Source organism: Lathyrus oleraceus, chromosome 7, assembly GCF_024323335.1.
Source record: "Lathyrus oleraceus cultivar Zhongwan6 chromosome 7, CAAS_Psat_ZW6_1.0, whole genome shotgun sequence".
Taxonomy (NCBI): domain Eukaryota; kingdom Viridiplantae; phylum Streptophyta; class Magnoliopsida; order Fabales; family Fabaceae; genus Lathyrus; species Lathyrus oleraceus.
The window spans coordinates 233,153,152-233,225,240 of NC_066585.1; the positions used below are offsets into that span (position 1 = coordinate 233,153,152).

At 36.7% G+C, this 72,089-nt stretch overlaps 1 protein-coding gene across 4 annotated transcripts; it reads right to left on the reverse strand.

Annotated features, from left to right (window-relative positions):
* Nucleotides 1–25,662: 25,662 nt before the first annotated feature.
* Nucleotides 25,663–31,931, reverse strand: LOC127106106 (alpha-1,4 glucan phosphorylase L-2 isozyme, chloroplastic/amyloplastic). Of its 4 annotated transcripts, none has more exons than XM_051043387.1 (15): nucleotides 31,416–31,919; nucleotides 30,772–31,007; nucleotides 30,579–30,680; nucleotides 29,956–30,132; nucleotides 29,511–29,786; nucleotides 29,029–29,300; nucleotides 28,608–28,725; nucleotides 28,088–28,489; nucleotides 27,817–27,969; nucleotides 27,495–27,623; nucleotides 27,140–27,376; nucleotides 26,819–26,895; nucleotides 26,546–26,732; nucleotides 26,184–26,384; nucleotides 25,663–26,076 (listed from the first exon to the last, which is right to left on the reverse strand). In XM_051043387.1, exons 1-15 carry the CDS (start codon nucleotides 31,630–31,632, stop codon nucleotides 25,960–25,962), a joined length of 2,901 nt encoding a protein of 966 aa, XP_050899344.1. In that variant the 5' UTR covers nucleotides 31,633–31,919; the 3' UTR covers nucleotides 25,663–25,959. The 4 variants fall into 4 exon arrangements, 3 of the variants coding, with proteins under 3 accessions (XP_050899344.1, XP_050899345.1, XP_050899346.1); XM_051043388.1 differs by having other exon boundaries at nucleotides 30,772–31,001; nucleotides 31,416–31,913; XM_051043389.1 differs by lacking the exon at nucleotides 31,416–31,919 and having other exon boundaries at nucleotides 30,579–30,675; nucleotides 30,772–30,890.
* Nucleotides 31,932–72,089: the final 40,158 nt, after the last annotated feature.

Sequence of the window (72,089 nt, forward strand, 5' to 3'; positions counted from 1 at the left end):
TCTAGGCTCGAGTCGTAGTCTCCCTAGTTGTGTCTCCCTCTATTATCTGGTTAGGCTAGCCTTGTGTCCCTTCGTAGGGGAACTACGTCGCCCTGATCCTCATACCAGATGAGGTACGTAGGCAGGAGATGAGTTGATCTCTCCGGGCGCCCGTTTTGTTTTGTATTGTGTGTGTCAGGAGATGGATGTAAGCCCAGCGATTGGCATTCCATATCCTCTTGTTGTGTGCTTGGAAGCTGATATAAGTCCAACGATTGGCATTCGGGTTCCAGTGTGGGTGTGTTTGGTTCGGAAGCTGATGTAAGTCCAGCGATTGGCATTCGGGTTCCATGTTTGCCCGTGTTTGCGTGGGTTTGTGTGCGTTAGCCGAGCTACGGATGCTCTGATTCTTCTTCGTCCAAGAAGATACGTATGCATAGGATGCGACATCCTAGCGAGCATTTTTTTCCCCAGTCCGAACTACTTAGACTCTGATGTCTATGCTTGATAGACTAAGTAGGCCCAGGATGCGATATCCTGCCGAGTCAGTTGTTTGTTTTCCTGTGTCTCTTTCAGCCAGTTTGTTTGTTTATGAGCAGTGTTTTAGCAACCATTTTCCTTCCTTTTGTGCATGGATCCCGTCGAGTACGACGGATGCGTAGGGGTGCTAATACCTTCCATTCGCATAACCGACTCCCGATCCCATTCTCTTTGGTCGCGAGACCATGCTTTTTCCAGGTTTACTCTGAGCGTTTCCTTTCCCTCTTTTGGGATAAATAACGCACGGTGGCGGCTCTGTTGTCTTCGTTTCCCGCCGGTTTTTCGCGTAATGCGACACTCCTCCTTGGACCATTGTTCTTCAGGCTTCTTAGTGGTGGCTTCTCCTTCTTTAGTAATGACAGGATGTACCCAACCTGTTAACACAGCTTTCCAAGCCTTGCTATCAAGGGATTTTAGAAACGCTACCATTCGAGGTTTCCAATAGTCATAGTTAGAACCATCCAAAATTGGTGGCCTATGAACAGATCCTCCATCTCTCTCCATTGTACCAGAAAGTATTGCCCCTAGATCTCACCCAGAACCAGAGCAGGATGCCTGCTCTGATACCAATTGAAATTCTGGTATCAGATATAAGATGTCGAAGGTAATGTCACGACACTAATATCTGGTAATAAACAATGGATAAACAAAACAGAATGGTAAAGCGAATAACACAAGCAATTGTTAACCCAGTTCGGTGCAACTCACCTATGTCTGGGGGCTACCAAGCCAGGAAGGAAATTCACTAAAATAGAATTAGTGCAAAGACTCTCCGTACACTTCAATAAGTTACAGTCTTTATCACCTAATCTTTACCCATGCAATTTCTACCTAAGCACTCTTAGATATGAGAACCCAATCACTTCCCTACAATCACACACCAGTGATTTTAAACAACAATCCCTTGAGAAAAGAAAATACTTTTCAATTACACACTCTTGATTTTACTTCACAGTTTCAATTAAGAAGACACACTTTTGATCTTGCTTCACAACTTTGATCAAGAAGACACACACTCTTTCTTAACAGCTTTAGAGTGACAAATTACAACCACAAATCAGTCCAATTCAATCATCAATGGATAACTTGAATGACCTACAAGTCTTACGACTAAACAGACACAAACCCTAGCTCTCTCTCTGTATTTCACTCAGTCTTGGTTGTGTGTTCAAACAGGTTTTCTAAGTCCCTTTTTATAGAAGCTCTCAGCTGGGCTTGGACATCTTGAAAACCCTAAATCTATTTTCCAATCAAATCTTTTTATAACAGCTGTATAGATCTCCTTGGAAAATAAGTAAATCTGGTTGTAATCCATGATTGAATGCGCCAGCTAGCCATATCTTCAATCATCCAAAGATTGCCATTAATTGTGCAATCACAAAACACCAGACATTCATACTGAATGTTCTGTGTACAGGATGTCATGACATCGGGTCTGACATCCTGAAAAAATCCTGCATAATCCAATAATTCCTTTTATAACTTCCAGCAGGTACAACCATATCAGATGTCATGACATTGTGTATGTCATCTGAAACAATCCTGCATGAACATGTCTTTCATTTAAGCTCCAGCAGGTACATCCAATATCAGAAGCCTTGTCATTGTATGTGGCATTCTGAAACAATCCTGCATGCACATGTTCTTGAACTCCAGCAGGTACATAGGATATCTCATGTTAAGACATCACACATACATCTTGTGAACACTCTTTGTTTTACCAAAATTGCTGCCAACACTTAGAATCAACATATTAGATTGACCCGCTATGAGAATACTACATAGAATATTATGCAAAGTGTCACAAGTTATTCTCATGGTGATAGTGGATTATACCACCCTTCGACCCGAAACCACTATGGACCCTGGATATAGAGTCGAGTGCTTTATTGTTAATCAAACCTTGTCCGTAACTAGATGACCATAAAGACGGTTGATGGGTAATCCACGAAGCACACTAAGGGACATGAGTGACCTAGATGGAATTTTTCCATCCTGCGTAACAGGATAAATGTCTAAGGGCCAAAGATTGAAATGGACAAGGATGACACAATCTATGTCTTGTGTTCACTATAGATATAAGGGCAAAATGGTAATTGTACAACAAGTATTATCACAAAATGATTTGTCAGATCACATGACATTTTCGTGTCTTGGGTGGCAGTGATGTGTTGCTAGATACCGCTCACTATTTATTATGTTAAATACGTGATTTAATATAATTATCAATATCACGAAAACCTACAGGGTCACACACAAAAGGACGGATTGATGAGATATATAGTAAGTAAGGAATACCGTAAGGTACGATTCACTTAAGTGAATTGTAGAACATCATAAGGTATGGTGCACTTAAGTAGAACATGAAATATGGTAAGGTACCACGCGTTTAATTGATTTTGGTATATCATAAGATATGAGCCATATACACTTAAGTGAGCTTTTTAGCTTGCAGCCCACACAAGTTGTTCTATAAATAGAACCCTTGTGCAGAAGCATTTCATTTGATGAAATTTTGTTTTTTCTCTCTCCCCCTCTCACTCAAAGCCTTCATCTGTAGCAGCTAGCACTGAGACTGAAGGAATTCGTTCAGGTGGAATGAGTAGAGGCGTTGTCACCATTCAACGTTCATGATCACTCCTTAGATCTGCATCAAAGGTTTCAATCGCCACAAGAGGTAACGATTTATATCACTGATCATGCCCATTGGTAAGGATCACTAAAGGATAATTTTTTAATTTTCGCTGCGTTTTGGATCACGATTTTCCTTTAGTGGTATCAAAGCCACTTACGAAACCATGTATCTTATAGCTGTTTATTTTCTATATTTTCTGTATTAATACGACTAAAAGACATAATTAATTAAATAATAAACGAGTAATTAAATTTAGCATCATGTGTGTACAATTTGGATGATTGATGTTTACTATGCTTCGGAATTTGACGTTAGTATGGTGAAGCAGCGATACATTGATCGTCCATAGGTTACAAAATTGAGATCGATCAAGTTATATATATGATATAAGTAATTTTGATGCAAAATACAGTATATATGATATATTGTTTATGTTTCGTTCATTCAAACACTTAATGATTGTTTTCCTTTGAGAGATCAATGGTGATTTGCTTCGGAATTTGACATTAGTATGGTGAAACAATGACGTGTTGATCAATCATACTGAATTAAAAATCAAGGTGTGTTTGACTGTATGAAATTGTTGCATTAGGGTTCATGACGGTACAAGGGTTGTGTTGTCAAAGAGTTATGCGATTAGGGTTGTGACTGCACAAGAGTTGTGCTTTAAAGTATCGAGTGTTGATGCGAAAATCGATGTAGGTTTCAAATGAATTATTTATTAAAATTTTGCATAGTGTGATCTAATTTTGCATAGTGTTGATGTGGAACCCCCGACTAACTCTGCATAGTGTGATCAATCACTGAAATTTAATTTGGTTTATTTAATTAATAGAATTTAAATTAATAATAATAATGTGTTTATTATTATTGTCTTGTGGTGATCGGTCATGGCCTTAGTTTTCCTTTATTTTTTGTTTGGGATTTTAAAATACGATCTGCGTGTCGTGCCTCTCTTTTAATCTCTTAATGTAACTTATTTTCTCATCTCACTCCCTCGTATGTAAAACGAGTTTCTTTTATGTAATGCAATATTATGAAGAAAGAGAAGAATACAATATCAAAGGAGGATAACCTTGAAGATCTTGCTTGGAGAAGCTTAGATCGTTATTAGGTTAGCTTAGGTTCTCTCATTGGCTTGGGAGAACAATTGCGCTAGGGGCCATAACTGTTTCATTTTGTATGTATGTTGATGCATGTGAATGTATGTTGATGCTTGTGAGAGACGATTTATATGATAAATAAGCCGGTGAGATCAAAATAATTGCAAATTCCCTCAAATTAAATATTAAATTTACGCTTTCCAAGCTTTAGCACTCACCAAGACTAGTATCGAATAATGTAGGTTTCGCCTACGCAAGGTGCATGTTATATATTAGTAAGGTGCGATGGGATGATTGTAATATCCAATTGCTAAAACAATGGGTTAAACTTAACTAAACAAATTATAATAAGATTATATACGTTTAGAAGCAAGAGTTGGAAATGATCCATATGATGGATTGGAATAAGGAGTTATTCACCCAACTAAAATATTCGAGAGTTGTATTAGATACAATTGGAAGGAGTTCATACCTAAATAAACTAGTTTTGTATAATTCGCCTACATGGACTTAAAACAAAGTGAAATGTGGATCTCGACCCACTAGAAAATCTTCCAACGGGATTTTCTGAATCAAATGGTGATGGTCATTTGTTTTGAGTAAAATAGTTGGGGCATGTTTAATTAAAGGCCTAATTAAATATGTTATTTTAGTGATACTTATATTTTCATATTTTTTATGTAGATTACCATGACAACAAACACCTCTAACAACATTTTGCAATCAATTCTTGATAAGGAAAAATTGTCTGGGATAAATTTTCTAGATTATCACCGAAATTTGAGGATTGTCCTCAAGCATGATAGAAAGCTGTATGTCTTGGAGAAATTTGTTCCTGAAGAGGAACCTCCTAGTTTTACACCTAAGGCAGAAAGAAATGCTTATAAGAAGCATGTCGATGATGCCAATGAAACTGCTTGCCTCATGCTAGCTACCATGAACTCCGAGTTGCAAAAGCAACATGAGAACATGGCAGCATTCGATATGATCGAACACCTGAAGATGCTTTATCAAGAGCAGTCAAGGCATGAAAGGTTTGAAGTTTCAAAAGCCCATTTTCAAGGCAAGTTAGCTGAGGGAGCCCCTGTAGGTCCCCATGTGCTCAAGATGATTAGGTATATGGAGAACCTTGAGAGGTTGGGTTTTGTAGCACCTCAAATTTGCACCTATCATTGTACATACATTTTCATGTTAGGTCATAGCATATCACGGTCCATTGCATAGCATTGCATTGCCTCTTTTGCCTCAAGTGCAAGCCAAGCAAGAAATTAGGTCAAACTGATCAGGAGATCAGTCAGTCAAGCAAGCAAGTGTGTTTTTCATTGAGCCAAGACCTTAGGGTTGGTCCAACAAGTTCACATGACTAGAGGGTTCATTTGAAGTGTTAAAGTCAAGGGTTGAAGGCTCAGAGGTCATCAGTTCATGCACAGTCAGGCAAAGAACCCTAGACAGTCAATAGTCAGTCAAAGCAGTGGATGGTGGCCATTCTTGTGGAATTTGGGCACCATGATCAATGATCAAGAGTTCATACAACCTGGGACATCATTTGAAGTCAAGTTCTCAAGGAATTAGGGTTTGGAAGTCATCAGTCAATGCATAATCAGTCAGAAACCCTAAAAGTCAACTGTTGGTCAACTGTCCATTTAATCAGTGATTGGATGATTGGAATTGGTTTGTGAGAGTTCATTCATGTCCAAATAGTCATCATATATCATGTCAAACACCATCATGGAAGAATTTGAAGCCAGATCAGAAATTTCCCAAAATGGAAACTGGGCCTGTAACTGAAACTTACCAAAAATGGAAAGTTTTGATCCTCAAACTTACATCATGATACAAGCCTCAAATGAATTTTTGCCCAACATGAAAGTTGAAGATCTTGTTCTCCCATTTCCAAAAAGTCCTAGAACTCTCAATTCCCATGTGTGGTTGGCGAGTTATGATCGAATCGATTTCAGAAAATCTTGAACTTCAAAGGGCCATATCTCTCAAACCGTTTGGCCAATTTTGGTGGGGTTTTTTCCTACAAGTCACATTTGATCCCCTCTTTCCAAAAATATAAATTTCATGAGCCAAAACTTCACCAATCAAAATGGCATATTTTGACATTTCTCATTTAAATGCAAGTTTGACCAAGAGTTGACTTTTTGATATAAACATTTTTTCAACATTTGGCCAATTGGGAAAGCTCAGAAATGTCATTTAGAATGTGTTTGCAAAGTCAAAATATGCAGTACATAAGGCCATTGCTTGGTTGCTTGAATTGTAAGAAAGGTACAATTTCACCATACTTGTCTATGCTTCCACCATGCCTTGCCTTGTACCTCAAAAGAACAGCATTGTGCATCATTTTTTCTGTCATTTTGAACACATATTTGCAGCCAAAAAACCAGTAGTACAAAGGGCCATTCACTACTTGCTTGATTTTTGGAACAAAAGGACAAATGTGACCATGTCCTCCATACCTCCATGCCATAATTTGTACTGTCCAACAGCAGACCTAGCAGCATGGTGCAACATATTTTTTCTGTCATTTTGGATACACAAGGCTGGCACAACAAAAAAAAACCAATACAACAGAACAGAACTCATTCATAGGGACTGATCTTGGCATGTTGCAATTGCTGTCCAAAAATTCCCAAGAACCAAAAGCCTCTCACCTTACTTGCATTTGAGGAGAACTATCCAAACACTCAATGGAGCTTCTAACCACATTCCACAACCATGCTTGGCATACAAGACAGCAGGATTCATGCAATATCTTCTGTCATTTTGAAGGACAGTGGTAGCAGCAGCATACCTCTCTCTCTCTCTAAAAATTCACTTGGCTTTGGCATTTTGAAAAGAAAGGGGACAGAACTAAAAAGAAACAAAAAAGGCCTGGCATCCATTCCAAACAAGCGGCCACGAACCAACATACACAGCAGAACCAACCTTGTTCTCTCATTCTCTCAAGCTCATCTTGGCATTTTTACACACAATCTGTCAAAAACCCAAAAGTTGCAAGACATGGTTTTGTTTAGAACAACAACAAACAGCATACAGAAGCATGATTTCCTGCTACTGTAAACAGAAGTAGCAGCAACAATACCAACCAATTTCAACTGATGCAAAAGACTGGTTGGCCTGGCATTTTATCAGGATTGTAAGTGCTGTACAAAAGCCACCAGCAACACAAAACAGCAGACCTTTACCATTTTTTTTTCTCTGTCAAAAAACAATCCAACACATGGCAGAAAAAGGGACCACTCATCCAAAAAACCTGCATTGACCTTACTTGCATTTTTACAAGAACAGCCACAACACAGCATAAGCAGCTTCTAAAAAACTGCATTGAGGATTTTTCTGTCAAAAACACCAATATAACAAAACCAGCAAAAAAAAAAAAAGCTTTGCTCCCTCATCCTACAACTGCCCTCATTTTCTGCCATTTGCATTCCAATTTCTTCTGTCCAAAACCAACAAACTAAACTGGCTTGGCTAAAGACCATTTTCTTTCCTCACCATTTTTCCTGCCATGAAACCAACAGCAGGCCAGACACTTGCCCTCTGACTTTTTCTCTCAAGCTCTCACCTTGCCATTGGACCATTTTTGAAACCCTGTAACATTCAACAGCACAGGATAAAAAGACCACAGAACCAACATGGCCTTGCCACCAAAACCACACATCAGGACATGATGTCCTGCCACAGAAGTACCAGGCCAACCATAGAATTTTCATTCACTCCAAAAGAACCTTGCACTTGACCTTTGGCTATTGACATTTTAGTATTCCTTGTCCAAACTTCCAATAAACCTAAACCTAGCCATTGCATTTTCCACAACTCTTCATCATGTTAAACTAACTGCATCCATTTGGCCTTGCCTTGTGTTTCAAAACCTGCTACCACCATCCAACTGCAGCAAAAGTCATAAACCTAAACCTGGCTTGACCCTTCCCTCACCAATTCCTGTCATGAAAATGAACTAGCAGCATAAAACACCCTCCCAAAATCACACCTTGCAGCAAGAGCCAAAAGCCTAACTGACTTTACTTGGCATTTTCCACTTTTCTGCCCAAGCTTCCAAATAGCAAAAACCCTGCTTGGCCAATCAACAGCAACTTGGTTCACCACTTGGATGACATAACCTAACCAACAAACCTCAAACTCACCTCACTTGCATTTTGCCAAGAAAAATCTGTCATAGATCAACCATTCACCTTGCTTTGGCCAAACTCCAAAAACCTGTCCAAAACCTCAAAGTTGCCTGAGCCCTGCATTGCTTCTTCAAACCTTGCCTTGCAACAAAACCTAACCAACTTCACACACTCTCTTAAACCACCTTGCTGCTTTTGGCCATTTCCATTTTCTGTCTTCAAACCAAGCCTAGCCCTGCAATATGTTTTCATCATCCATACACAACACTTCCTGTCATGAGATTAGCAGCTTACCACAACCAACTTGACATCCTCAAGAAACCTAGCCTTGCCAATACAACACAGCAACACAAAGCAGCACACCCTTCCATCATGTTGAATGGACATTACACAAGCATTTGACAAAGAGCAACCTTCATCATACTTCAAGGCAAAGCTCTAGGGCAAAAGTTTCACTTCAAAATTATCAAAATACCAGCTGAATCTCTACTGCCCCTTCAAGTTTGGTAAAAACTCGACCTCCTTATTTTGTTAAATTGTGATATGTTTTCAAAAGGTCTTTCTATGCTGGTTATCATGATGTGTTTATTTTTTGAAATGGTTGTGTGTTCATGAAGCTATTTTGAAAACAAGTTTAGTGTGGAAATGTGTTTGTGCTCGATTCATGATACACACGAGGTTTCAATGAAAATGGTTGTTAGATTCATGTTTGTCATTGCTTGCTGTTCATTTCCATATATCCAATTTCAATTTCTGAAAAAAAATCGTGTTTGAAGGAGATGAGATTGCACTGTTCATCAAACCCTAATCCCAAATATTTGCCCAGAACCTTTTTCCCCCATTTCTCACGTTGCATGCGTGCCTGCACTCACCAGCCAATGAAAAAATTCCAATTCTGGGCCCAAAACGACATCACTTCAATTAGTGGTCTCACATATTACCAAATTGCCATTCTTGTTTTATTATTTCATTTAATTTCATTTTCTTTATTTCACTTGCCATGGCCATCTTACAAAAATCACAACTTGCCCAATTTTGATCCAATTTGAATGGGATTTTTTGTGTTGTGTTCATCATGATCTCTACTTTTTTGTCATTATTTTTCCAGAATTTTTGGATGAGTGGTTTTTAAATGTTGCTAGGGTCTGTGACATGTGACCAATTTTTGTACACTTTGCCAAATCAATTGTGAAATGATGAGAATGTATCCAATGGCTCCCAAATTTTTTGTGCATAAACTAGACACACTCATGGTGATTTTGGTGTAAAGTTTGTGAATTTATCATTTGTGGTTTGTGAGTTATGATTTTTTGAATTAGGGTGTGACAATTTGTGTCACACCATTGATGTCCAACTTCATGATTTTCATTACCATGCTTCCTTACATCCAAATGACCCCAAATTTTGCATGAACCTACTATTGTATGTCTAGTTTACATGTGAATTTTCTTGGAATTATTTGTGGCATTTCCTAATTGTTTGAGATTTTCTCCCCTGCCTAGTCAAATGTTGACTTTGTGTGACACATGTTCCCACTTCATTTGTGAAATTCTCATACTTTATTAGATGGACATGAAATTTTACATGAGATAACTAGACATCCTCATCTTTGCCATGGTTTTGGTCCTATTCATTTATCATACACCATTCTTGACTTATGATTTTTCTAAGTTGATGCATGTTTGGTTGACTTCTTTGAGCATGTTCAAATTGGCTTTGACTTTCTGATTTTCATTGACTGCCTTCCATTTGTCCAAATAAGATGAAATTTGACATGCTTACCATGCTATGGGTTGTGATTGATCATGATTTATTTGGTGATTTTTAGAAATGTTTAAGATTGCTTTTGAGTTAAGTCTTGCTGTTGACTTCTATGGGCTTCTGTTTGCTATACCTTGACCTAATTTGATCATGAAATGATGATGATGATTGGTATGAATGTGAAAACAATTGGGTTTGTTTCTTGATTGTTTGAACATGATTTTGGACACTTGTCATTTGCTGTTTGGACTTTTTCATTCCCTTTTGACCCTAGGCTTGTCCTAGTGGTCCTGTTACTCACCTTTGAGCTCATGTTTTCAGGTTGACCAACAAATGACCAATGACCAATTCTTTTTGATTGAGCTTGCTTAAATATCATTGTCTAACTTGTTTGTTTTGCAGGTGGCTTGGCTCACATGCCTTAAGCCTTGTGCCTTGCACATTTCACTTGCTTGTGTTGACTGTTGACTTCTGTTTCTTTTTGCTTTGTTTGAAGTTGTATACTAATGTCTGCTTGACTATTTCAGGTGCTTTTAGTTGCTTAGTTCCTTGTGAACTTTTGCTTTGCTTTGCTTGTATAAGCAATTTGCATTGAGGTATAACTTCCTAACTTCATGTAGTCTGGAAGACCTGGCCTATTACTTGGCCAGGCAACTGTCTGAAGTCCTCCTTAAGAGGCAATGTTTGTGGATGTTTAACTTTGTCCTTGCATAGAGTCAAAGTCCTCCTAAGTGAAGAGGCAATTGGTGGAAGGTAGGGATATGCAGTCTATCCCCCACTATTCAGTGCGTCATCTGCTTTGCTCACACCACTGTGTTGATGCATTACAGATACAAACCCAAGATCTTGTACAACTGTACAGTTGAGTCAGTTTTAAATGTGTAGAAGGGTTCCCACTTTCTGAACCCACACATTCTTGTCTTGAGCTCTCCCAGGCCAGGGATAAGAGCTGTGAGGTCTCATCCTCACTTCATCCTTTCATCTGCTTCACCTTAGTCTCTCAATGGCAAGGTTAAGAGCACCTTTTACCCTATTCCAGTTGGCCTCAGTGCCTAACCCTTGTTTGAGCCTCTTGCTTGTGTATAGTGTGTGCTATCTGTGCTTGTAGGATTGTTTGACTTGCTTCCTGTGCAAGATAGGATTGTTTGACTTGCTTCCTGTGCAAGATAGGATTGTTTGACTTGCTTCCTGTGCAAGATAGGATTGTTTGACTTGCTTCCTGTGCAAGTTAGGATTAGTTTAGACTTGCTTCCTGTGCAAGTTAAGTGTGTGTGGCTTGCTCCCTGTGTGAGCCATACTTAGGATAGGTTGGCCCTTGTGCCATTTAGCTAGAAACCTTAACTTAGGGATGATTTGCATGATAACATCTAGGCTCGAGTCGTAGTCTCCCTAGTTGTGTCTCCCTCTGTTATCTGGTTAGGCTAATCCTTTATCCCTGCGTAGGGGAACTACATCGCCCTGATCTTCATACCAGATGAAGTATGTAGGCAGGAGATTGAGCTGATCTCTCCGGGCGCCCTTTCTTTTCTTTTGTGTGTGTTGTCTGACCTATGTTAGGCTCGAGTCCCTGACTCCTTAGCATGTGCTGTCTGTCTGTTTGTGTATGTGTGCTTAACAGTTGTAGGCTGAGTCCCCACTCCCTATCAACCTGTTGTGTTGTTGTGTGCTTGGAAGCCGATGTAAGTCCATCGAGTGGCATTTGGGTTCCAGTGTGCGTGTGTTTGGTTCGGATGCTGATGTAAGTCCAGTGATTGGCAGTCGGGCTCCACGTTTGCCTGTGTGTGTCTTGTTTGTTTGTGTGCGTGTCAGCCGAGCTACGAATGCTCTGATTCTTCTCTCGTCCGAGAAGATACGTATGCATAGGATGCGACATCCTAGCGAGCATGTGTCGTTTCCCCAGTCCGAACTACTTCGACTCTGATGTCTATGTCTGATAGACTAAGTAGGCCAAGGATGCGATGTCCTGCCGAGTCAGTTTCAGTCAGTTTCTTTTGTCTCTTTCAGCCAGTGTGTGTGAGTGTGAGCAGTGTTTAGCAACCAATTTTCCTTCCTTTTGTGCGTGGATCCCGTAGAGTACTACGGATGCGTAGGGGTGCTAATACCTTCCCTTCGCATAACCGACTCCCGAACCCATTCTCTTTGGTCGCGAGACCATGTCTTTTCCAGGTTTACTTCGAGCGTTTCCTTTCCCTCTTTTGGGATAAATAACGCACGGTGGCGGCTCTGTTGTTCTTGTTTTCCCGCCGGTTTTTCGCGCGATGCGACAGGTTTTCCCCTCGAAAAGGAACTTTCGACTGATTTGATCTTGCAATCGTTTCCAGATAGCTTTAGTCAATTTGTCCATAATTTCAACATGAATGATATGGACAAAACTCTTCCTAAACTGCTAGACATGTTAAGAACTGCTGAGCAGAATCTGAATTCAAAAGGGAAGTCCATTCTGATGATCGGGAATGGAAAGAGACAGAACAAAAGACTCACCAAGAAGGGTGGTAAAGGGAAAGGAATGGAAGTTGCCAAACCCAAACCCACTACTCCTGCTTTGAAGACTAGTGGAGGCATAGGAAAGGAAGGAACCTGCTTCCATTGCGGTAAGACCGAACATTGGAAGAGAAACAGCCCAAAGTACCTGGAAGATAAGGAGAATGAAATAGAGACTTCAACTTCAGGTATTTTTGTTATTGAAATTAATTGATCTACTTATGCATCATGGGTATTAGATACTGGATACGGTTCTCACATTTGTACCAATGTGCAGGGGATAAAAAGGAGTAGAGATTTGGCAAAAGGTAAAGTTGACCTACGATTTGGAAATGGAGCAAAGGTTGCTGCTTTAGCTATAGGAACTTATGTATTGACTTTACCAAATGGTTTAATAATTCAGTTAGAGAACTGTTATTATGTACCTGCAATTAGCACGAATATTATTTTCGTTTCTTGTTTGGACAAGTTTGGTTTTTCATTCATAATAAAGAACAATTGTTGCTCCATTTATTTGAATGATATATTATATGCTACTGCACAAATGAACGATGGACTATATGTCCTTGATCTTGAAATGCCTATTTATAACATTAATACTAAAATGATGAAACCTAATGAGTTAAATCCAAACTTACCTTTGGCATTGCCTATTAGGCCACATAAATGAGAAACGCATTTCCAAACTCCATAAAGATGGACTCTTGGATTCTTTTAATTATGAATCATATGAGACATGCATATCTTGTTTAATTGGAAAGATGACAAAGTCTCCATTCACAGGAAAAGGTGAAAGAGCTAATGATCTTTTGGCCCTCTTACATACTGATTTATGTGGACCACTGAACATACCTGCCAGAGGAGGTTTTTAGTACTTCATCACATTTACTGATGATTTCAATAGATATGGTTATGTGTATTTAATGAAACACAAATTAGAGTCCTTTGAAAAGTTCAAGGAATTCAAGAATGAAGTACAAAACCAACTAGGTAAGAATATTAAAACTCTTCGATCAGATCGAGGTGGTGAATATTTAAGCCTAGAGTTTGATGACCATCTGAAAGAGTGTGGGATTCTATCCCAACTTACTCCTCCTAGAACACCCCTATGGAACGATGTATCTGAGAGAAGAAATTGAACCTTGTTAGACATGGTACGATCCATGATGAGTCACGACGATCTTCCAAACTCCTTTTGGGGACATGCACTATTGGCAACAGCTTACACACTTAACCGTGTTCCATCCAAAAAGGTTGAGAAGACATCATATGAGATATGGAGTGGTAAGAAACCACATATGTCTTATATGAAGATTTGGGGTTGCGAAGTTTATGTGAAATGACATATTTCAACTAAGCTTGAGCCTAAATCTGACAAACGCTTATTTATGGGGTATTCTAAAGAAACAAGAGGGTATTACTTCTACAATCCTTCTGAGGGAAAGTGTTTGTCGCTCGAACTGGAGTCTTCCTAGAAATGGATTTTATTTCCAAAGGAATCAGTAGGAGGAAAGTAGAGCTTGAAGAAATTCAAGAATCACAAAGCATTGATACACCTATGGAGGAATTAGAGCAGGAAACACAAGTGGTTGTGGAAGAGCAACATGCTCAAGTAGAACAAGTGAATTGTAGAACATCATAAGGTACAGTGCATTTAAGTAGAATACGAAATATGGTAAGGTACCACGCACTTAAGTGATTTTGGTATATCATAAGATATGGGCTACATACATTTAAGTGGGGTTTTTAGTTTGCAACCCACACAAGTGGTTCTATAAATAGAACCCTTGTGCAGAAACATTTCATTAGATGAAATTTCGTTTCACTCTCTCTCTATCTCTCTCTCTCTCTCTCTCTCTCTCTCACACACACACACACTCAAAGCCTTCATTCGTAGTAGCTAGCACTGAGACTGAAGAAATCTGTTCGTGTGGACTGAGTAGAGGCATTGTCACCATTCAACGTTCGTGATCACTCCTTAGATCTGCATCAAAGGTTTCAATCACCACAAGAGGTAACGCTTTCTATCACTGATCATGCCCATTCGTAAGGATCACTAAAGGAGAATTTTTTAATTTCCGCTGTATTTTGGATCACGATTCTCCTTCAATAATAACATTCCTTGTCATATAGATGCCTAAAAGTTATAGCTTTTTCTGAGCAACGATTATCTTTGCTTTCTCGACGCCTTCAGTTGCATCGATATAGCCATAGAAACAGATTTGACCATAGCTCTTTATACTTCATTTTTTCTTTTCTTTGGTACCTTAGTTTAAAAACCGAAAGGATCACTCTGGTGCACAGGTTGGGTCTCACCCCGGCAAGCTTTCGCCTTCTCCATCATCCAATTTCTCTCAGCCATCGAGACACGAGTCATCCTAGCTGAAAAATTAGAAGGAATGTTCATAGTCAAACTTAGGAAAAGAAAAGCACTAAAAATTAAAAATAATAAAAGCACATTACCCAGAAACTCCAACAAATTGGGATAGTCGATATCATATCTAAATAAATCTTGTATTACATGATACAAAACTGTTCAAAAAAAAATCAAACTCATATTTCTACGTCTCACTCAATTTGTTTGAGTCATAACCCATAAACGCAAAAGGATCACTAATATAGTAGATAAGAGAGTGGTGAGATCCATCCTCGCCCTAAATAACTTTAGAGCAATGGGAACTCCTCATAACCCTGTCAAATTTATCCCTCCAACCCTTATAGTTGGAGATGTATGGAGAAAGCAAAGCCCAACCATGAATGACGCTCACATAAACCCATTTTCCCTTAGCTACGCCTGTAGTCTTATAAAAAAGAGAAGGATACGTATATGGTAGGTGTGATATCAAAACCCCATCAAACATCCTTGAATCCCGAGCAAAGGCCTAACTATTGGGGTGCAATTGGGATGGAGAAACATTTATTACCTTAAGGAGCTCTGACTCAAACAGGGTAAAAGGAATACCCACCCTAAAGTCATCAATGACCCCTACATAAAAATAAAATTATTCGTTTGGCACTTATGAGGCCACCGCATGCAAACTTTCTCTTCGGGCACACAAGGTTCCAATATTATGTCGGCTTCATTGTTAGTGTTGGACAATTCTAGTCCGACTAGGAAGGCCTCCAATCATTCATTATTGAGACAATGGGAGTTTAAACTTAACACTTCTTCATTGAAAAGACTGGAGGAAAACTCCATGATGATATCGAACGAACTTAAGGAAGAAGACATGAGTCAATGTCACTATTGCTAGAAGAAATAAAGGAGATGCCATACACCTACCTCTCCATAAACCCAATTTACCTTCCATATGTTTTGTTTGGAGGCCTTCACACATCGCCTCTATAACTAATTTCTTTTCTAAACATTTTTAGGCTCTACGATGTTTCCAAACTTATCGCACTCCCGAATAAGCACCATCAAGAATAAAATCAAAGAAAAAATGGGAGAAGAGATCAAGTTGCTACCTGAATATGTGTTGAAGAATAGGAAGGAGGCGTAAGGGGAAAACTTGTTGTTAAGAAAACATGGGATGACTTAGAAGCAAGAAGAACGGATTCTGGAAAAAATAGCTCTAAAAAGAAGAATGGGAAAGGGGTGGCTCAAAGTTTGATTTGATAATGTAAAGAGATGAAATATGTTACAGGGTTTTATAAAGACATATGACATATGAAAAGAGAGGTCACATTAAAGGCTAAATAGATTAGAGGAATATGGGTAATGATGACATCTGACTTTATGTGAGTTCTAAGGAAATTAATCATTAAAGCTAAAACACTTAGTACCCTATGGAAGAGCAAGAGACAAAAGGTCAAAATGGACATGAACAACAGAGGGACCAAGTTCGGGAGAAAAATTTACGCTAAGCATTTGTGACATTCTCTCCCATAAAGAAAGCAAGGAAAGAGTTTCGACTGGTACTCCTAAATAGGCAAGTTCCAGTCAGGGAGATAATAAGGGTTCACCACGAGAGAAGGACACGATCTTTTCCTAAAGCATCTCACACCTAGGGATGACAATGGATAGGGTATGGGTGAAGTACTATAATATCAATCCTCATACCTGCATTTTGAAAAAAAGTACTTGTCCCTATCCTCATACCCGCGTTGGTAGTAACTTGAGTGTCCATCCCCATATCCTCTAGGTACCTACATGCATATACATGTACCCATTACCCGCAAAATAGTTAATTAGTAAAACTATTTAATTAAGTTTAACTCAACACCTTGGTCTCAAACTATAACATAATAATATAAGTTAATAAAGAAACTAAAAGTTTGAAGACGGTGTGCTTAAGTATTAATTTTTAATGAAGACAAAAGTTCAAGTGTTAAAAATAAGGAAAAGGCTTCTCAACATCAAGTATCAAGAGATATCTCAAAAGGATTACATATACACTAAGTTATTGGATAACAACGATGGAACTAGACATTGATCATGATGCTAAAAGGTTGAAGTCTTAGCTCATTCAAATATCAAGATTTCATAAGCTATTGGATGTTGATTTAAAAATAATTGATCTTGTTGCAAAGGTATTCGATTACAATTCATAGTATGTATATCCTTATATGCTCAAAAAATTATTCATCTTTTCATCTCTAATGTTTCTAAGCATTCATGCATAAATATCTTGCATACCAAGTCATTTGCAAAAGTATTTTTCAAGTTACACAACAGTGTAACTGACTACACTTTGTTGGTAACCGATTACAGGTTCATTTTTTCTGATATTTTTCAAATCTATTAAAATTGTAACCTGTTACACAATTTATGCAATCAGTTACATAGTATGGAACTTTGAAAAATATGAATGTTCAGAATTGCATAATATATTCTTTCATCAATCATTGTTATTCTAAATGAATGCAAATCTTCATGAAACATATACCAACATGTACAACTGATCCAACATATTTTATAGGGTGTATATAATGAAATGATAATTCAGTTTTCAAATTACCTCTTTCATTCAAGTTTTAACTACAATTAAAATATGTTTTAAGAGTTTTTCTCTATCCAAAACCTTGGAACTTTTTCTGCATAATTTTCATATCATTGCAAAAGATTTATGAGCATTTTAAGCTTATTATATTTGAATTGTACATTGAAAGAGAAGATCATTTTTATGTATTGGAATTGATTAAAGAACAACATATATTCGTATTTGTTCAAGACTTGTATTTGATCACCAAGTGTGTGGTGACTTGATTTATAATAGAAATTGGTGTTCTTTATAAGTATTGAAAATAGAAAGTTGTGTGTTTTCTGGTTTATGTGAGAATCATCAGTGTTTTGATGGTTTGTGAAAGGGTTCTTTGAATTGAGTTAATTGAAATTCTACCATATGTTTGGTGTGTATGTGTTATAAGATTGTAGGATAATGTTGGTGTGAGGTTGTACAAAGATATAACATAGTAAAATCCTTCACAGGATGTGAAGGGACTAGACGTACCATTGATTGATAAGAGGAACTAGAATAATTGCTTATGTCTCTTAGTTTTCTACACTTTTATTTTTCTATATTATTGTTCTAAGTTCATGCACTTTATTCCAGAAAAATAAAATAATGTCGACAAAATAATGAAAAATATTCATAAAATTTAATCCCCCTTCTACCATCTTAGATTGCACTTTATACTAATGAAAGGATAGGGAAAGAAACTTCTTTAAGGGTCATATTAATTAAGATCATCTCTATTTAATCAAATTAAGATCAATTAGATCTGTTTTTAATTTATATAAATAATATTTTATCTCTTTATGATCAAATTTGAAATATGTACAAATTTTAATAAAAAATAAAATCAAAATTATTCTTAAACTTTGAAAGTCATAGGGAAAGAAACTTTTTTTAACATATTTAAGAAAGAAATTTGTCTGATAGTAAAATAAAAATGATATTAAAAGTTGAAACGAATCAGTAAAAAAATCATAATTATATTTGTCAATCAATTTTTTAATAATTGTCAATCAATTAAATTAAGTTATTTTCAAATACAAAACTATAATCATTTCAATAAAAAGCTAGATAATATTTATATTTTTCTTTTAATAAATTCATATTAATTTAGATATTCTCTTATATATATATATATATATATATATATATATATATATATATATATATATATATATATATATATATATATATATATATATATATATATATATATATATATATATATATATATATATATATATATATATATATATATATATATATATATATATATATATATATATATATATATATATATATATATATATATATATATATATATATAGATTATAACAAAGAATTAAATCAAAATTTATTCTTAAAATTTAAGAATATCTCTTTTCTGTTAAAAAATATATATATAGATTATAACAAAGAATTAAATCAAAATTTATTCTTAAAATTTAAGAATATCTCTTTTCTGTTAAAAAATTGGTAATATATATATATATATATATATATATATATATATATATATATATATAAAAGTAATCTTAGAATGGACAATAGAGAGCCGCAATGAAGGTTTTTATGTATTTATAAGACATCAAAGATTATATGCTCACATATAAAATATTGGATCATCTTGAAGTGGTTGACTATTCGGATTCAAATTTTGCGGAATGGGTGGACTAAAAAATTTCACATTTAGGTATGTTTTTCTTCTAGCTAGAAGAACAATATTATAGAAGAGTGGAAAACCGTCTATCATTGCTATTTATACTATAGAGACATTGTTGTAATTTATTAAATACAAGTGTGTTCCAAAATGACAAATGGTGGAAGTGAGTTAATGCTAATAAATGCATGAGATAACTCTTCATGAATTTTGAATTTTGAATTTTGAATTCGGAGATTGTAACTCTTCATGAGATGTTGCAAAGGCGAAACCATGCAACTGTTGGTGAAACATGCTGCAGGCCAACCATTATGATTATTGGAAAAGGACATTGGTTCACCAAGGGTCACTACCTTGTGAAACAATATCAACATGACCTATAAAAGCATAAATCCGGATTCAGAATACAATATACAAAATCTGAAAAATCCTCTAAATAATTCCAGACGCTCTTCGCTGCATTCGGGTTTTCGCCGGTCTTGCGCAAACTCGATAAGGCTGAATTATCCTGGGTATTCCTGCATCAGAACTCTAAGACAATCGAGAGTGCTTGAAATACTATAAGGAAAGTGTTGCGTTCACGATTCAAGCCTAAATCCCTTTAATCTTTCTGAAATTTCTAACAGTCTTATAGTATTTCAAGCATGGCCACCGACGCTTCTGTTTCAAGCATCAAACTGATGAATCAGGACCCTGTTAAGTTAGATCTATTCGATGGAACAAACTATACCCGCTGGCAAGACAAAATGACATTTCTCCTGACCGCCCTGAAAATTCAATATGTCTTGGATCCTGATCTGGAGACAATTCCAGAACCAACTGAGAATGACACTGATGAAGTAAAAAAGGAGAGAAGGAAACGAAAAGAAGATGAATTGCTTTGTCGTGGACACATCTTGAACACATTATCTGATCGTCTCTATGATCTCTACAACAATACTGCATCCGCAAAGAAAATCTGGAACGCACTCAAATTCAAATTCAAGGTCGAAGAAGATGGTACGAAAAAGTTTTTAATATCTAAATACTTTGATTTTAAGATGTTGGATTCCAAGCCGATTCTTGCACAAGTACACGAGTTACAGGTTCTCGTGAATAAAATAAAAGCTGTGAAAATTGACATTCCTGAAGCATTCTAAGTCGGTGCAATAATAGCAAAATTGCCACCTTCGTGGAAAGGATACAGAAAGAAATTGTTGCATAGTTCTGAGGACTTTTCTTTGGAGAAACTTCAGAAACACCTTCGTATCGATGAGGAAACGAAGGATCGAGAAAAAACTGAGTCTGCTGGATTTGCTAAAGCAAATGCTGTTGCCGCTAAAGGAAAGAAAAAATATGATGGCATGAAAAACCATCTCGGCCCAAGGAAAGAACACAACAAGTTCAAAAATCCTGGCGGACCAAAAGGTACTAAAAATGGTTGTTATGTATGTGGCAAACCCGGACATTATGCTCGAGATTGCAGGCACAATAAGTCCAAAAATGAGGTCAATGTTGTTCATGCCGATGACGACATAATCGCTACGGTAGGCGAAATTATGGCAATCAAAGGCAAAGTGCAAGGATGGTGGTATGACACATGTGCAACTGTGCATGAATCTTATGATAAAACAACATTCAAAACCTATACCGAAGTCAATGATGGACAAGAAGTGCAAATGGGAAATGAAGTGCGATCTAAAGTCGTTGGAACAAGATCCGTCAAACTCAACTTCACTTCCGAAAAGAAAGTCACTCTTGTTAATGTGCTTCATGTTCCTAATATGAATAGAAACCTTGTTAGTGGGGACTTATTGGGAAAACCGGGTATTAAATCTGTATATGAATCAGGCAAATTAATATTGACCCGTAATGGTATATTTGTAGGAAAAGGATATTCCGCTGAAGGAATGATCAAACTTTGTACTACCGACAATATTATTAATGAAATTTCTAATTCTACTTATATGCTTGAATCTATTTCCTTATGGCACTCTAGATTGGCACATATTGGTATTAGTACTATGAATAGACTAATTAAATACGGTTTGATATCATGCAACATTCATGATTTCGGAAAATGTGAAATATGTGTTAAATCAAAAATGATAAAGAAACCTTTCAAAAGTGTTGAAAGAAAAACAAACGTGCTAGATCTTGTGCACTCTGATTTGTGTGAATTTAATGGTATGTTGACCCGTGGGGGAAACCGTTATTTTATAACGTTTATCGATGATTGCTCTAGGTTCACACATGTATATCTCTTAAAGCATAAAGATGATACTTTTAATGCCTTTAAGACATATAAAGCAGAAGTAGAAAATCAATTAAGTACAACTATAAAAGTACTTAGGAGCGATAGAGGCGGAGAATATTTCTCAGCAGAATTTGATGCATATTGTGAAGAATATGACATCATACACGAATGTTCTGCGCCCCGCACACCACAACAAAATGGCATGGCCGAAAGAAAAAATAGAACATATCAAGAGATGATAAACGCTATGTTAATGCATTCAGAATTACCATTTAATTTATGGGGTGAAGCACTATTGTCCGCATGTCACATAATGAACATGATTCCTTTAAAAACAACTGGTATTTCTCCATATGAGAAATGGAAAGGAAGACCACCAAGTATTGGTTATTTCAGAGTGTGGGGGTGTGTAGCTTATTACAAGAACATGGATCCCAAAAGGACAAAATTGGGTCCTAGAGGAATCAGATGTGCCTTCATAGGATATGCACCAAATAGCAAAGCATACAGACTTCTAAATCTAGAGTCTAATGTAATCGTTGAATCCAGAGATGTGGAATTCTTTGAAAATCTCATCACAAAGGATAAGGGACCTGAAAATCCCACAATTGAAGAATCTCGTGACAAAGATTCGACAAGAATTGTTGAAACACAATCAGAACCAAGGAGAAGCAAAAGGGAACGGAAAACTAAGGATCTAGGACCAGATGAAATCAATTCCCAACTCATTTCTCTTTATTTAGTTGAAGGAAATAACAAGAATGATGTTCATAAAATTCCTATTCTTCTTCAAGTAGAAGATGATCCTAAAACATATAAGGAAGCAGTGGCTTCTAGGGACGCTTCTTTTTGGAAAGATGCTATCCAAGATGAAATGGATTCAATTATGTCAAATCATACTTGGGAACTAGTTGATCTTCTGAAGGGATCAAGACCCATTGGATGCAAGTGGGTGTTTAGAAAAAAGTATCATAGTAACGGTACATTAAACACCTACAAGGCTAGACTAGTAGCAAAAGGATTTAGACAAAAGGAAGGTGTCGATTATTTTGACACATATGCACCGGTAGCAAAAACTACGACAATTAGAATCTTGTTTGCACTAGCTTCCTTGAATAACCTTATTGTTCATCAAATGGATGTTAAAACAGCATTCCTAAACGGAGATCTCGATGAGGAGATCTACATGGAGCAACCAAAAGGCTTCATGCTTCCTGGAAATGAACAAAAGGTATGCAAACTTGTTAAGTCTTTATACGATTTAAAACAGGCACCAAAACAATGGCATCAAAAATTTGACACCGCCATAATTTCAAATGGGTTTGTTCCAAACTCTTGTGACAAATGCTTGTACACAAAGGTGCGCGGAATTGTTGTGATATTTCTATGTCTATATGTTGATGACATGTTGATTATCAGCAATGAAATGAATGGAATATTAGAAACAAAGAAATTTTTGACTTCCACATTCAAGATGAAAGATCTTGGACTAGTTGACATTATACTAGGGATCAAAGTAAAACGAAATAGTGGGGGTTATGAACTTAATCAAACACATTGTATTGAGAAAATGTTGGAAAAGTTCAAACACCTAAACTTTTAAGGAAGTAAACACTCAATTCGATCCTAGTGTCAAACTTCAAAAGAACAATGGGAGAACCGTGGCACAACTGGAATATGCAAGTGCAATTGGATGTCTAATGTACTTAATGCAATGCACCAAACCTGACATAGCTTTTGCAGTTAGTAAGATGAGTAGATTTACTAGCAATCCAAATGATGAACATTGGAAGGCCATAACTAGGATTTTCGGATATTTGTTAAAGACCAAAAATCTTGGCCTTCATTATGGTAAGTTTCCTGCCGTACTAGAAGGATATACTGACGCAAGTTGGATATCAAGTGTTGGAGATTATAAATCTACAACTGGGTGGATATTCACATTAGTTGGAGGTGCGATTTCTTGGAAAAGCAAGAAACAAACATGCATTACTCTCTCAACCATGGAATCAGAGTTTGTGGCTCTTACGTCTGCTGGACAAGAAGCGGAATGGTTGAGGGACCTCTTATTGGAGGTTCCGTTAGCTAAAGGCAATGTTTCAAAAGTATTGATACATTGTGATAGTCAAGCCACCTTGGCTAGAGCGTTCAGTGAAGTGTATAATGGAAAGTCTAGACACATAGGTCTTAGACACTCTCTCGTGAGAAAAATGATAAAGGATGGGATCATTTCACTAACATATATACAAACAAGCTATAATTTGGCTGATCCATTTACTAAACCACTGGTCAGAGATTTAGTAAAGACTACCTCGAAAGGTATGGAATTAAAACTCCTTGAATAAGGGTTCCGACAATGATAGCAACCCAATATGAAGTTAACACATCTTAACCTAAGATTCAATGGGTAACAACAAGTCGTTGATTCGGAAAGTTATGCAACATTCCGCGATAATGTTGACGATTACAAACTGAGGGTTGAGTTTTCAAAGAAACTCTTAATGACGTTCTATATCAAGGAGGATACGTATCTCAAGAAATAGATACGAATTGAGCTTCACCTATATGAACTTCAAGATGGTGCCGTCTTAAGGTGAGAGTTGGAGTTTCTCTCATGAAAAATTCATGAAAACAGGAAAAGCACATGGCCATAAATAGTGCTAGGCGAGATATGTAGGCGAAGAACCTCTAAAAGTGTGTGTATAGCAACGTCGGTCTGATCACATGGGATAATGGTTCAAAGCATAGCTACCTAACGTTCCGATTAGGCTTTGCGTTGTCTTTACTAAGGTTAAGTTCAAATCGAAAGATACCTAACTGTATTAACACTTTTTGCTTTCTATATTCTGGAATTGGATTTGTCATTATTAGAACAAGTGGGGGATTGTTGTAATTTATTAAATACAAGTGTGTTCCAAAATGACAAATGGTGGAAGTGAGTTAATGCTAATAAATGCATGAGATAACTCTTCATGAATTTTGAATTTTGAATTCAGAGATTGTAACTCTTCATGAGATGTTGCAAAGACGAAACCATGCAACTGTTGGTGAAACATGCTGCAGGCCAACCATTATGATTATTGGAAAAGGACATTGGTTCACCAAGGGTCGCTTCCTTGTGAAACAATATCAACATGGCCTATAAAAGCATAAATCCGGATTCAGAATACAATATACAAAATTCGAAAAATCCTCTAAATAATTCCAGACGCTCTTCGCTGCATTCGAGTTTTCGCCGGTCTTACGCAAACTCGATAAGGCTGAATTATCCTGGGTATTCCTGCATCAGAACTCTAAGACAATCGAGAGTGCTTGAAATACTATAAGGAAAGTGTTGCGTTCACGATTCAAGCCTGGATCCCTTTAATCTTTCCGAAATTTCTAACAGGCATAATTTTGGTATGCTTTTAGGCCACAATTAAATCATTGTAGTTGTGAAAATTCATCTTAGGGCTTGGTATTATCGACAATATATCTAAGACAATACGAGTTTATTGTGATAATTCTGCAGCGGTCTTCTTCTTTAAGAATGATAAGTATTCTAAAGGTGTTAAACACATGGAATTGAAATATTTATCAGTGAAAGAAGAAGAGCATAAACAAAAAATTATCATTTGAACACATTGATACAAATTTGATGATAGTGGATCCGTTAATTAAAAATTTATCGTCCAAGACATTTGTTGGCCATGTAGAAAGGATGCTGATTATGTAAAATGTTAACATTATAAGATAATCAGAATTTATATATGTATAATTTATTGTTCGTATTGTATGACACATTATCAGCATCGATTATGTTTCTGTTAAATTTTATTATCTATTTTATGTTGTTTATGTTATTATTAATATATGATGAGAAAGATGTTTCTGAAGTGACATGAGACACATTATCGTATCACTTAAATTTATTTGAATTGGATTGATTTGTGATACATAGAATGAATTAAATTGAATGATACTTTGTGACAGCCATGATCTCTGCTCATTTCAATTCTTTAAAGATAAAGAATTGGTTCTTTCCATAAGTGGTGCATAATTATAGTATAAGATTGAAAATTAAGTTAGGCCATCAAGCTGAATTTCAGTCACGATTAGCAACCGAGTCAATCACATTTAAAGGTATTTAATTGTGTATTCCAAATAAGGAGATCAGTATCGCTATAAAAGGAAGAGAACCTAATAGAAAATATTCATTCACAATTTTCAACCGTGTGCGACTTTTATTAACTTAGCATGAGTAGGATTATCAATTTGTGTATCTAGCGTTTGCAGAAAATAATTCTATGAAGATAACATATACCCTCTCAGAGCAACAAATGTTGAAAGATGATTCTTCAACTAGTTTGGTGATTCAAAAGAACTCTCTTCGTCCACAGTTTTTGAGTCTTTCTTGAACTTCATTCTGAGAGAAGGAATAAGTTGAATATGGCTTATTGCATAGACCAAAGAATGTAGTATAACTTTTCAAGGCAATACAACTGGCTCAATTCTCCATATATCTCTAGCATATTCATGAATAGTCCGGTCACTGCTGAATTTATACGAACCAGCTGTGTTCAATATTGACATTCTTGTCCATTTCTGCAACAACACATCAATATGTCATGGTTTGTACATTTTAATCTTCGTAACAGACTCGACAAGGTAATAGACTAATTATGTTTTGTTCATGACTTGTTGTTACTTACTTTCTGATCCCGGTATGCCTTGTCAACTTCCTCTTGGCACTCCAAGTAGCTAGGGAAGTCCTTGCCAACAAGAAAATAATCGGCACGGCCATAGCCTTCATTCCCTTCCAAAGATCCTATCAAATCGTCGTAGTTATAACTGCCAAAAACACCACTTCTAACATATGACTTCACTTCTTCAAACCGCGGGTCTGGTACAAACTGCATACATTATACAACAGACCACATAATTTTGTTGGCTTCGACTTAAAGGATCTATAGACGTCAAATTTTATCGAACATTAGATGATATATTTTGTGAAAGAAAACGAACTATTGCATTGAACCAATTATTCTGGTTTTCTGATTGTTTTAAAGCTTACCTTTCCCTCTGCTCTTTCATTCCTTAACCCTGCAATTTCTTGAGCTCGTGCGCCAAAAAGAAAGAAGTTGTCTTCTCCAACTTCTTCTCTTATTTCTACGTTAGCCCCATCGAGAGTTCCAATTTGTACGCATCCATTCATTGCAAATTTCATGTTGCTTGTTCCACTGGCCTCCATACCAGCTGTACTAAATGCTCGAAAAAAAAAAGCATTCAGAAACAAAAACTGCTAAATTTATTGTAAAATATTTTGTTAAAAACAATTTATCTATACCTAATGTGCTGAGACAGTTCACTGCCAGGAATTAGCATTTCAGCTACACTGACATTGTAATCGGGAACAAATACAACCTGCAGATTAAGACCAGGAACACGATTAGTCTTATAAAAAAGTAGATAATGATGATAGTTTAATACCCTTTATAAGAACCGCCTCAAATTTTCTGCTAACATCCTATCATTCTATTTTTTCTGCAGTGTTGTTACGTACGAAGAATCGCCCAAATTTGTTAACTACTTCAGATGAACAAGACAACCAAATCTTTGGAATGCCTTTAATGTGTCCAGTTATCTATCACCCGAGTTTGACTTATACCTTCAAAAGATCTCCGATCTCTGGATCATGGTTAACTGTGGCTCCTACATCTGTGATGAATTTTACAATCCTCTTGGCTTGAACATATGTCGCAAATGCTTTCCCACCAAAAATACAAACCCGAGGAACAAATACTTGTTTTCTTTCCTCAGCACTCAACTCTTTCATTTTCTTGTACCGAAAAACAATTCCCATGATATTCAGTAATTGCCGTTTGTATTCATGGATACGTTTCACCTGAAAATAGATGTGCCATATATTATTAACCATGAAACACTGCCAGCATTGCTATTATTCAAATGTTAACTAAAACAGGAGAAGAAATAATTGAAATTCTTGATGGCAGAAAACCAACCTGTACATCAAACATTGCATCGGGACTGACAACATAACCCGTTTTCTCTTTGATAAATGATGCAACCTTAATCTTGTTTCTTCTCTTTGATTCCATCCACTCTAATTGTAATTCTTCATTATCTGCAAACTGTTAGAAAAATTCATCCATAAGAAAATGAACATATACGAATTAGATAAAAACATAGAATTTGAGCATAAAAAATATGTGATGTGACATTCGACTACTATAATGCTTGCTTCCATTTGCGAAGTGTGGAAGTTACTGCATAGAACTTTTTTAATTCGGATATTACTAACAATGTTTAGTTAAATTGATTTACCTTGCGAAGTATAGCCAATTTCTCAAGATCTGTTACCCAGTCTTCTGTTCCAATCCATTTGGTTATGATTTTACTAAGATCGGGATTACAGAAACGGATCCATCTTCTAGGTGTTACCCCATTTGTTTTATTCTGGAATTTCTCAGGCCACAACTGTCATATCAATGACAGAAAAATTTAATGAGTATCTTATTTTATGGATGTGTATACCTAGCAATTCCAATAAATCATTGTTCATATCAACAGAGAAAGAATCTGCTGGCTTTAGCACCTCGTAAAATTCATTAAAAACTTCCTCTTTTACAATCTCACTGTGAATCTCTGCTACTCCGTTCACAGAAAATCCACCAACAACACATAGGTTAGCCATGCGAACCATCATCGGCAGTTTTCGATCAACTTTGAATGTCATTTCTATTTTGTTTTCTACAACAAGGTCTTCCCCCGCTTTATCTTCATCATCACCATCTTCGTCTTTCTTGTTTGTTGCCTTTATATCATTATCATCAACATCAATTTCCTCGACAGAATCAACAGCAGGAATTGTATTATTAAGCAGCTCAGCCACCGAATCAGGCAACTCAATATTTTCAAGTATTCTCATCTTTCTGAGCTTTTCTTGCAGCAAGTTAAGATCACCAGTCCCGTACTCAGAAATAATTTCATGTATAAACTGGTCAAGAAAACAAAGATACTGGACATTAGATATAGAATTTCATAAAGGCCATTTGACGGGCATATGAATTAAGAACAATTTGAACACCAAAGCCACATAAGTTTTTCAACGTTACCTCCTCATCTATCTTTCTTATTATTTCCACATGACGAGGAAGTAAATCCTGCAGAAGCGTCAAACTCCACTTCTCCAGTGCCTCTGGTAGAACTGTGTGGTTTGTGTAAGCAACCGTTCTAACAAAACAGCCATCAAAATAGGGATCAATGTAAGTGTAGTGATCAAAGTAGTAATTATATTGGAAAGTGACTCTACAAAGCACCACGGATACATTAGAAATATTGTTACTGAGAAGCTGTAAATTTTGAAAATAGAAACTCAGTTTATCTGTATAAGTTCGCATGCTAATACTTGAAAAAAAGTAGAAGCTGAACTACTTAAATCAATTCTACTAAAATTGTAAGTACTTAGAAGTCCTAATAATGGCTTGATATCTTTCAAATATAAATTGGATACACGGTTGATGTAAAAAGAAGCACCTTTTAGTAATATCCCAAGCTTTCTCCCAGCTTAAACCCTTAACATCTATCAGAATCCTAATCAGCTCGGGAATGCAAAGTGTTGGGTGAGTATCGTTCATTTGTACCACCACTTTATCTGGGAGGGTCTCCCAATTTACAGTCCTTCCTGATCTCTTTTCAAAACGTGCAATAATATCCTGGAGAGATGCCGAGCATAATGTATATTGTTGCTTTAGCCGTAGAGTCTTTCCTTCGATTGATTCATCCCCAGGGTATAGAACGTAACAGATCTGATTACAATGAACAATAAAATATAGAAAAAAAGAGCATCATAAGTGATTCATGAAGACAATAAGGTTTACTTCATGTTTATGCAATAAATTCTCAAATCAGTAGTGGATATTTAGAATCTTCCGGAATGTGCTTTCAAAAAGTTGAAAGGAAGATACCGAACTTAGATGCAAATGTATGAACCACAAAGAAACAAGGCTGCTACAGACCTTCTCTGCGTTCTTCATCGCAGCGTATGCTTTGGCATGATCGCCAGTATTGAAAGCTTGCAAATCGAATTCTTCAGTTGAAACTTTAGTGGACCACAATCGCAAGTTTACGGTGGTTCTAGTTTTGTATCCAGGTATTGGAACATCATAAGCAACAGCCGATATATTTTCTCCTCCAGTCCACTGTTTACTTCCATCTGGCCCTGAAATAACTTCTCCATAGAATCTAACTGGATAAGAAACATCGTTTCTCTGAATTTCCCAGGGATTCCCCATCTATAAAGAGACACACCAGTCAGTGAATCTCACTGTGCAGAAGAACTTGCAAAGCTTCCAAAAAGAGTGATAGAAGTTAGAACATTTAAAAAACAAACATGCCTTCACTAATATGAAAATTTGGCTTCTCACCGATTTTCCAATAGAATATCCATATAAATAACAATACCTCAAGCCAATTTTCAGCAACTTCCTCCTGACCGTCATTGGTTATAAGCTGTTTGAATAAACCATACTTGTATCTAAGTCCATATCCCCATGCAGGATAATTCAGCGTCGCCAAGGAGTCTAGGAAGCAAGAAGCAAGCCGGCCTAATCCTCCATTCCCAAGAGCAGCATCAGGCTCCTGTGGATTGTATGCGAGTTCGCTTTTAAATAAGTTCCGATTAATTATTTGCAGTATATCCATATTACTATCTTATTATTCCTGAAAGGTTTGTGGTTCTTCTGTAGCTTTTATTGGTTTTTTATCAGTATGATTCCACACAAGATGAATACATGTTACTGTTAAACATACTTGCTTTTTTCCTAACAAAAACATTTTTTCAAAAACACCAAGTTTTTTACAATCTTGTGTCAAATATGAACGTAACCGTTGCTGTCAAGAGAAAGCCTCAAGATGACAAATAACAATATCGTGAAATGGAAAGAAAGGGATTATCCCCGCTCAACTTACTTTTACATACCAGAATGACTTATTGATAAACAAAAAAGTGACGACTTAAATCACTTTGTCGTTTCTAACAATAAGAGAAACACAACAAACAAATTAGAACGATAATAGGAAAAAACCTGATTAGCCATATCTTCTAAACAGTAACCAAGCTTTCTGAGGGCCTCAGCATAAGGACCTGAGAGTTGTAAATTCCCAACTGCATTTAACAATGCCCTGCCCTTCATAATTGGGGGAAAAAAGTAGTAATTTAATTAATTTTCATATGCAATTGAAATTAGCTGCGTTTCAGAAAGGAAACTCAATATAAACCTGTAGATACTCCATAGACATGTAATAAGCTTGTTTAACATTAATCCTCTCATAATACTCATATGTTGTATTCCAATTTACGATGAGGGAATCACGGACACTCTCCGCAGTTGCAAAGAAAGCCTTATTGGGATCAAACTTCTCCGGTGAAAAAGATGTGGTGAACTCAGCATGATATTTGATGCTTGAAGCTATAGCTGTAGAATCTGGTACAAATTCATTTGAAGTGCCTGCAACTGCGAGTGTTAGCAATAAAGAACTAACATTTAGGAGCATGTTTGTAGAAGAAGAAGAAGAAGAAACAATATTGTAGGACTACAATACTCATAAATCTTGGATTTTTAAGTTTGATATAAACATAAAGACGGTGAGAAAATCTAGAATTCCTTTTAACTTCAAAAAGAACACTGCTATATTGGCTATGGAATTATTGCTCAATGTGTTGCTAGTTCTTTTTAACTGAAAACAGCATCGCCAAGGAGTCTTTTTAGCCATAATGTGCACTGAGAGTTTAATTCGATATAAGCTTAAGCATAACCATGGTTCCCACCACTTACTTTTAAGAACCTTTCAAAACAATGCACAACGAAAAGAAGTGGAGTGAAGAAAGAATCAAAAAACAAAAGTAAATGTCAGCTAGCAACCTTGTCCGGTGAGTGGTTCTTTCAGTTCCTTCTTTTTGTCGCTGGCAACATTCTTCACACGCAGCTTTCTTATAGCTCTACTGGAGCTTGACTTTGTGATGACACACAACTGCCAAATATTGTTTCTTTGACCGAATCCTGTGAAGCTTGATTTGAAATGTGGATGTAAAGGTGGGTTGGAATGCCTGCAGGTTGTTGAGAAAGGTAGAGCAGACATTGCTGCAAGGCTTTTCTTGCTCTGTATGTATGTGTCTCAGAGGAAGTAGTATTCCGCAGAACAGAAACAATATTATGTTATTTTGACTTGTGATGAAGAGAAAAAAACTAGTGAAAGAGGAAGTGTGTGTCTTATCTTTATTGAGTATATCTTGGTATTTGGAGAGGATGCACATATCATATTAAACACGAGCTAAAATATGATGTCATTATCCCACTTACCCTTTTGCAACACTAGTTGGTTGGTCCTCCTCCTCCTTCTTGATCAAAAGTCCTATTAAAGCAGCTCAGTTGGCAAGCTGTACAGGGACATCAGGTGTGGGAGCGCGAGTTCGAACTACTTAACCAAAAAAAAAAACTGCATATACATAAAAGTTGAGACTAGTTAATGACCATAATCCCCCTTCAAATAATTCTGTTTTTCTGTCTTGCCCGTTTGGATTTTTGTTTTACTTTTGCTCCACGTATTGATACTGCCATGTTGTTATGTCGAAATATGGTAACTTGGACAGAAAAAAAATACTACTTTTTTCTTATCCCTACAATCCTATACAATAGAAACTTGACTCTCGACTGGGGAGACACGTATCTTTGTTCTGTATGTATCTTAAAATAACATGGTCTTATCAATCAAATTGAGAGGTTCAATATTTTCACTATATATTTTTATCCGTTCAGGAAAACATCAATTTGTTGGAAATCCCTCAAAATCTATGGAGAGTTTCAATCAATCTTGATGAACAAGATTGTTATTATCCATACAATAGCAATGAAAAGAACAATGGAGAAAGAAAGTGTAAAGAACAATGAAGGAGAAGAGTAATAAAATTCTGCAGAGAGAAATGTTATGAATACTCTATTCACTTCTTACTACAAAATAAGGGTTACTCCCTCTATTTATAGATTTAGGTTAACTTGGATCTCAAGGCAAAGCCCAAAACTATAAAAATCCAAAATAGCTAACACTACTAAAATAAGCATAAGTCGAAATCTTGTGTGAAGCAACATGCTTCGACACTTCGACACTAACACAACTCAACACACTAGATGGTTCGACATTTCCTTGTTCTGTCGAGCAACTTGCTTCGACACAAGGAATTACAATTCAACACACCACCTAATTCATTGTGTCTAAGCTATCTACATTCATCATAGCTCTTAGTCTTCTGAACACTTCGACCCGCACTCCTTTCGTCATGATGTCTGCAATCTGATTCTCAATTCTGTAGTGTTCTACATTCATCTTCCCATCTGCTACCTAATCTCGAAGATATTGGAACCTCATCTTGATGTGGTTGCTTCGACCATGTTTCACAAACCCAACTGGTTGTGCAACATAAACTTCTTCTTCTAAGGGGTTATTCAATAATGCATATTTCACATCCATCTGGCACATCTTCCAGTTGTTCATGTTTGCTAGACCAACAACCAACCTGATTGTTCCGATCCTAGCAACAAGTGCAAAAACTTCATCGAATTCGATTCCTTCTTTTTAAAGAAATCCTTTAGCCACGAGTCTCGCCTTGTGTCGAGTCACTTCTCCTTTGGGATTCAACTTCACCTTGTATACCCACTTCACATCGATTGCCTTCTTGTCTTGGGGAAATTCGAAAAACGACCAAGTCTTGTTGACTTCGATTGATTTCATCTCTTCATCCATTTCTTTCATCCACTTCGAATCTTTCAATGCTTCAGTTGCATTGACAGGTTCAACATCTGCGTAGAAACTATAATGTACCAGCTCACCTTCTTTATTGACCATATCATCTGATGTAATCACACATTCTTGCAACCTTGCAGGCATGTGTCTTATTCTTTGAGGTCTGCTTGTGCTTGCTTCACCTCTGACTTCTCCCTGTCGAACTTCTCTTTCGACTTCACTAGCTGGTTCATCACAAAATATTCTCACTGAGTCTTTCTTGACATTCTCAGTCCAATTCCATTCTCTAAGCTCATCTATGATCACATCCCTGCTGATCACTACTTGCTTATTCACTGGGTCGAACAACTTGTATCCTCCAGTCAAATGATATCCTATCAAGATCATCTGACTCGACTTGTCATCAAGTTTTATTCTCAACTGATCTGGCACATATCTATGTACTATAGATCCAAATACCCTCAGAGGACTCAAGCTAGGCTTGACACCAGACCAACATTCTTATGACGTGATTCCTTCTAGCTTCTTCGTCGGACATCTGTTTAGGATATATGTCGCAGTCGACACAACTTCTCTCCATAATTCTTTGGGTAGATGCTTGCCTTTCAACATACTTCTAACCATATTCATGATGGTTCTATTCTTCCTTTCTGCGACTCCATTCTGCTGTGGAGTGTAGGGTGGCACCACCTCATGCACAATCCCTTCTTTCACACATAATGCATCGAAGTCTTTCGACACATATTCTCCACCACCATCAGTTCTCAAAATCTTGATCTTTCGACCAATATGTCTTTCAACCATATATTTAAACTTGGCAAATACCTCGATCACTTCACTTTTCTTCTGGATCAAGTAAGACCATAGTTTTTGACTGAAAATATCAATGAATGTAACAAAGTATTTGTTACCTCCAATCGAATCCACCTGGAGAGGACAACATACATTAGAGTATATGATTTCAAGAATTGCCTTCGACCTGCTTCCTGCATCCTTACTGAAGTCGTTCTTATGCTGCTTTGCCTGCACACATTCTTCACACACTTTGTTTGGAATGTCGATTTCTGGTAATTCTGAAACCATATTTCTTCTCTTCAAATCTCTGATGTCTTTGAAATTGAGATGGCCAAGTCTGTAATGCCATATCCATTCATCTCTGTTGGTTGTTGTTGCAAGGCACTTATGCTCCATCACATTTAGTTTGATCTTGAAGGTTCTATTCTGAGACATTGGAGCCTTCAAGATCAACCTTCCATTTGAGTCGAAAACTCTCATCATCTTGTCTTTGATTGAAACCTTGTAGTTCTTTTCGATTAACTGTCCTATGCTAAGAAAATTACTCTTCATGCCTGGTATGTACAACACATTTGAAATTACTGACCTCTTGCCATCTTTCCTCATAATCCGAACATCACCAATACCTACAGCTGCTAGAGTGTTGTCATTTGCAAATTTCACCATGTTCTTCATTGAGAGTTTTATGTTGACAAACCAATCTTTCCTTCCATACATGTGTGATGAGCATCCTGAGTCCAAGTACCATTGGTCATTGAATCTCTCTTCATCTCTTGTTGTAACCATCAATAATGTCTCTTCTTCTTCATGTTTTGCCAGCTTTGCATAAGTTTCTTGATTCTTCTGCTTTTCTAGACAATCACTAGAATGGTGACCATACTTCTGACAATTGTAACACTGAATGTGACTCTTGTCTTCCTTTTGACCACCACCTCTTCCTCTACCTGCAACACCACCTCTTTGGTTGCCTTGGTTCTATGGTTTTCTCTGATTCAACCAGTTTCCTTCTTGCTGATTTCGACCAGTCGAATTGTTGTAGCCTCCTCTGCCTTTATTGCCATTCCAACTTCCTTTGCCTTTTCTTTCTTTTGTTGATTAAGCCTGCAAATCCATATCACTCTTCGACTTTCCTACAGCTCTTTCATCCATTCTTTGTTCATGAGATTTAAGTGTCCCTTGAAGCTCTTCCTTTGTCAATTTTGAAAAATCTTTCGACTCTTCTATGGATGTTACCACGTGGTCGAACTTTGGAGCCAACGACCTCAAGATTTTTCCAATAACAGATCTTGATGTCAACACTTCTCCACATACCTTGATTTGATTCACCAGTTTCGTAACCTTGGTGAAGAAATCAGTTATGCTTTCATTATCTTCCATCTGAAGCAATTCATACGTTCTTTTGTGAGTTTGTAACCTCACCTCTTTCACCTTCTCCGAGCCTCCAAACGATTTCTCCAGAATTTCCCATGCTTCTTTCGCTGACTCTGCACCACTAAAATTTTCAAAGTTATATGCATCAACACATTGATGGATTATAAAGAGAGTTTTATAATCTTTTTTCTTCAATTCTTTATGTGCAACATTTTTTTGATATGTCCCGTCTTCTGCAAGCGTTGCTACTCCTTCCTTCACAAGATCCCAAAGATCTTGATAATAAAACACAACATTTATCTGCTTGCACCAATTCTCATAATTGTTGTTTTTGAGAATCAGAAGATTTGCTAGAAAATGCCCGTTTGGATGATTCGTTGTCATGGTGATTTTCTTCCCACAAATCGATTAAATTGGAGCTCTTAATACCAAATGTTGGAAATCCCCCAAAATCTATGGAGAATTTCAATCAATCTTGATGAACAAAATTGTTATTACCCACATAATAGCAATGAAAATAAAAGAACAATGGAGAAAGAAAGTGTAAATAACGATGAAGGAGAAGAGTAATAAAATTCTGCGGAGTTTCTCTCTGTCCACAAACTGTGGAAAACTTCTGATTCACTTTGCAACTGCAAAATACTGTGAATACAATGTTATGAATACTCTATTCACTTATTATTACAAAATAAGGCTTAACTCCCTCTATTTATAGATTTAGGTTAACTTGGACCTCAAGGCAAAGCCCAAAACTATAAAAGCCCAAAATTATAAAAGCCCAAAATAGCTAACACTACTAAAATAGACATAAGTCAAAATCCTATGTGAAGTAACATGCTTCGACACTTCGACCCTAACACAACTCAACACACTATATGGTTCGACTTGTTCTGTCAAGCAACTTGCTTCAACACAAGAAATTACAATTCAACATAATTTACGAGACTGACATTGAGGTTTGCATAAACTTACCATTCAGATATTATCTATAAAATACAAAATATGAAATAAAATTAAAAACAAAGAATGAAAAAATAAATGATGAGTAACTTGTATTCAAAGGTATGTAAAACTAAAATGAAATAACACATGAAAATGGAAGAGAATTAAATTTTGTTATTATTGAAAATGAATATCAGGCATTTTATAGCCTTTTAGAAGTACTGAAGCAAAAACTAAAAAGCCACTTTTTATGGCAAGTTACATGGAAATTCAAAACAATTAATCCTAGAAAATAGGGCATTCATAAGACTAGGGATTTTATTGAGAACGTGAATAAAACTGAATAACTAATTTTGACTATCATTCCCTCCCTTAAGCTAATGCATCTGTATTGAGCTTAAAGTTCAGCTGCATAATTATTCCAATCATTCCACGGAGCTTCACAAATTGCTCCAATTTGAGAGGCTTTGTCATTATGTTAGCAATCTTATCTTCAGAGCTACAAAAACTCAGCTTCACAGCTCCATCATTTACCAAGTCTCTGAGAAAATAAAATCTTACTCAAATATGCTTGCTTCGTCCATGTAAAATAGATTTTTTGGACAACTGAATTGTAGAATTATCGTCACAATTAACTTTCGTGCTTCCTCTTTCTTCAACTCCAAGTTGCTCCAAGATTCTCCTAAGCCAAATACATTGACAAGCACAAAATGCAGCAGCAATGTATTCTTTCTTCAACTCCAAGTTGCTCCAAGATTCTCCTAAGCCAAATACATTGGCAAGCACAAAGTACGACATCAATGTATTCAGCTTCTGTAGTTGATAGGCTCACTACCGGCTGTTTTTTCAAAGCCCATGAAATTGCTCCAGACCCCATAATGAAAGCAAAACCAGAAGTGCTCTTCCAATCATCCAAATCTCCAACATAGTTGTTATTTGTATAAGATAATAGACCTGCATTTCTTCTGTCTCTTTTGTAGAGTATGCCAAAATTAGTGGTTCCTTTTATATACCTTAAAATCCTTTTTGCTGCAAGTCAATGAGATGACTTTGATTTGCCACGAACCTGCTAATCAAGCTTGTTGGAAATCCCCCAAAACCTATGGAGAATTCCAATCAATCTTGATGAACAAGATTGTTAATACCCACACAATAGCAATGAAATGAGAAGAACAATGGAGAAAGAAAGAGTGTAAAGAAAGATGAAGGAGAAGAGTAATAAAATTTTGCAGAGTTTCTCTCTGCCCACAAACTATGGAAACTTCTTATTCACTTTGCAACTGCAAAATACTGTGAATTACAAGTGTTATGAATACTCTATTCACCTCTGTTACAAAATAAGGGTTACTCTCTCTATTTATAGATTTAGGTTAACTTGGACCTCAAGCCAAAGCCCAAAATTAGCTAACACTACTAAAATAGGCATAAGTGGTTTGACACTTCCTTACTCTGTCGAGCAACCTGCTTCGACACAAGGAATTATAATTCAACAAAGCTTACTCCATACATTAGATTTGGTCGAGTGGTTGTAAGGTACATGAGGCTTCTAGCTGCTTGTTTAAACATGGTGGTATCTACTCCATCTCCTACCTCATCTTTTGATAATCGTGTTCTGGGAATAATAGGATTCTTCACGGATTTGCTGCTCCCCATGTCGAATCTTTCAAGGATTTTTCAAGCATATCTTCTTGGACAGATAAATATTCCAGCTTCATTCTATATAACTTCAATTCCCATAAAGTATCTCATCATTCCCAAGTCAGACATATCAAATTCTCTCATCATTGAGCTTTTGAATTTATCACACATACTCTTATTGCCTCCAGTAAATATGAGATCATCTACATAAAGACTAATAATAAGTATGTTACCTTCTTCTTTCTTGGTAAATAAGGTGTGTTCGCTAAAACATTTTTCAAACCCTTCACGCATAAAGTATGCTTATATCTTGTTGTACCAAGCCCTTGGCGCCTGTTTAAGGTCATACAATGCCTTCTTCAATCTGTAAACCTTCTTATTTTCCCTTTATGACAAACCCTTCGGTCATACAATGCATTCTTCAATCTGTAAACCTTATTCTTCTCCCTTTGTGATAAACCCTTATGGTTGTTCAATGAAAACTTCTTCTTCAAGTTTTCCATGAATAAATGCACTCTTCATATCAAGTTGAAATATTTCACATTCATATTTAACTGCAAGTGCAAGAATTAGACGTACCGTATCAAGTCTATCCACTGGTGCAAAAACTTATGTGTAATCTATTCCATATCATTGTGCATATCCTTTTGCCACCAATCTTGCTTTATTCTTTTCTATTTCTCCACTTTCGTTGAGTTTGGTTTTGAAAACCTACTTAACTCCAATTGGCTTGAATCCTTTTGGCAGATCTGTTAGCTCCCATGTGTTGTTATTGTATATAGCCTCCATATCAACTTTCATTTCCTCTTGCTACTTTATGCTTCAGTGTGCTTCTTCGAAGGAGAATGGATCATTTTCGCTTTCCGCCATCAACATGATATTTTCTTCTTCTTCAGCCAATACAGCCTTTGTCACATAATTTGTCATCCATACTAGGTTTCTTCTAGCTCTTGTGGCCCTCCCTTGAACTAGATTTTCTTGAGTAATGTTTCTTTCTTCACTTGCAGGTGATCTAATTCCACTTGAGCTGCCACCACCATCTCCATTTTACTCAGCTTCTTCTTCTTCTTCAAGATCTTCATCTTCATCTTCACACACTAACACATCAGATTTCCTTTCTTCATCGGTTTTTCCCCAATCCCAACTTCTCTCTTCTTCGAACACCACATCTCTGCTTATAATGATTTTCTTGGAAACAAGATCAAATAATTTGTAAGCTTTTGATCCATCATTGCTTCCTAAGAGAACACACATCCTACTTTTATCCTCAAGTTTGGTTCTTCTTTGATCTGGTATATGAGCATGAGCCACACACCCGAAGACTCGATAATATGCCATCGTAGGCCTCACATTGCTACATGCTTCTTTGGGAGTCGTATTTTCTAATACTGAAGTTGGATTTCCATTTTGTACATGCACACGCCATTTCACAGCTTTTGGTCAAAATACCTTTGAAACTTTCCTTTCGTTCAATACAACTCTCACACCATTCATGATCGTCCTATTTTTCCTCTTAGTTACTCCGTTTTTCTGAGCAGTATAAGCCACTGTTAATTGTCTTCTAATGCCTTGAGTTTTGCAGAATTCTTCAAACTCATGTGAGGTGAATTCACCACCTCTATCTATCCTCAAGCAAGTTATCTGCTCAATGTCATACCCCAATTTTGTCTGGGCATTTTAAAATTTTCATAAGTTTGATTTTATTTTCAATTTGCATAAGTTGTTTAGCATGACATGCATTTTATCATAAATAATACCTAAAATACCAGTCGAAATTAATTCTCGAAAATATAGACGAATGGGTTAAATCATTCCTCAAGTACGTCCAAAATCAGCAGGTAAAAAGTTTCGAAATCAAGCTTGCAGACACCAGTATAATTAATCTATGATTTGCGTAGTTTAACCTGGTGTGCTCGTTATATTTTTCGACGACTTTTTCAGTCTCATTTTGACCCACCTGGGCCTTTTAACCGGTCAAAATTTATTTCAAAATTAAAAGAAATGATGTATTTTTCCAATAAGTATATTTCGTGTTGATCATTTTAGTGCATCCGATTTAATTTTTCGAGCAAATTTTCACCCGACATTTATTCATTTCCAGTCATTTTATTTTTATTCTTTCGCCAAAATATTCAGATTAAATAAATAGAATTTTCCATGCTCTTATTTCATTTTTATCATATTCATTTTAGAAGTTGTGAATTCTACTTAATTTAATTGGTTTAAATTATTTTAAATCAATTAAATCATCTAGAAGGGGGTAACTTTGCCATTTTGAATTGTTTGTGCTTCTTTGATTTAATCTGAATCATTGATTCAAAATAGTAAATGGTCCATGTTAATTATCCACACTTATTCCATTTATCCAATACAAATTAGAAAAAAAAATCAAATAATAAGCAATCAAGAAAATAAGAAAAATAAAAACACATCTTCTTATTTCCAATGAGAAGTTGCCACGTGCCCACCAATGAGGACCACTCCTAACGGACAAAAAGAATAGACTTTCTCTCATTAGCTGGAGAGGAATGATGGATAAGAAGATGAAATAATATCTTTTCGTTTCCAATAACACATGGCCATATGTCCCATTCTCCAAGAGAGCGTGTTATTCCATAATCTCTCTGATTCTCAACGGAAAAAAAGGAAAATAGGAAATAAAAAGTGGAAAGAGACTGCTCTTCATTCTCTCTGCTCACTGGAAAACGAAAAAAAAGAGAAAAAGAAAAGGAAGAATTTTTTCCTCTCTCCTTCTCCTCACCCACCACAAAACCGAAAAGACCTTTTCTTCTTTAACCATATTTCGTCGTCCTCCACCTCCACTCACCATCTTCTTCGTATGCACCCCTCACAGTGTTCCTTTCCCCCAAAACACGACTCACTTCCGTCCACTTTCGTCACCACACCAAATCTTCCAAAGTCACCAAACTCATACCACTTAAACAACAACCACCACTCCGGCTCTCCTTCATCGCGGTTACACTTTTCATCACATCTCCACTCCTTCAACTGACCACATCCACCGTCTTCACCTCTCCGAACATCACCTATCCACCGGAAACCTCTCTCCATCATCGCTGCGCCAACACCATCAAAAACACAACGTCCTCCTCTTCTACCACCACGCCGCAAACCACCCATATTTGACCCCCTAAAGCCTCCGTCTACTCCAACTCACCAACCACCTGGGTTTTCACCAATCCACCACCAGATTTGCCACCATCATCATCCTTCTTCCACCGACGTCCGCCTCCAAACCACCGCTCAAACAATAATGAATATTCGTCCAACACTCCCCGCCCTCGCCACCAACATCTGAAAGCAACCATCACGAATACTTCCCTTTGCCTCCTCGACCTCATCAGCTCTGACGACAACTTTCGTCGCTGCATCCTCTAAATCCTTCCACCAAGGATTTCGCCCAGCTTCGATCAGCACGCATTAGGAAGTTCGTCGTTGCGATAAAGATAAATTCATGTTTTGATTCTTGATTTAGGAATTTAGTTGATGTAGGATTTCAATTCTTGTTAATTTTGAACTCTACTGTGAAAATGCTTGCTGAAAACATGAGTTTTATTGAACATGATAGTACTTGCTGAAAACATGAGTCTTATGGAACACGATAGCGCTTGCTGAATACGATAGGTGGAATGGCTTGGTAATGGATACGTTTTTTTTTCTTTGGTTTTAATTTTGTTTTATTGATTTCTAAACAGAATGACCAAATGTCCAATTTGAAGGAGAAGAGCGATCCAAAACACAACGGAATTTTAAAAAAAAATCTCCTTTAGTGATCCTTACGAATGGGCATGATCAGTGATAGAATCGTTACCTCTTGTGGATATTGAAACCTTTGATGCAGATCTACGGAGCGATCACGAACGTTGAATGGTGACAACGCCTCTACTTAGTCCACACGAACGGATTCCTTCAATCTCAATGCTAGCTGCTACGAATAAAGACTTTGAGTGTGTGTGTGTGTGTGTGTGTGTGTGTGTGAGAGAGAGAGAGAGAGAGAGAGAGAGAGAGAGAGAGAGAGAGAGAGAGAGAGAGAGAGAGAGAGAGAGAGAGAGAGAGAGAGAGAGAGAGAGAGAGAGAGAGAGAGACGAAATTGCAACTGCACAAATGCTTCTGCATAAGGGTTCTATTTATAGAACCACTTGTGTGGTCTGCAAGTTAAAAAGCCCACTTAAATGTATGTGGCCCATATCTTATGATATGCCAAAATCACTTAAGCGTGTGGTACCTTACCATATTTCGTAATCTACTTAAGTACACCGTAACTTACGATGTTCTACAATTCACTTAAGTGCACTGTACCTTATGGTGTTCCTTAGTTACTCTATCTCTCATCAATCCGTCCTTTTGTGTGTGACCCTGTAGGTTTTCGTGACATTAGTAATTATATTAAATCACGTATTTAACATGATAAACAGTGAGCAGTATCTAGCAACACATCACTGCTACCCAAGACACAAAAATGTCATGCGATATAACAATTCCTTTTGTGATAATACTTATGTGTATAATTTCCCTTTTTCCCTTATGTATATATTGAACACAAGGCATAGACAGTGTCATCCTTGTCCAGTTCAATATTGGGCCCGTAGACATTTATCTTGTTACGCGGGATGGGCAAATTCCATCTAGGTCACTCATGTCCCTTAGCATGCTTCGTGGAGTACCCATTAACTGTCTTTATGGTCATCCAGTTATGGACAATGTTTTATTAGCAATAAGGCACTCGACTCTACATCTAGGGTACATAGTGGTTTCAGGTCAAAGGGTGGTATACACCATTATCACCATGAGAATAACTTATGACACTTACCATAACATTCTATATAGTATTCTCATAGCGGGTCAATCCAGTATAAAATTACTCTCAATATTCATACTTATGTTTAAGACTTGATAACTCCTTATCCGTGATCCATTAGATGTGATCATCAGTCTATATACATAATAGTCTTAATGCTTTAATGTTATCCCACTTCACAACAAAGCTCGACTACGGATATTTTAAGAATAATGTCCTTTTGTTTAATGTGATCTCATGATTAAGTCACACTTGATACATTATTCTAGGGAATTTATTAAACAAACATAATAAAGAAAAATCATTTTATTATTAATAAATAATTTGATGCAAGTACCAAAAGTATTGGCCTCTAGGGCTTACACCAACACAATTTGTGTTGGTCGAGATGATTTGTTTTGGAAGAAGTCTAACCAAGCTATATTATATTTTGTTATACTTTTGGTCAATTTATTACTTGGTATTATTATCATTATTTCTAGTAATATGTATACGTTAAATGTTAATTTAGGCTATTAAGAAGTTGAGTATGTTCCGTTTTTACTCCTTAGGCGTTCTTGTTTCACCAATGGTATCTTTCATATAGTGTAATAAATTTTGTAAATATTGTGACAATATTTTGGTTGCTACTTATTAACTCCATTGCAGTAAATCGATTTTTTCTATCCAATGGACTCGACAATTTCATGTCGTTATACCATCAAAGTTTCAATAAATCAATAGAATATTTCGCCACGTTTGGATCTTGCGAATGACATTGGTCATGTTTTCGTTTCGCACAAACCGGTTTGAGCACACCAATTCAATTAAATAAATCTATATCATCAATTAATTCTTTCTCTTTTAATTATAATTAATTAATTAATTAATTTTTGACCAATTAGTTAATCACTATTAATTAATTTTAATTAACTTGATTATTTGACTTAATTAAATAATTTTGATAATTAATCTTAATTAATTTAGTTAATCAATTAAATTGAACTTTAATCAACTAATTTTGATAATTAAATGTTGACCGATTCCTTCCACTATCATTTCAGAATACAAACTCAATTCTAAATCACTAAAATCACAATTCTCGATTCAATGTCGAGCCTCCATTTTCAAATACCCTTGTAAGTCGATTGCTTTTAGCATCGCTGTCAACCTCGCATAGCTTACTCTTGGGTTTTCTTACAATGAGACCTACTCGATTATAATTAAATCAATTAGATGATTGATACACCAAGTATTTCTATCTAAATCCGATTAACGATGCAAATTCAAATCATTTTTCTAATCAATATAACGTCCTAAGACTTTGTTTTATAACGTAAACTTTGGATGAGAAGGGGTATAGGAAGCGTTCGCTTCACTATTTCTCAAGTACTCGAATGATTGGTGCACGCCATATTGCTCGAATTCTTGTCACCCGATTAAAACTTTAATCGTATAAGTTCAAATTATTTTTCAAATTAATAAATATTTTTACAATTTAAATATCAGATGAAAAAGAATGGGAGGCGTTCGCCTCACTATCTCTTGAATATTTGAACGATTGGCGCTCGCCATATTGCTCAAATTATCGACTTCCGATTAAAACATGTTAAATAAGCTTGGATAAAGGAATAGGTGGCGCATGCCTCATGGTTCCTTGAATAAGGTCATACAACGCCTTCTTCAATCTGTAAACCTTCTTATTTTGCCTAATGGTTCCTTGAATAAGGTCATACGATGCCTTCTTCAATCTGTAAACCTTCTTATTTTCCCTTTATGATAAACCCTTCGGTCATACAATGCCTTCTTCAATCTGTAAACCTTATTCTTTTCCCTTTATGATAAACCCTTATGGTTGTTCAATGAAAACTTCTTCTTCAAGTTTTCCATGAAGAAATGCACTCTTCATATCAAGTTGAAATATTTCACATTCATATTTAACTGCAAGTGCAAGAATTAGACGTACCGTATCAAGTCTAGCCACTGGTGCAAAAACTTCCGTGTAATCTATTCCATATCATTGTACATATCCTTTTGCCACCAATCTTGCTTTATGCTTTTCTATTTCTCCACTTCCGTTGAGTTTGGTTTTGAAAACCTACTTAACTCCAATTGGCTTGAGTCCTTTCGGTAGACCTGTTAGCTCCCATGTGTTGTTATTCTATATAGCCTCCATCTCAACTTTCATTGCCTCTTGCTACTTTATGCTTCGGTATGCTTCTTCGAAGGAGAATGGATCATTTTCTCTTTCCTCTATTAACATGATATTTTCTTCTTCTTCAGCCAATACAACCTGTCATATAATTTGTCATCCATATTGGGTTTCTTCTAGCTCTTGTGGCCCTCCCTTGAACTAGACTTTTCTTGAGTAGTGTTTCTTTCTTCACTTGCAGGTGATCTAATTCCACTTGAGCTGCCACCACCATCTCCATTTTGCTCAGCTTCGACTTCTTGCTCAGCTTCTGCTTCTTCTTCAAGATCTTCATCTTCATCTTCACACACTAACACATCAGATTTCCTTTCTTCATCGGTTTTGCCCCAATCCCAACTTATCTCTTCTTCGAACACCACATCTCTGCTTATAATGATTTTCTTGGAAGTAGGATCAAATAATTTGTAAGCTTTTGATCCATCACTGCTTCCTAAGAAAACACACATCTTACTCTTATCCTCAAGTTTGGTTCTTCTTTGATCTGGTATATGAGGATGAGCCACACACCCGAAGACTCGGAAATATGCCATCGTAGGCCTCATATTGCTACATGCTTCTCCGGGAGTCGTATTTTCTAATACTGAAGTTGGATTTCGATTTTGTACATGCACAAACCATTTCACAGCTTCTGGTCAAAATACCTTCGGAACTTTCCTTTCGTTCAATACAACTCTCACACCATTCATGATCGTTCAATTTTTCCTCTCAGCGACTCCGTTTTTCTGAGGAGTATAAGCCACTGTTAATTGCCTTCTAATGCCTTGAGTTTTGCAGAATTCTTCAAACTCATGTGAGGTGAATTCACCACCTCTATCTATTCTCAAGCAAGTTATGAGCTCACTGTCATGCCCCAATTTTGTCCGGGCATTTTAAAATTTGCATAAGTTTGATTTTATTTTCAATTTGCATCAGTTGTATAGCATGACATGCATTTCATCATAAATAATACCTAATATATCAGTCAAAATTAATTCTCGAAAATACATACGAATGGGTTAAATCATTCCTCAAGTACGTCCAAAATCAGCAGGTAAAAAGTTTTGAAATCAAGTTTGCAGACGCCAGTATTATTAATCTATGATCCACGTAGTTTAACCTGGTGTGCTCGTTATGTTTTTCGACGACTTTCTCAGTCGCATTTTGACCCGCCTAGGCCTTTTAACCGGTTAAAATTTATTTCAAAATTAAAAGAAATGATGTATTTTTCCAATAAGTATATTTTGTGCTGATCATTTTAGTGCATCCGATTTAATTTTTCGAGCAAATTTTCACCCGACATTTATTCATTTCCAGTCATTTTATTTTTATTCTTTCGCCAAAATATTCAGATTAAATAAATAGAATTTTCCATGCTCTTATTTCATTTTTATCATATTCATTTTAGAAGTTGTGAATTCTACTTAATTTAATTGGTTTAAATTATTTTAAATTAATTAAATCATCTAGAAGTGATAACTTTCCCATTTTGATTTGTTTGTGCTTCTTTGATTTAATCTGAATCATTGATTCAAAATAATCAATGATTCATGTTAATTATCCACACTTATTCCATTTATCCAATCAAAATTAGAAATAAATCAAATAATAATCAATCAAGAAAATAAGAAAAATAAAAGAATATTTTATCATTTCCAATGAGAAGTTGCCACGTGCCTACCAATGAGGACCACTCCCAATGGACAAAAAGAATAAACTCTCTCTCATTATCTGGAGAGGAATGGTGGATAAGAAGATGAAATAATATCTTTTTGTTTCTAATAACACATGGCCAGATGTCCCATTCTCCAAGAGGGCACGTTATTCTCACACACTCTCTGATTCTCAATGGAAAAACAGGAAAAAAGGAAATAAAAAATGGAGAGAGAAGGCTCTTCATTTTCTTTGATCACTGGAAAACGAAAAAAAAAAAGAGAAAAATAAGGAAGAATTTTTTCCTCTCTCCTTTTCCTCACCCACCACAAAATTGAAAAGACCTTTTCTTCTTCAGCTCTTCTTCAACCACACGTCGTCATCCTCCGCCTCCACTCACCGTCTTCTTCGCACGCACCCCTCACCATTTTCCTCTCCCCCAAAACATGACGCACTTTCGTCCACTTCCGTCACCACACCAAATCTTCCACAGTCACCAAACTCACACCACTTAACAACAACCACCACTACCCTTTACATTTTCCTCTCCACGCCGACCAACGACCCACTCCGCCTCTCCTTCATCGCTGTTACACTTTCAATCACATCTCCACTCCTTCAACCGACCACATCCAACGTATTCACCTCTCTAAACATCACATATCCACCGAAAACCTCTCTCCATCATCGTCGCGCCAACACCATCAAAAACACAACGTCCTCCTCTTCTGCCATCATGCCGCAACCACCCATATTTGACCCCCTAAACCCTCCGTCTACTCCAACCGCCTGGGGTTTCACCAATCCACCACCGGGTCAGCCACCGTCATCGTCCTTATTCCACCTACATCCGCCTCCTAACCACCGGTCAAACAACTACTCAAACAACAACAAATATCCGTCCAACACTCATTGCCCTCGCCACCAACATCTAAAAGAAACCATCACGAATACTTCCCTTCGTTGCCTCTACGTCATCAGCTCCGATGACAATCTTCATCGCTGCATCCTCTAAATCCTTCCACCATGGATTCCGCCCAGCTCCGATCAGCACGCATTAGGAAGTCTGGCGTTGTGATAAAGATAAATTCATGTTTTGATTCCTGATTTAGGAATTTAGTTGATGTAGGATTTCAATTCTTGTTAATTTTGAACTCTACTGTGAAAATGCTTGCTGAAAACATGAGTTTTATTGAACATGATAGTACTTGCTGAAAACATGAGTCTTATGGAACACGATAGCACTTGCTGAATACGATAGGTGGAATGGCTTGGTAATGGATACGTTTTTTTTCTTTGGTTTTAATTGTGTTTTATTGATTTCTAAACAGCATGACCAAATGTCCAATTTGAAGGAGAAGAGCGATCCAAAACGCAACGGAATTTAAAAAAATTTCTCCTTTAGTGATCCTTACAAATGAGCATGATCAGTGATAGAATCGTTACCTCTTGTGGCGATTGAAACCTTTGATGCAGATCTACGAAGCGATCACAAATGTTGAATGGTGACAATGCCTCTACTCAGTCCACACGAACGGATTCCTTCAATCTCAATGCTAGCTTCTATGAATGAAGGCTTTGAGTGAGTGAGAGAGAGAGAGAGAGAGAGAGAGAGAGAGAGAGAGAGAGAGAGAGAGAGAGAGAGAGAAACAAAATTACAACAGCACAAATGCTTCTGCACAAGGGTTCTATTTATATAACCACTTATGTGGGCTGAAAGCTAAAAAGCCCACTTAAGTGTATGTGGCTCATATCTTATGATATGCCAAAATCACTTAAGCGTGTGGTACCTTATCATATTTCGTATTCTACTTAAGTACACTGTACCTTACGACATTCTACAATTCACTTAAGTGTGTCGTGCCTTACGGTGTTCCTTAATTACTCTATCTCTCATCAATCCATCCTTTTGTGTGTGACCCTGTAGGTTTTCGCGATATTAGCAATTATATTATATCACATATTTAACATAATAAATAGTGAGTGGTATCTAGCAACACATCACTGCTATCCAAGACACGAAAATGTCATGTGATCTGACAAATCCTTTTGTGATAATACTTATGTGTATAATTATCTGTTTCCCTTATGTCTATATTGAACACAAGGCATAGATTGTGTCATCCTTGTCCAGTTCAATATTTGGCCCATAGACATTTATCATGTTACGCAGGATGGGCAAATTCCATCTAGGTCACTCATGTCCCGTAGTATGCTTCGTGGAGTACCCATCAACTGTCTTTATGATCATCCAGTTACGGATAATGTTTGATTAGAAATAAGACATTCAACTCTACATCTAGGGTACATAGTGGTTTCAGGTCAAATGGTGGTATACACCATTATCACCATGAGAATAACTTATGACACTTAGCATAACATTCTATATAGTATTCTCATAGCAGGTCAATCCAGTATAAATATTACTCTCAATATTCATACTTATGTTTAAGACTTGATAACTCCTTATCCATGATCCATGAGATGTAATCATCAGTCTATATACATAATAGTCTTAATGCTTTAATGTTATACCACTTCACAACAAAGCTCGACTACAGGTACTTTAAGAATAATGTCCTTATGTTTAATGGGATCTCATGATTAAGTCACACTTGATACATTAAACAGACTAGCTATTCTAGGGACTTTATTAAACAAACATAATAAAGAAAAAACCTTTTATTATTAATAAATAATTCGATACAAGTACCAAAAGTATTGGCCTCTGGGGCTTACACCAACACAATTTCTGTTGGTCGAGATGATTTGTTTTGGAAGAAATCTAACCAACCTATATTATATTTTGTTATACTTTTGGACAATTTATTACTTGGTATTATTATCATTATTTCTAGTAATATGTATGCGTTAAATGTTGATTTGGGCTATTAAGAAGTTGAGTATGTTCCGTTTTTACTCCTTGGGCGTTCTTGTTTCACCAATGGTATCTTTCATATAGTGTAATAAATTTTGTAAATATTGTGACAATATTTTGGTTGCTACTTATTAATTCCATTGCGGTAAATCGATTTTTTCTATCCAATGGACTCGACAATTTCATGTCGTTATACCACCAAAGTTTCAATAAATCAATAGAATATTTTCGCCGCGTTTGGATCTTCCGAATAACATTAGTCATGTTGTCGTTTCGCACAAACCGGTTTGAGCACACCAATTAAATTAAATAAATCTATATCGTCACTTAATTCTTTCTCTTTTAATTATAATAAATTAATTAATTAAATTTTGACCAATTAGTTGATCACTATTAATTAATTTTAATTAACTTGATTATTTGACTTAATTAAATAATTTTGATAATTAATCTTAATTAATTTAGTTAATCAATTAAATCGAACTTTAATCAACTAATTTTGATAATTGAATGTTGATTGATTCCTTCCACTATTATTTCAGAATACAAACTCAATTCTAAATCACTAAAATCATAACTCTCGATTCAATGTCGAGCCTCCATTTTCAAATACCCTTGTAAGTCGATTTCTTTTAGCATCGCCATCAACCTTACATAATTTACTCTTGGGCTTTCTTAAAATAAGACCTACTCGATTATAATTAAATCGATTAGATGATTGATACACCAAGTATTTCTATCTAAATCCGATTAACGATAAAAATTCAAATCATTTTTCTAATCAATATAACGTCCTAAGACTTTCTTTTATAACATAAACTTGGGATGAGAAGGGGTATAGGAAGCGTTCGCTTCACTATTTCTCAAGTACTCGAATGATTGGCGCATGCCATATTGCTTGAATTCTTGTCACCCGATTAAAACTTTAATCGTATAAGTTCAACTTATTTTTTAAATCAATAAATATTTTTACAATTTAAATATCGGATGAAAAAGAATGGGAGGCGTTCGCCTCACTATCTCTTGAATATTTGAACGATTGGCGCTCGCCATATTGCTTAAATTATCGACTTCCAATTAAAACACGTTAAATAAACTTGGATAAAGGAATAGGTGACACACTCCTCATGGTTCCTTGAATAAGCAAGTGGGAGGCGCACGCCTCACTACCGCGCATATTCAATTTCCGCAAACACTTTCAATAATAATTTAAATGAAAAAAGGAAATAGGAGGCGTTCGCCTTGTTATTCCTCGAAAGAATTGAATGATTGGTGTACACCATATTGCTCAAACTTTTATCATTCTTCTTCGAAATATCAAACATATTAAATCAAATTTCTCGCCCCCGTGTGACCAACAACTCAATTATTTTTAGAAAGAACATTGCTTAATCCTTTCTAGTGCATACACAAACTAGTGCTTAAGTCTCCACCGCGAGCATGCAAGCCAACGTTTAACCGCTAGGACGCGATCTAAGCACTTGTTCATTAAAACACATTCAACCTATCAAACCTCTTTCATCGCCCCCGTGCGATTGAAACTCTTTTCAAAAAGAACATTGTTTAATCCTTTCTAAGGCGCACAGCAAACTAGTTCTTAAGCCTCCGTCGAGAGTAGACAAGCCAATGTTTAGCCTTTAGAACGCAATCTAAAAAGTCGTTCAGTAAAAGACACCAACCAACCGTAGTTCCCCGAACTACGAATTCTCTAATTTCCTTATTGCACCATAAGGATACGTAGGCACGATATTACGAGATCTTGGCGAGCACACTAATAAAAAAACCTCTTTTTCCCCCTTCTGAGGTTTCCATCCATCTCTAACTTTAATCCTTTATTCAGTCAAAGAAAACAAACAACATTCAGCTAACATTCAAATCGCAAATTAAACTAAAAGGTTCCCGTTGAGTACAACGTACGTGAGGGGTGCTAATACCTTCCCCTTGCGTAATCGACTCCCGAACCCGAATATGGTTGCGAAGACCATTATTTTACTTTCTAAAGGTTTTATCGATATTTTCCTATTCCTTTATTGGGATAAATAAAGTTAAGTGGCGACTCTGTTCAAACTAATCTTTTCTGCGACCATCGTGAGGGATCGTATTTTTCGAGATGCGACAGATGGAGACTCTGCTGAGGAATAGCTCCAAGCTAGAGAGAGTCAAGCCTAATTTAGCTCAAATTGCTATGAATGTTAAACTATTGTTTTCTTCCTTATTGCTTCTTTATATCTTGATGTATTATTTATGCTATGTGATTTATTCTGCTATTATATTGAGTGGTCTATGGTGCTTGATATATGTTATGAGATAAGCTCTGTACCCGAGCTTTGAGAAGAACTTAGAACCTGGAGTTGTGTAGTATTGAACCGAGGGGTATACACCTCGTTGGGACAATACAAAGAATCCACCTAGAGTATATCTGCTCGAAATTTCCATCACAATATGGCTAGCCCATTATTGCGAGGAAACTTTGAACACGGTCTGTGACTCTAGGAACCTCGCCTTAACCTAAAGTCCATTTTCCTGATTGGTGATTATGTAGTATTAAACCGAGGGGTCCACATCCTGTTCGAATAATACGAAGATCCCACTTAGAGTAGTTTGACTCATAACTTTCATCACGATATGGATAGCCCATTATTTCGATGGGATGTTGAACACAATCCATGACTCTAAGTTCTGTCTTAGAAAGGAACAACCTTAGGAGCCATCCTTTGTGTGTGGGGTAGAGAACATAGAACCTCCGTATAGGGTGTACCATATAATACTCATGATATCCTGGATCCTAACTATACTTGAATTACATTTCCTTTGCATACCTAAATACAAAATTTCATGCATTCGCATTTCATCAGCATGAATTGCATATCATTTTTCATAAACAAAAAAAAACTCATCCCATCCTTTGTCCATAACCCGCAGTTGAATTCCCGACACTCGTATCAGACTTGAAGTAGCTATTGAAAGACCATGGATCCATTGGAGCAAAGTCATATTGCATTAAGAGGAGATGTGGAATCAATGAAAAACCAGATAGACCAACTTGTTGAGGCTATGATAGCTTTAGCAAAGAGGGAGGATAACATTCAACAGAATGCAGTTATTGAGAATGTCATTCCACCTCCAGTAAATGATCCTACCCAACCTCAACCTGTATGAACCCCAGTTGATAACTCTGTTATACAAGAACGTCATATTATTCGAGACAGGGTTTCCTCATATCATAATGATGTGGAGTATCACAGTTTTTCATTCAGTGCGCTAGATTCCCATGGGACAAGCCTAGTGGTTAATATTGAACGACCACAAGATGATGAGATTACTGAAAGATGTCGCATGCTAGAGAAAAGTCTTAAGGCCATATAAGGACAAGATACTGTTGAACTGAATGCCTTAGACATGTGTTTGGTACCTGGCCTGGATATACCTACAAAGTTCAAAGTACCAGAATTTGAGAAGTACAAAGGGGATAGTTGTCCAAAGCACCATTTGGTGATGTTTTATCGAAAAATGACCTCTCATACCCACAACGATAAGCTAATGATTAACTATTTTCAGGATAGTTTGACTGGGGCATGTAGCGGGAAATTCATGATCATAAAGTTATTGACAAACTAGAGATCAATTAACAAGAGTCGCCACTGCGCTTTTATTGTTTCCAAGGGAAAAGGGAAAAAGTATGAACAAAACCCAAATAGTAAGAAGTTTTCAAATAAAAACTAATAAAAGTCAGATATCACAGGTAAGGGGGTTGGTTACACTGAGGGAAGGTGTTAGCACCCAAAGTATCCTAGGTACTCCTAGGGAGCCCTTTTTGTGTGCATATGTATATTGTACAAAGTGATGTTTACAAACAAATAGAATGAGGGGATGAGAAAAGAATTCATTAATTATATTTTTGTGTTTGACAAGACCTTCGGTCTTGTGCCTACGTACCAACATAAAAATGAGGGATCAAAACCTCGTAGTTCGTGATACAAAATTCAAAATGGGTATGTTGGTTTTAACAAAATTTAAGTTTGAAAGGCACAAAGGCCTAAAATGGTTTGAATGAGTTAGTTCTTTTTGGCTTTTTTTTTTAAGTTTAAGTCAAGTATGGTTAAGTATATTTACAAATTTGATTTAAGAAAAGAAGTTTGAAAATGCAATGGCATAAGGCCAAAGTTTCTACCTTTTTGTAAAAGTGGTCAAAGTTTAGAACAAAAGTAATTCACACAAAGAAGTTTTTGAAAATGGAGGGAGAGATTTTGAAATTAAATAAATAGGGAGAAGATGAAGAGACTATCCTATGCACAAAAAATTAAAAGTTTAGAGTTGAAAAGATCTGACCAAATGGGTAGCAATCCAATAGACAAGTATGTCAATAGAAACCCAGAATTCCCTTGGACTTTTAGAATCAAACAACACACAAATGCACAATTATATTATCTTGAAGAGCAAGGCATCAAATAAAGATGGCCTCATCCAAGCTTATCCACTTCATGATCTCCTTCAAAATAGCCCATGCAACAGATGAATTCCACAAGTCACAGGTTCAAAATAACAGCTACACCATGATCATGTTGCAGATGAATCTTAGAGAGATCTTCAAAGATGTATCAGATGAATTTCAAATTTGTAAGCACTTGGTTCTTCAACAAGTTGGCATTGGCCAAGTCCATTAGCTTAGGGAGGTTGCCTAAATTCTAAGTCCATTTGCTCAAGATCCAACCAACAGTCCACTCAAAAAGTTTTTTAGGGTTTTTGTTTTTATTATGTACATTAATGGTCAAAGACCACGCAAACAAAAAAAGTAACATAAACAAGATATATCACACAATATGGTCCAAATGGACAAAGTGAAAATTACATTAACATAAACAATTAGAATGATATGTATAATGGCAAATGAAATAAAGTGCTAAAAGTAAATTGCATTAAAGTAAAAGCTTGAAGTTAAAATTTAATGGTTAGTATGTTAGAAGTTAGTTTTATTTTGCTTTTCATTTTAAGACATTCTTTGGAAAACACTCAACCCATTTATCACAAGCATGGATCCTTGAACCAAAACATCTTCCAAATGAAGGAAAGAAGGCCAAGTTTCCACACAATACCATGAAAGAGGGGAGACTTACAATCTCACTAACTAGAATGCTTATGCCTTTTATGTCACAAATTTAGCGCTATGTTAAGCAATCGTAATTGGACTTATGTAGAAGTCACAACTATTTGAGGTCGGACAATAGACTTTTGGTGTTAATGCATGTTGAAGACATAGTATTATAAACTATGCTCATGAAACATACCACACACACAAAATATGCAAAAGGTGTGGCCTAATCTCATCCATACTCATGTCAATTTTTCAATCAACTAGCATTAGGACTTTGAGATGTCATAGGCCAAATGGAAATGAATGAATGAAGAAGAGGAATGAGATGAAGTGGGAAGGGGATGAATGAGATCACAAATTGGTCAAAGGAGGACATTTACCAAATTAATATCATTCATTCATTTTGGGAGATGGATTGTACATTTCATCAATCCCCTAAATCCAATGATATTAACTTGACAAAGTCAAATCAACCTTGACCAAGGCCCAACAACAAACAAGCAAACTCAAACAAGTCAAGACAAATGGTCAATAAAATTTAAATGGCATTTATTCAATTAAAAATAATAAAATAGTGCATTTAATTCAAATATGTTTTTTCCAATTCCTAAAATCTCATCAAAACACCAAAGAAATGGCCATGATATTTATCATAGGTCAAACAAGGTCAAAGGACCTTGGAGAAAAAAATTCATAATTTTTGGACATTTAAAAATATTTTTAAACAATTAAAAACAAATTCAAAATCAATTAATTCATGAAAAATATTAATAATGATCCAAAAAATAATTTTAATTCAAAATATGAAAGAGAAAAATATTTGAATTTTTTTGGTGAAAGTCCCATATTTTTTGGATCAATATTAAATTTAATATGAATTATTGAAGAAAATGCAATTAAAATAAAATTTCAGAAATTCAAAAATACGTGGACCATCAGATCTTCTTCATTAATTGAGGTGACAAATCTGATGATCCAAAACGCGCGTTCCACATGTGCCTTAGTCAACTGCGCTGTACCAATGGTATTTAAAATAAACGCTCAATATTAAAACGTGAGAGGAGGATCCTATGGTTCAGATGCAAGACACCTCATCGCCGGAGCCAGAGCTCCGGCCATCTTCTCCGGTGAGCCTCACCGGACTGGTCAACATGAACCATCACCAAAATAAAAAACAGGGACATGATCTTGAAGAAAAAATGGCACTGAGCTCGAATCTGACCTCCATTCATTCCAATTCCAAATATATTGAGAGATATGTGGAATTGAAAATTGAGGTACATGAACTGAGTTGCTTCGATTTGACCTCAAAGCAACTCAATCTTCTTGCCTACATTGGTAGGACTTCATACAACCAAAGAATAAATGGAATTGAGCAAGAATTTAAGAGAATCGAAGAGTTTAAAATTTCTGAAAATCACCTTCAATGGAGGTCTGAACACGATGGATCTTGATCTGGATTGTGCTTGGACTCACTTTACTTGCTTGCAGGAAGAGAATGGAAAGGTTTAGAAGCAATGGATTCCTGGAGAATTGAATTCCAAAATAGTGGAGATTCAAGCTCAAATTCAAATGAATTTATCAGGTTTATCCTATGAGAGTGAAGGGTTTTCAATGGGGGATCAAAGCTGGCAGAATGGTGTTTTTAATTTCTGAGCAATTGAAGCTCTATTTATAGCTTAATCATGTGATATTTGCACACTCACTTTCACTTTCCAAAATTGGCAAATGATGATGCAATGCTGCATGGGCGCGCATAGGCCCATGAAATGATAGGTTGAGGTCCATAATTGAAGATCAGCTGTTTTGAAGTTAGCTTAGATTGCAAGGCACATGTACATTGATGCTTGAAGATTGATCCATGCCAAATGATATCAGCATGTTTAAGCCATGCGCAACCTATGCATTTCAAGTACAAAATGAATTAATTTGAGCTCTTTGGAAAGGTGAGATCAAGAGGAACAAGTTTGATGTTGAACACTTTTTCATTTGGAGCTTGGAACTTTGAGTAATTTGAGGTGGAAGTTTGGAAAAATTTGACATATCAAAATTTTTCTAAAGTGTCAAGCCATATGTCTCAATATTCCACCTTGCTTAACTTTTTATAGGAGCTTCAAATGAGAAACATGTCTTCATAAACGTTGTATCTATCTCAAATACCTTCAAAATGGTCACCAATTTCATGTCATTTGAATTTGAAATGATAGAGTTATGCATTTTTGAAGTTTGGAAAAATCACTTGATCAATGGTATAGGTCAAAAGTGACCTATAATGTAACCTCATATCACATGCTCAAAAAAGTTGAATTATCTCCCACTCAAAACATAAAAGTTGAAGTATACACATTGAATTTGACTTTGAAACTTGGAAATATTTCATCTCATAAAAATTGAGCAAGTTATGGCCTTGGGAGGTTGACTTTCAAATTAGGGTTTAGACAAAATGACCTATAATGTTTCAACATAGAAAATGATTTTTCAAGCAAAACTAGCTCTAGGTCTCAACATGAAAGTTGTTTGGAATGTCATTTATAGTAAGTTTTCTTTTGGAATAATTTTCATATGGTGAAAATTGTAGGAGATAGGGTCTAGGGAGACCCGGTTTTGATGAGATGAATTCATTTGGCCAACCACCATCAACCAACTTGCTAATTTCAAATTCTCTTGACTTTCTTGGCTCATGGTAGATCATATATGTATAATATGATGAATTTTGAAGTGTCCCTTGAGAAATTTGATCAATTGATGAGATAGCTTGTTGGAGAAGTTACTCAAGATACCCAGTCAAACTAGGGTTTCCAAGGCAAATCACCCTCAAACTCTTGAAGAAAACTTGATCAATATGACATGTAGAGATCATTGGGACTCATATATGATGTTCATAACCATTCTTTGAATCAATTATTGGTTGTGATCTTTGTTCATGAGGGTCTCAAACCCTAGGTGTGATCTTGATGAATCAATGAGATCATGTCCTACCTACCAAAAGAGTTAGACAACTACAAAGACATATTTTTGGTATTTTGGTTAGTGAAATGATAAAATACAAGTATAATATAATCACAAAATGTTTGGTGATCTCTTCCAAAACAAACCCAATGAAAGAGGGGTAAGGAGGATTCCAAGGTATGATCCCAATGCTAATGCTTATGATGAAATTGCATGAGGGATCTTAGGGTCAAAATTGGGGTCTTACAGCTGCCCCTATTTAAGGACATTCTAACTGAGGAGGCGAAGGTTAAAATCTTCATGTCGACTCAGTAGAATGGGCTTAAATAACAACATATAGAAACAAATTTTGGTCCCTAAGAGACCTCATGATGCATAGGATATGAATGCAAAAGTTAATGCTTCATGGGGAAATGTTGCCACAAAGGAAAAGAAATCAGAGAGACCGAAAGTTCGCAGGAGTATAATGCATTCCATAAGGAAAACTCGTTGGGGGTGACAGAAACTCTGAGGGGATAAAAAGGGGTTATGCGTAGGCCAGACTACGATTCAAAACTGCTGGGGAATAGAGGGATTCCATACAAACATGGAAAGACTCAGCCAGGGAAACAAACATCCACAGGGGATACGAATAAGTCAGGATAAAACTGAGGTACTCGAATCATGCAGGGGAACAACAATTTCACTAAGGAAATGCACACTCAACTCAACTGGGGAGGAATAAACTCCAACACAGGAGGAGCAGAAATCTATTATCTACTACCGATTATTGGGTAAGGAGATAATAAAGATCTGACAGAGAGAACATCCATCATCGGTTAGGATGAACATAACAAGGATGACTCGCTAAGGAAAAGCCAAGAGGGAATATTCATTACCGGTTACTGGGTAAGAATAACCTTGCTGGGGGAAAATGCAGAAAATAGGATTTACAACTACCAGTTACTGGGTAGAAGACCACATGTGAGAGTATCTGTCATCGATTAGGATGAACATATCAAGGATAAACTCAACAGGGAAGAAAATCCGTCATCGGTTAGGATGAACATATCAAGGATAGACTTTCCTAGGGATGTTAAGGAGAATACCCGTCATCGGTTAAGATGAACATATCAAGGATATACCAACTGAACAAAAAAGGGAGGAATTACATCTATCGAAAACTGGATAGAAAACCGTTGGAGAGAAAATCCGTCACCGGTTATGATGAACATATCAAGGATAGACTCTGCGAGGGGACAAAGTAGGATTTACAACTACCAGTTACTGGGTAGAAGACCAATCAAAGAGAAAATCCGTCACCGATTAAAGTGAACATATCAAGGATAGACTCTGAAAAGAGGAATAAAAATAGGGATTACATCTATCAGTTACTGGATAGAATACCAAAGGAGAGAAAATCCGTCACTGGTTAAAGTGAACATACCAAGGATAGACTCTGCGTAGAAAAAAGTAGGATTTACGACTACCGGTTACTGGGTAGAAAACAAACAAGGAGAAGAAAACCTGTCATCGGCTACGATGAACATATCAAGGATTAACTCTCTGAGGAACAAAATAGGAATTACAACTACCTTTTTACTGGGTAGAATACCAAAATTGAGAATATCTGTCACTGGTTAAAGTGAACATATCAAGGATAGACTCCTGCGGGGAATAGATCCACTAGGGATTCTGCTGAGGAGAAAAAGGGTACTTTTGTCGGGTATTGGGCAAGAAGTAACAAACTGCAAACTAAGAAGAATATTACCAGTTACTGGGTAATAGACTCTTAGGGGACCAAAATATCTATCTAGGTAAGAGCTAGAAAGAAAACAGTCAATCAAGACTCAACCCAATGAGGACATAACTCAAGGGGAGCAATTCTATCCAGAAAATTTGCTGGAGAGGAAACTGAAATAACAATCATCCACGAGGAGACAAACTCAGTGGGGAAACGGAGAAAGGTTAAAGTTTTTTTGCTTAAGGGGCTGACACTCTACAATTGAAGAGGACAGACACCAGATTTGGTATGTGGATAAAGTACCTCCATAACAGAGAATGAGAATCTCAAACAAATCAAATATAAAGATGCGGGATATGCAAATTATGAAATTATATAAATATATGTATATGTATATATGGTGATTATGCTGACAAAACGATCATGGAGGATACAGAGTTGTCACAAAGAAATTGAACCACCGATACAACCCTCGGTCGATCCACCAAATATGTAGACTACTGCTGGAGAAAAGAGAGATCAACATCCCAAGGACTCAACTCTAGTTGAGGACGGAGGAGATCTACTGAGGATAAAACATCCAATCCGTGGGAATTTTAAGTCAACACCATAAAAATGGGAGATAACCCTGCTAAAGAAATGCTCAGAATCTGCTCAGAAACCAGGAGGAAACTCTGACTGGGAGCAAAGATAGATGGAGATTGGTGGGGACACCAATGCGATCTATTGGGGAAAATCAAGCATCTCTGATGAAAATCCACCTGCTGAGGAAACACGAACTCAGCTAGGGAAGGCCGAAATTCTGTTGGAGACAAGGACACGCCACAGGGTATCTGATTTAACCAACTCAGCTGGGGATAAAGGAAGAAGCTCTACCGGGGATCAAACACTCTGCCGAGGAACTGAATCAATACTGATGTCTAGGGATACCCGAAGGGTTAACTGCTTGGGGGACCACTGATGCTTCGCACTTAAGGACTTGCTATCCATTGAAATACTGTTGATATTCCTTTTACTTGCTTTGGAAAAGTTCTTGCTTTTATATTTTAAAGAAAACTTGATTTTGATTTAAAAATTTAATTTTAAAATGATCATAATAAAATTTAAAACTATTGGCTGAAGTAAATAAGAGTAGAAACAATTGGATAAAAGCTCAACTTTATTTAATAAAATGGTAGTTTGTAAATGACAAGACTCCATAGATTTTAAAAAGTTGAAAATGGTAATTTACATGGAAAAGGGTTACATTGAATACAAATGATCCTTAATCCTTCTACCAACTCTTGATAGCCACTGTGTTCTTGACTGCTGGCGGTGATGAACCAATGCCAACCCTTGTGCTCAAACAAGTCTTCAAAACACTGAAGATCAGCAGAATGCAGTTACTTGCCATAATCCCTAATTTTTGCATAAGTTGCCCCAAGGTGGGGTACTTAACTTATCGGGAAATTTCTTTCTGTTTTATGTCTCTAATTTTTTCCTGGATCGCCCTTTCGGGTTTTCTATCCACCGAGACGCTCATTTTTTCCAAAGCTGCCCTTTCGGGTTTTCAACTTAGCGAGCTGTTCTTTTATTTTTAGGCGAAGTATTTCTTGACTGCATCTGCATTCATAGGACGAGTGAACTCTTCACCATCCATAGTTATAAGAATCAATGCACCGCCTGAAAAGGCTCTCTTAACAACATATGGGCCGTCATAATTGGGAGTCCATTTTCCTCTAGAATCTGGCTTGAACGATAAAATCTTCTTGAGCACAAGGTCACATTCTATGAACACTCGAGGTTTGACCTTCTTATCAAAAGCTTTCTTCATCCTCTGCTGATATAACTGACCATGACACATGGCAGTTAATCTCTTCTCTTCAATCAAACTCAATTGGTCAAACCTGGTCAGACACCATTCAGCTTCAGTCAACTTGGCTTCCATAAGCACACGTAATGAAGGAATCTCAACCTCTACGCGGAGCACTGCTTCCATACCATACATGAGAGAGAAAGGGGTTGCCCTGTTAAAGTGCGGACAAATGTACGATACCCATGCAAAGCAAATGGGAGCATCTCATGCCAATCCTTATATGTGACAACCATCTTCTGGATAATCTTCTTGATGTTCTTATTCGCAGCTTCAACAACCCCATTCATCTTGGGTCTATAAGGATAAGAATTATGATGTGCAATCTTGAAGTCTTTGCAAAGAGCTTCCACCATATTGTTATTCAAGTTTGATCCATTATCAGTAATGATCTTACTTGGCACACCATAACGGCATATGATCTGATTCTTGATAAACCTCACAATAACTTGCTTGGTTACATTTGCATACGATGCCGTTTCAACCCATTTTGTGAAGTAATCAATTGCCACCAAAATGAAACGATGTCCATTCGAAGCTTTGGGCTCAACCATCCCAATCATATCAATTCCCCACATGGAGAAGGGCCATGGGGAAGAGATAACATTCAATAGTGTCGGAGGAACATGAACCTTATCAGCATAAATTTGACATTTGTGGCATTTCTTCACAAATATGCAACAGTCAGATTCCATTGTCAGCCAATAGTAACCTGCTCGCAACATCTTCTTTGCCATTGCATATCCATTGGAATGAGTACCAAAGGAACCTTCATGCACTTCAGTCATCAACATGTCTGCTTCGTGTCTATCCACGCATCTGAGCAAAACCATGTCGAAGTTTCTCTTGTATAGTATATTGTAAGACCCTAATTTTGACCCTAAGATCCCTCATAACATCATATCATTGCTCAGTGCATTGCCTCAAGGATCATAGCATGTTTGGCTCCTTAACCCTAGGGTTGGTACTTGTATGAGTGGTTTGAGACCACCAAGCATGTTTGTATTATATATTATTGCTTTTCTTACTTTGATTACTAACCAAAAGCACAAAAATATGTCACTAACTCTTTTTTGTTTTGAAGCTCAAGTGATCATGTGCTCCAATGTTCCTAGGAGGCTCCTAAGCCCAATGCAATGGCTAGATGAAGATGAGAAAAAGAATGAAAATGATCCACAAAGATCCTAATCATCATATATTTCTCCCAAGTATCTCAACTTTCCAATTTGATCAAGATAACCCAAAGGGCTTGAGGATTGTTTCCCAAGGAAACCCTAATTCAACTATGCCATGATTGTGCCTTGCTCATGAAGCAACCTCAACCTATGATAAAATTTAATCAAGGGAAGTTATTTCATTCATTATTTTATGCACATGTGAGCTTATTTGAGGATCCTCAATCACTCATTCATCAAGATTGGAAGTTTGGCCTTGAAAAGTTGACTAGTCAAGTCATATGACTAAACTGAGGTCCACTAAGATATAACTTTTGATGTGTTTGTCAAATGAAGATGACCTCAAGAGCCAAACTGTTTTTAATAACCATATGAACAACTTTCATGTTCATCAAAAATCCATTTGAAGCTTTGAAGGTCATCATTCATTTCAAAACATTATAGATCATTTTGACTGAAACCCTACTTTTGGGTCAACTTCCCAAGGACCTGACTTCCTTAATTTTTATGATTTTGAAGTGAGACCAAGTTAATTGTAAATATTAAGATGTCTAATTCAGATGTTATGTTGGACAAAATTTCATAATCCTAAAATAAATACATGTAATAATACAAAATATTATAGGTCACCTTGGACCTAAGTCATTGAATTTGAAAAAGTACCTAACTTCAAATGCCCATAACGTTTTCATGGAAAATCTAAATGATGCAAAATTTGAGTCTAAATTTATCATCTTGAAAATATCTACAACTTTGACGTTGGAGGTTTTTCCATTTGAAGCTTGCATCATACAAACAGAGGGGTTTGAATAGGCTTACTTTTGTGAAAATTTTCAAAGGGTGGCTTAGACATGTTTTGTGCCCAAACTTTCACAGCCAGTTTTCATTAATTTCCAAATCCCAAATGAATTTTTGTGAAACATGACTTTTGTTCCTTATTTCAAGGGCTTTCCAACCATTACTGACATTACTTTTTTGGACTTTCCATGTGGGAGTTTCGAATAGCTCTTTCTTTATGATCATTTTGACATTTCATGGTGAAATTTAATGTGCAAGCTGATTACACCATATATACACGTCCAATTCCATTCCAAATGAGTTCAGCTTGGTTTTGCACCCATCATTGGGCCTCACATGTGCCTGTACAGGCCCATGCATCAAAGTTTCAAATTGCCATGCACACGAGGGAATCATGAACTCAGCCCTTTTCAGCTATAAATAAGAGCTCCCTCTCATTCATTCATCAACCCTTTGGAGACCTGAAATGCTGCAGCACTGAAATCCCAACCCACACCAAAGGAATTTTCAGATTTTTCTCTCATTTTCAAGCTTGAAATTCAACATCATTAGTTGATTTTCAAAGCTCAATTCCTTAGCCTATCATCTCCATTACATCTCTAGAGCAAAAAGGGATCAAGATCTTGAAGAATTCGTGGCCTTAAGAGCTCTAATTCAGAGGTAGAACTTCAAACTTTTTGGATCTAGATCTTGCAATTCAATGTAGTATTCTCTTGTTTGTGTGGTTTTCTGAAGTCCTCACACTTGAGGCAAGCCAATGGTGGTTTCAATTTTTCATTTCATGCATTTTCAGTTTGAACACCATGATCTTCCACTTCACATTTCTCTCAAAATAGAAAGAGTGAGGAAGATCCATGGATACAGTGGTGATGTACATCACCTGAGCTTCATTTTGATGTCCTTGTTTTTCATTTTCGTTACAAAATTTTTCTCTACAAGTGGTGGCCAGAATCAGGTATCTCACCGGAGAAGATGGTGGTTTCCGCCACCATCACCACGTGTGCACTTTCCTGACCATTGGATTGCCATGTCACGTTATAATCCTGACCATTCCTATGTTTACTTGTCTTAAATCAATATGTCGCGCGTTTGACTCAAGTGTACCATGCGCCCTTGCATCTGATCCATCCATTCATGCCGCGTCAATTAATGAAGTGGATCCTGTGGCGCTGGATTTTTCCATTATTTCTATTTTCATTTTAATTTCAGTTAATTCCTTTTATTTTAAAAAATTCACAAAAAATTTATTTGAAGTCACAAAAATATGAGACCAATCCCAAAAATTTTCTTGAAAAATCTAGTTTCATATTTTAATTTTAATTATTTTTGTGACTTCATTTAATATTTTTGGTGAATTATTTGGTTTTTAATAGTTTTAATTCATTTTAAAATACTTTCTGATATTTGAAAAATTCAAAAATATTTTCCTAACACCTATGGATCATGATAAGTCAATGAAAAATAGTCTTATCAATTTCCTATTTGATTTGAGATTTATTTGAGATTTTAATTCATATTGTGTTATTTTTTATTGTTTTTAATTTTTTTTAAATACTTTCTAATTTCAAAAATTATTGAGAAAATTAGTCAAAGTTTATTTGACCATGATAGACCTATGAGAATTTAATTGGGCTTGTTGAAGTTGATTTGAATTAAATTTGAGGTTTGACCTTATTTTGATTATTTTTATTTGCATTTTATTTTAATCCAAAAAATACCAAAAAAATTATGGTTGACTTGTTGACTTGTAATCTTCATTTCTTTTCTGTTTGGCATTGGTTGATGATGACTTGGTTCACATTTGATCAATTGAATTTAGTACCTGTCTTCCTTTTCCCTCCCTTTCATCTTCATCCCATTCTTTTCATTAAAGGCCAATGAGTTAATGTCTTATGGTTGGTCTTGACAAATGAGAGACTTAACCTTCTTTGATCCAAACCAAACTCCACTTGATCCATGATCAAGTGAGTTGTTTTGTGTCCAAGATAGGTTGCTTCTTGGTCAAGCAAATGACCTAAAGTCCATACAAGGCCATTCCCCTTTTGTTTTGGCATGGCAAGCTTGTGGAGCCTGGCTTACTAGTCATGATCTCTAACTTGTGTTTATTTGCCTATATTCTTATTGATCGACCTCAGATAGGTGTGACTACTACATTAGTCCACTTACGATAGCTTAACATAGCGCTACATTGTCTTATGATAAACTAACATAACTTCACTAATTACTAACTTTAATTTGAGCATTTAATTTCTTGCCCTTTAATTTTAATGCCATTTATTTATTGGTCATTATTCATATTGATTTTCACTTTGCTCACTTGAGCACATATCTTATGTTTATGCCATTTTTCTTTTGCTCATTTGAGCTCATTATTGTATATAAATATATTGCTATCTTGTGTTTGCTTTGTTTTTGTTTTGTATGAACCTAATACAAAAAGGAGAAAGGACTTAGAACTAGGACTTACCTATGCTTAAATTTGTTGAAGAGAAACTAGGCCTCATGCCTTTAGAATGCTAAATTTCCAAGTTGATCTTCAAAGGACTTTCTCATCCAAACTTATTCTTTGTCCATTCCCCTTATTGTGTTGTGAACTTTTTGATGTTTGCTCTTGTGTGATAGGGATCATAACTTGAGATTGTGAAAGGAGGACCATTGTCATGAGTAGCCAAGTTAAGAGAGACAAACCAAATGGAGATCCTAGGAGCTTGAATCCAAAATAATTGTTTGATTGCTTGAGTGCTTGCTAAGTCCAAGGAAAGGAGCACCTTGAATCATCTCTATGATTTTAAGAAAAGGAACTCCAATGGTTTATCTTTTTCCTCTTACCTTTGCATGCTTTAGGACTAACCCTTCTCTTCTTCTCCCCACTCTAACCAAGCCAAAATCTTTTCTTCCAAACTTTGACATTGTTTCAAATTAGAAACTGTTAATACCTTAGGATTGGCATTAATTTTGTAAAACAAATAATGTAATTATCTCTGTTGTTTTAATATGTTGGGTTGAAGACGTTCAACATCTGGACCAACATGTCATGTACGATGTCACGACATCATGTCTGTGACATCGCACATGTGTAGAAAACTGAATTAATTAATTCAGTATATATTCTGGGATTAGTAAGGATATTTGGTGAATATCCTAACTCCCATGTGGAGGTCTTAAAGACTCAATCAGAATATATATAGGCTCAAAATAAGGAGATATATATGGAGAGATTTTAGGATTGAAGACCTTGATTGTAGCAGAAAGTTTCTGCTGACTTTGTAACAGCAAAGAAGAAGTTTGCTGCGATTTCTGAAGGCCCAAATCCAGTTGGGTGATTAGGTTATAAATAGCATATTGTAACCTAGTTTTTGTAAGCCACATAGAATGAAAATTTAGGGGTGTGTGTAAGGTAAACCTCCCAACCTGTGGGAAGGTTACCATGTGTTTCTCAGTGGTAAAAGCTGAGAGTTTGTGTAACTCAAAGCCTGTAGGCAAGAGTTGTTATGGTCTTGAATGAAGCTGTGAAGCAAGTTCAAGTTATGTTTACATTACATTGTATTTGTAGTGATAGGAATGGAAACTGGAGGTTTCTATCTAGGAGTTCCTAGGTATAGATTGCATTGGGTGGGGATTAAGTGAAGAGTTGTAAACGGGGGAGTTTAACTCTGAATTAATACTGCTGATAGTGGATCTTCTTCCTGGCTTGGTAGCCCCCAGACGTAGGTGATGTTGCACCGAACTGGGTTAACAATTTCCTGTGTTTGTTTTCCTTCTGCATGTTATAATCCTTCTGCCATAACACAGCTGGTATTCCAGTCTGCTTGTCAAGTTGATAACAGACCTGGTATATAGCCTACTGTTTGAATGTCAATCAGAATGTTGTGACATTCATCATTAACAACATATACTGAATACTAGGCAGGTTGGTTTCAATTCAGTAATTAAGTCTGGTCTTCAAGAGGATAACAGACCTGGCCAAAGGATCATTGTGATACTGTCAAACTGGATGTCCTGACAGTTCTTCCTGTAGGCTGATACTGAAGTAGAGACTGGTTGGTCGTTTACAGTACAGTAAATTTAGCACAGTCGGTTTTCAGGAACATAACAGAATCAGCATGAGGTATGTGTTCTGGCTGTCAAACTGAATGTTGTGACATTCATTCCTGACAGCATGTGCTAAATTGTAGGATGATTAGTTTTTTCTGTTTCAGTATTGTTCTCAGGCTATTCTTTAGGAATTCAACAGCTGAGCTAAAATTTAGGAAACCAACAACTAATCTATAATTAATGAACCTAGCTAATAGCCTATTAGTTAGCTCCTTAATAAGTGGAAATTGGTTTGACTTGTTCAACCTTAATTTTAGGAAATACAGGTACATGGTCAACAAACTGGAATAATGTAACAGATGATGTCCAAATCACTATTGAGACATCATGCTGATAACTGTGTAGGAAAACAACAGAAGTGAGTTCTTTGATTGATCTCTGCTGAGTCTTTCTACCTGATGCACAGAACTAGGTGTTCCTCCATTCTAGGGTGACATAGAAGGAGATGTCGTGACATCTGTGAACGTGTGCATATTAGTACAGGGTTTAGTAACTATCTTGCTGTATTAGTGACAATGTTGGATCAGATGTCATGACTTGGAGTAGAACATCTGAAATCTGACTACGCCAGAATTTCAAATGGTATCAGAGCAGGCATCCTGTTCTGTTTTTGGATGAGATCCATGGGTGATACTTTTTGGTATCTTGCAAGGAGTTATGTTAGTACTGATGTTGGAACCTTTGGAAGGTTTTGTGATTTACCTGAATGGTCCCTTGAAGTAGGTGGATGGACTATTCATGACAGGAACTGTGTGTACCTGTCTCTGGAGGTTGGCAATTGGCCTTTGTGTGGGACAACTGTGCTAGTATTGAATCATATTCAAACTTGGTATGTTCTTGGAGGCTGATCTGGTGAAGTGTGTGTTCATAGGTTGAGTTGTATTATGATTTCTGCTGCATAATACCTGGCAAAACTCAAACTCTGATGTAGTTTCCCCTCATGTGGATGAAAGGCTGCTGTATTCAAGATTTCATCATAATCTACTGAAGATGTCAAAGATACTCGAGTCTCCTCAAGTCCACTCATCATGACGTTCTCACTTCAGGATGGTAAGAATCACCTGATCACTGATTCTTTTACTCTCTTGGGTAGTGTATATGAAGACCTTGAAGACTTTCAAGGAGGGTTTGTTCCAAGGAGGTGGAACTAATGTTCTATGTGATGTTAGAACATGTTGTTCAACAAGTATGCAGCTACTGGTTGAAGAGCAGATGTTTTTAGGTGTCAAACAAAGGGATACTTTTGTTTGGAACCTACTCCTGACCTGGAAGAGGAGACATTTGTGTGTGCTAAGTTGACAAGGGTAGGGTCAACTGTGTGTATGCTCAAGAAGGTCACTTTTAGAAGTCTGATCTCTAGAAGTGGAGCTGGTTGAGATGTGACATTGTGCAATCCCTGCTGTGTGCCTTATTCCTGTAGATTGATCAAGGTTAGATAGTTGTTCCCTGAAGTACTATGTTGTGTTGGAAGACAAGTCCGCTGGATGTTAGAAGTCAATAATGGGGTAACCTGACTGCTACTTCATTTAAGAGGATTGGGACCATGAATCTTGTTATTTAAACACCACGCTCAGAAGTGGCAGTTCTTTCAAGGAGTGAGAATATGAAGATTCAGTGGTTGGTTGAGGTAGTATGCTCTGGCAATGCATATCTACTATTAACTGGTGTTGTTTTGTTGTCACTAGTACTTATGGTCAGCTGGAGTCTGATTGGTGTGATTGAAGTATGTATAGGTATAACTCATAGAGTTAGTTGCCACTGATTGGGATGGTGTATGTCATGTTGAGACATTTGTGTACAATGCATGGATATTGGTGTGGAGTTTCCATGATTGTTAATTTGAGGGGGAGTTTTGGTTAACCTCCTCACGTTTGGTCAGCCTAGGGTCTGGTTGGCTGTTGACCTGTGTCACATGGGTTCTGGTTGTTGTGTGACACATTTGCAAGGAAGGATTCATCTCTCTCATTCCTAAGGGTGAATCTAATCTGGAAAGATTCTCAAAACTATTGAGGTGCTTGCAAGCAGAAGATGTTGACACAAGAAGAGTATTTTCAAAGTATTCTTATGGTGGAAGTATCTGAAAGGATAATTGGGAAAGGATTTAAGATCAATGTCTACTTGTGCCAAGTACAAGTATTTAATTGATTATCCTTGGAGCTCCAGATAACTGATGTTCTTAAAGATGTTGGAACATCTCATCTTCAAGATCCTGTGCAGAATCACAGGAAGGATAGTACATTGGTTTATGATTTATCTCTTTGGTGGCAGCAAGAGCATATGATCTCTGAAAAGGTTTCCTGGCAAGAAACATGTTCAGCCTTGGTGTGTACAAGAAGAAGAAGACGTCATAGTCTTGATGGTGGTTACTTGGATCAGTTTATTTCTGATCTAGGTAAGGAAGTGCATTGGCTAATGCACACTGTGGAGTTAAGAACAAGTGGCAACATTCTTGACATCATGGAAACAACCTTGCTTTAGGAAGTGGAATCCTTGGTATAGCTGAAGGGTTAGTCTCTAACCGGTCCTTCTGAAGACTCATGCATCAGAGTGTCTGATGTCTTTGGAGAAGAAGCAGGAATTCATCAAGGTGTGAGCTTGGATGACTTAACTGCAAACCTGCAGGATGGAGGTTGTTTACTCAAACTTGGTTCCACAATCAAGTCTATGAGAGCGTTGAACTCTTGTTCTGTGTAGGGAGGAAGTTCTTTCAAGTGGCAGAAGAAGGAGCTGAATTCAACAGCTAGATGTTAAAACACAATGTTGTGACATTTGGTTCAACATCAGAATCTTAGTTGGTGAAGTGGCACATCAACTTAAGATAGAAGGGTCTACAGGGTTGTAGATTGGATACATCAAAAAGATCGTTCTCATTGCAGTTTTTTTTGGAGTTGCTGGATGGAGAAGATGTTACATGGTCATGTCTTAGAGAATCTAAGTTTTGTTTAACATGTAGCTTGAAGTTCAAGTCTCACTTGGAAGATCAGAATATCTTTGGGAGAAGTCTGATAAACTTGGAGAGGTCAAAAAGTGGCATTTGACTTTTTTATATGAGGATTCATGAAGGAGGTAATCAACCAGTGGCATTTGGTCTATCTGAGAAGTGAGTTCGAAGGATCAAGATAATCAACATATGGCAGCAAAGTGATTATTCTTGAGGAAAGTCTGAGACAAATTACTTTTGAGCAGAAAAGTAGTAAGTTGAAGACAAAAGGAGATGTTTTTCTATTCATCTCTTCGAGCTTGTGGTAGAAGTTCTAAGCTATCTATGGAAGAGTATCTCTTATAATGGGATGAGAATGTATATGTCCCAATTTATGTCTGGGTTTTCTTGATCAAGCTGGCGACTCAGTGATATCTGAAGACTATCAGATGGTGTTCTTTGTTATGTTGTGAAGGATGTCCCAACTAATGTTAGAACATTTTGTGGAGTGGTGTTCTGTTCTGGTTAGAAGAGAGATTGACACAGAGTATGGATGTGTTCAGCCCAGAGGGGTGAACAGAGGGGGTGCTCTTGAATACATGAAGATGCGTCTTATGTTTTCTATTCATCAAGTGGTTTGAGTTCTCTTTGAATCAAGAAGTATTTGAAGGTCCAACTCTGGGGTGTTGGATATGTTCCTGTGTGATCACCAAGTATCAAGAGGAGAGTTGGATGTTCATGACAGGGGGAGTTATATCCTGGTGCTGCAAGTAATCAGCAAGCTGGTGGTCTATGTGTTCTCAGATAACAAGGCATGGCACCTTGTTAGCTATTGGGATGATGTGGTGCATGTCAATGCTGAGTGAGCACAAGAATGTCTGACCGAATGTCATGACATTGCCTGGGACAATAGTTTTCCTTCTGAAGCTCACAGACATTAGGAAATATGAAGGTGATGTGTCTAATTATGATATATCAGAATAAGCCTGAGTACTACAGTTGTGTGGTACAGGGGGAGTAACCTTCTACTGTAGTGGTTCCAGATGTCAAGCCACTACTGGAGGTACGAAGAACACATGAAGAATACAGACAAAAGCCGCGTGGAATGTTAAGACATCGCGCGCAACGTGTCTGTCTGCATATATGGAATAGTCTCCATGCACTGGAACTGTTGCTTCGGAAAAGAAACAGTCAGCAAATATAAATGAATCTTGACCAAGCATTTATTCCCACCGTTAATTCCTAAGCACGGGCTGGACTATTTAAAGGATGTATCAGCTCTCCTCTTCTCACAAGAGATACATTCCATTCCCTCTAAACCATGGGGTATGTCAAGGTATGGGCAAACTGCGCTTGGATCTGGTTTTGTGAAGGGTTCATTTATAAATGTTTAGCTAAAAAGGGGGAGAGAAATAGGGTCCTGAGAATGTACCAGAAGCAAGCAAACTGTGATAGCAAACAGAAGTTGGCGTCAGGCACAAAAGCCACCAACTGGGTATATTAGCAAACAAAAGTTGGCGTCAGGCACAAAAGCCACCAACTGGGTATATCACTTGTGTCTTGTGATCTGAGTTAAGAAGACAGCTGTGTCTTGTGATCTGAGTTACATTGTCTATGTACTCAGCATTACATATTCTTCAGGAAGCCCTCCTGCTGAGGGGAAGGGCTGTGATGCAGCTGCGCCATGTACCTCTACTTCCTCATGTACACCAACTTTGGTGTTTGTGGTGGTGGAGATAATGACAGAGGCTTATTTGTTTTAGCTAAAATTTGCCAAAGGGGGAGATTGTTAATACCTTAGGATTGGCATTAATTTTGTAAAACAAATAATGTAATCATCTCTGTTGTTTTAATATGTTGGGTTGAAGAAGTTCAACATCTGGACCAACATGTCATGTACGATGTCACGACATCATGTCTGTGACATCGCA

Coding starts and splice junctions, on each gene's coding strand:
- LOC127106106 (XM_051043387.1), bottom strand. CDS start 31,632: ATGTCTGCTCTACCTTTCTCAACAACCTGCAGGCATTCCAACCCACCT. Junction 30,133..30,578: donor TAGAAGATATGGCTAATCAG/GTTTTTTCCTAT, acceptor TACAATCCACAG/GAGCCTGATGCTGCTCTTGG. Junction 29,787..29,955: donor TTGCTGAAAATTGGCTTGAG/GTATTGTTATTT, acceptor GTCTCTTTATAG/ATGGGGAATCCCTGGGAAAT.